The sequence below is a fragment of the Taurulus bubalis genome (genome assembly GCF_910589615.1).
Source record: "Taurulus bubalis genome assembly, chromosome: 2".
Taxonomy (NCBI): Eukaryota; Metazoa; Chordata; class Actinopteri; order Perciformes; family Cottidae; genus Taurulus; species Taurulus bubalis.
Window position 1 is genome coordinate 6,522,279 of NC_136590.1, and position 72,089 is coordinate 6,594,367.

The 72,089-nt window shown below is 44.5% G+C and overlaps 1 long non-coding RNA gene across 1 annotated transcript; it reads right to left on the minus strand.

The window, feature by feature from the left end:
• Nucleotides 1–7,628: 7,628 nt before the first annotated feature.
• On the minus strand, nt 7,629–34,852 carry LOC306732905. Its single transcript, XR_013770933.1, has 3 exons — nt 34,787–34,852; nt 9,122–9,307; nt 7,629–7,698 (listed from the first exon to the last, which is right to left on the minus strand). It is a non-coding gene; the product is annotated as an uncharacterized lncRNA (long non-coding RNA).
• Between the last annotated feature and the right edge of the window lie 37,237 nt (nt 34,853–72,089).

Genomic DNA, 72,089 nt, shown 5'->3' on the forward strand with positions numbered 1-72,089 from the left:
TCTTATCCTACGCAGTCACTCATTCTCTTATCTGTCAACTCGGGTCAGCAGTGAAATTTGTCGTACTTCCCCTCCCCTCCTTCTCTTTCCACCCTCTCTCCTCGTGTCACATAATCTGCGGTACAGTCGTCATCTCCTTCTCCTGGTGATTACGGCGGGTCTCTGTCTCCTGTCTGGCTGCTACCTCTCACCAGTCGACCCCCGGCTCCTCACCCCTCCAGCCCCAGACTCCCACCTCAGCTGATTAGCCCCCCTCCTCCTGCCCCAAAAAGGGAGCCGGCACGTGGGTTTATGGGGGCAGTTTATGGTGGACTATTCAGTCTTATCATCACAGAGAAGCCGTGCTGAGAAAAGCTGAGGGCTGTTTCTGGACCAGTATGTTCATGGAGATTACTGACCAGTCCTTTGACAGATTGCATGGGCCTTGCTGGGTCTTGGTGGATGGGGGCAGATGGGTTTTGGGTTGAGGTGGAGGATTTACCCTGCAGGATGCATGCTCTCTGACAGCATAGTGTCACGTCCAGCGAATGCAATGATACAGTGTTGAGCCCTTTTTGTTAACTGTACACTAAATGAAAGTTCGATCTGGCATTTGTCAAAGATGTTTTTTTGTTTTTTTTTATCCGACATGCGTGTGTGGGAGAGTGCACAAGACGCCACAGTACAATCTGAGACTGAGATGAAAGAGCAGAAACATCAGCGTCATGAAAGAAAACCCTTTATTGTTTAAATCTAATCCTGCTGGCTTTTACCAGATGTTGACCATCGGATGTCGTGATATGTTAATTCGATAAAGAACGAGGACGTGTCTGATTTAAGGAGCATGGAGACTTCGTATTGATCGGTGCTTCTCGAGGAGACGGTGGAATCAGTCAGGTGAGGCGCGGCAGCCGGGCATTATTAAAACAAAGACCACAAAATATCTATATATCCGTCCCCCGTGATGGATTACAAACAGCAGGGTGTCCGGAGTGTGGTGGTCCCATCTCTGCCAACAGTAGAAGAAGAGCAGGAAGGTTCACAGCAGAGTGGATGGACTCCACAGATTTGATTGGAGCGGTACGAATATTGCAACCAGTGTAGTTGTATGGTTGGATTTCTGCCTGTTTTTTAGAAATAATCTGTAAATCTTGGTCAGAGAAGCAGAGGGATGTCTGTCAGAGGAACAGGATATTGTCAGAGTATTATTCACCCATGTACGTCCAACGTTAAGATGCTTTGGAATCTGGGAATTTGGGTTCGGCTGTAGTGCCTACAGCGTCTTCCTCCCATAGACTGTATGTAAGAAGCCGATGTTGTCACCGTGATGTCACCCGTTGGTTTATCCACGGCGGGTTTGAAGCTTCGATGGCGGTGTTTTGGCCCTCGCCATTTTGGGTTTTTGGCTATCGCCATCTTGTTTTTTTTGGAACCAAAAGTACCTGGAGCAGAGTACAACCAAACTCTGAATAATTCATTTTTAGGCCACCAACATGTGAACTTTCATCAACTGAAACAGACAACTCCCAGAGCGGACAAGGCCGTGGTAGCAACCTGTCAATCACAGGGTAGCCCCGCCCTAAAAACATACCCTGTTTTACTGTGTATTTGACTCTAAAAGGGACCATACTTTACTCAATGAACATGTGAAAGGGACTTGGCTGGCGACTGAGACCATAACCTCATGTTTACAATGTTTACTGAGGTAATAAAAGTCTTCCATATTCAGAAGCGTATAGGTTGCCGCATGCTTCCTTCCCAGATTTTCAAATTGTACTAAACGGGTAACAAACAGTTGCGTGAGGTGTGTGTCTGTCTGAGTGGTCCTGGAGATCCTACCTGTGGAGATGTGATCTGGAAGCAAACGCACAGGAAGGATCGTCCCACTTTTGCCCCAAGGGAATCTTGATCGGAAGTAGAGAGGCTGTGCTGGGAATGTGGGGAATCCCAGACTTTGTTTTTTCAGCAGGCAGGGAGGGCGACGTGAGGGTTTCTACAGGTGGCACGTGTAAAGGAAGAGTCGGTAGACAGCGTCGTCCTCGGACTGCGAATGTAAGAATCGTTCAAACGGCCTTTTGCGTGTATGAGCTCTGGTTCAGCATATTGCATGATTGCATACAATCAGACGTAAATGTGTGTCACACGGCACTGCAGACACGTTTCCTCGAGTTAATCAGAGAACGCACTGCATGAGCGACTCCCCGCAGACATGTTAAAAGCCTCATGCTGTGACCATTAATCAAATCAGCGGGGTTGGAGTCTGAAAAGGTATTCATCCCATTCCGGGGGAGCAATTACCTTCATTTGATGTGATGTAATTTCATTATTCTTTAAAAACAGTCCCCTTTTTTTCTCACTCATTTCCGAGCAAGCTGCATGAAGGAAGCTCCACACAAGACGAATGTTTCAGTTTCACAGCATCTGCTTCATTTTCATCAGCCATTGAATCACATCGATCATGCATCACAAGCATGTTATTGACTCATCCTGAGGGAAATTCCCATCTTTGAGGGGGGAAATTGCAAAGCGCAATTCAGGTGAATGGGGAAATCATTCATGTGTACCTTTTTTTTTCTTTCTCCAATGTTTTATTCCCCCCCTCACCTGATTGCTTGTAACTTCTAAAGCAGAGCCAACTTTATGAGAAACCCCACGCTGGAAAACGTATCACTTTGTTTGGGAAACGTCTCCATGGCTGCTTCGTAGGTTCAGAGGAAAAACATGACCGCATTAATGTAACAAAGAGTCCCGTCTATTCTTGAAACTTCCCTGGTTTACATCAGCGTTTATGGATTATTTAGTGAGTGGCCTGGATCTAATTTAGGTCTAGTTAAAAAAGTGATCAATGCACTGATTAGGCAATTTGGATTGTCCATGAAGCTCCCAGCTCAGGGAGAGTGAGACATTTCCCCAGGCAGCTTTGCCCGCATTGTTATGGTCAACTCATCCTCAACACGGTCTCATCCTTTACTGCTCACTAGTCTCGTGTTTGTCCGTTTTCTGATGACAGAACATTAAAAGATAGGATTACCGTTTTTTTGTTTTCATTATATAAAAACAAGTATATCTCTGCCATGGCCTAAAAGTGAGCGTGAAGAGCAGACAAAAGTATTCATTTTTGTCACAGTGGGACTCGGGGTCTATCCATCACCGCTGTCAGTGGCCGGACTGCACCCTCGCATGAGTTACCACAGACACATCTGCAGAAAATACGCCATGAAATTGTGTGGCTCCGGCACCATCGCGACCATCTGCCCCCCCCCCACACACACACACACACACTTCCCTCCCGCAGTCCACTGGGGCTCCGTGTCAGCGAGACAGCTTCACCCAGTAGGCCGCCTCTCGCTTCCATTAGATAGTTTTTCATATCCATGCCAACTCGTGAAAACTGCCACCTGGGCACAGCAGTCTCAAACAGACAGTTCTGCAAAAATGTGTGAACATTGGACATCATAATTTACTGCGACAAAAACTGTGAGTGTGTTGAATAGAGGAGGGGCGGAGCAAATTGCTGAGGAATTCATTGTTTCATTTGTAAGATGATCGGAGAATGTTTTGTTTTTAGTTCAAAAGTTACGTCCATCTTTAAAGTCAGTTCAGTATTTTAATGGAAGTACCGTCAGAGATAGTTGATATTGCTAAATTCAATGCTATATTGCTTCCACTTCATTAACTATGGATCTAGAGGATTCTACGTTTCCCCTTGTTTCCAGTCTTTATGCTAAGCTAAGCTAATAGTAGGCATGCGTCTTCTTAACTTATTTTTTTTCACCGTCAAACTATGCCTTTAACTGCAAATATGTAAAGTTAATAAATGATATAGTCACAAAAATCCAATTGTTTTCTTTTTAAATACTTACTTTGTAATATATATATATATATATATATATATATATATATATATATATATATATATATATATATATATATATATATATATATATTTAAAAGTTCTCTCTCTATCCCCATGAAGAAAACAGTTTGCATTGCACTGCATCTGTGTGTGTGTTGGCCTTATTCGACTGTTGTAGTGTGAGACCTTGTGGTTGGGTCTCATTTGTTTTCCTTGAACAGTGTTTATCTAGTGCTGCTTCAGCCATTGCACAATTACTTTTGCAAAATAAAACTCGGAAAATCTTGCATTTTCTTTTCACCCAGTCATACCTCATGAGTCTGTCACACACTAATCTGCCTTCATGACAGACAGACTCTCCCTGTGAGCCAGGTGCTCATCTTTATCTTGGCTCCAGTGCAGTGCTATGGCAAATAATTGATGTCCTAATAGAGTGGAGTAATTGAATAATGGTCCCAGGTAATGAATTTAGCACATTTGGTCCGAGACACTCCTCCCAGACAGACAGTTATTATCTGCTCAAAGATCCTGAGGCCAGAGTTGCCAATTACACGCCACACAACTCTCCAAACCAATGAAAAAAAAAGAAACTGCCAGCCATTTTTACTGCCAGTCTCTGAGGACCGGCACCGTGTCCGTGCATGTGTGTGTGTGTGTGTGTGTGTGTGTGTGTGTGTGTGTGTGTGTGTGTGTGTGTGTGTGATAGAAAGAGAGAGAGAGAGCAAGAAATGAAACAATCCGCCCCTTATGTCAAATCATATTGGAACATTCATGCCATTTCGCACCGGCTGGCCTGTATTATTTGGGAGGCTTAGGAAAGGCAATCTCTCCTCGCTGCAGGCTACGTGGAGTCAAAACGCCGCGATGCGAGGTCGGCTCCGATAATCAATCCGATGACTGAATTCCCCCCCCTTGCCTCTGAATGGGAACGTTATGAGAATACTTGCCCTTATATCTAACAAGGTTAGGCGTTTTTTTTATTATTCCTTGTTAAATAGTCTGTGTTTTAGCTGGAGCGGGAGAGACCTCTGGGTGCCCACCTCTCCCTGCTCAGGTGACTCCTCTGCTGGTTCTCTCCATCCCGCCACACAGCGAGAGGTATGTGCGGTTCTGTAACCGGATCGAGGCACTCCGGCCAAGACAAACAGAGGGGGAGACCCTAATCCAAATTTTACTGTCTGAACAGATAATTCAAATTCACGTTTTTTTTTTTCAAGTGTTTATTTGGTGTTTTTTTTTCCTCTCGCAGCAGACTACTGTGTGGAGAGAACTATGCGGCGGGATACTCAGAGGGCTGGTATGCTATTCTTTGATCATATCGGAGGCAAGTGAGCATGTCTGCTGAGAAATGCAAGATTTTCTTTCATTAAATCGAATTGATTTTACCCCTCTCCCCCTTTTTTGTACACGTCAGGAAGAAAAATGACAAGAAAACATCACGTCATTATTAAAAAAATCTACTTTACAAATGTAAAACAAATGGAGGGCAGCTGAATATATACAGTATCTGAACAACTATAGAGTGGATTTGACAAAGTGAATAGGTCTTGATAGTGTGCGCCGCTTGGCAGGTTAGCTCAGTTCAGGATTATTTCCAATGCGCCGCTGGCTGTTCAGAGCTTTAAAGTTCCTTAAGTCAAAAAACCCATTTGATGCCAGTTACGGCTGGCATCTCCTCAGAACACTGAAGGAACACTCGCGTAACAGAAATCATGAGATCGATATTGACAATAATTGTTAGTCACAAGCACAGTCAACAGTGAAACTCTGAAACAAAAGCACATTGTTTTGTCTTTTTGTATTTTTGTAGAATTGGCCTCAGTCTAAATGCAGACAGGCTGTTTCCGTGTTACGCCTGCATGAATACATTCTTTAAGAAACACTCAGACTTTCCTTATAGATCACTATCGGCCTCACACGCATTCTTCAATTCAAAACACCTCTGCTCCAACACACACACACACACACACACACACACACACACAAACAACCTCCTCTTTATGAGTTGGCGCCTTTGAACTCCGAGAGCCCACGGATTGGTCACAGCTGAGGTTGCCCCCCCCCCCTCCACGGTGCAGCTGAAGTAACTGCAGTCCACTTGTTGCCACGATCCCTGTCTGCACCTGTCAATCAAACTCCCTGAGGTATCACAGTGTGCCCGCCCCCCCAAAGGCAACGCCCACTCCCACCACCCTCTACAATCATTCCCGACGCCCCTCGCACCCGCCTCCCTGACTGACGCCCCATGGAATGCTCAGGCAGGTGCAGGGGCAGCTATCTTAAGAAGCCAACGAGGACCCGCAAGGTTTTCTGGGAGCTTTGCGTTGGTCAGTGCGATTGATAAATAAGAAAATGTCATTTTTAGAGAGAAGAAAAAGAAAAGGGTGCTCGCTTCAAAAACAAGGCGGAGGGAGTGCAGTGATTGATTGTGATGTGATTAAATCCTCCGTATCCGGCCCTCGGCTCTTAGCCAGTACAACAAAGTTGTTTTTTCCACCAATGGTTACCCTGCGTCGCTACTCTGCGGGCATGTCATAAAAATGCCATTGAATGCCACCGAAAAATCTGAAGTTTCTGTTTATTTTTGTTGTTGTTTTTATTACGTTGTGGCACAAAAACCCCAAACCATAAAAAATGTCATTTTACCTCCGGTTGTTTTGCGAGAGAGAGAGAGAGAGAAAAAATGGTGATCGGTCAGACGCATGTTAGGAGCCTGGCAGCGCTCGGGATAAACAAACAACAGAGTCTGAACCGTCACGGAGACGCAGCCAAACACGCTTTTGTTTGAAGCTCACTCTCGATTAAGGACAACCGCGATATATTCGAAGGAGCGCCGATAAACTTGGCAGCGAGCGTAATGCCTTCAAGGTTTGAAGTTGACGCTGGAAATAAGTATTTTTTTGTGTTGCTTTCATGTGTTATTCCCAGCTTAGATACGCATACTTTCCAATATGTATATTTGTTTTACGTGAACTAAATCAAACCAAATCAATTGGATATGTATTTGTAGCTGTGGGTAAAGGACGTGATTCGGCATCGCCGACATTTAAAATTCGCAAACCGGCAGGCCGCTTCATTACGATCTATTATGTCTCCCGAGCTTTTTTTCTCAGGTTTGTGTGCTTTTCCGTTCGGTGGAAATGTGATCTGCGGCAAAGTAAACACGGGCTGAAACGGCAGCGGGAACGCTTTCTGCCTGCCCGGCTTCATTTCATGTTTCGTGGCACATGGCGAGAGTGCAGCTGCACACGGGCAAGAGGAGTTATGTCATGGTCGCCGTGCACGAGCTCACATGTGCAACTTCATGTGCTCGGGCTTGTGGGCTCACGAGGAAGAGGCGGATTGTTTGTGCTAATATGTGATGGAGCCGCATGAGCGATGCTCCTCCTACTGGTGGTAACCACATTAAAACCACTGTCTCCACACTGAGAGTGTATGGGCAGCTCTCTCTTTGTCTAATTCAAATATGCTTCATTTTTAATGATGGGTGTGTTTTTGTTCCATCATCAAACTATTTTGATAACCGATTCATAATCAATTCGTAATTTCCTGCTTGTCGTTCTGCAAACTGAATTATTCTATTTAGGGCGGTTGATCAGACAAAAATAATAAATGTCAAGACGTCATTATGGGCGTAGATTTACATTGGTTTTAATTTATTTGATGGAGAAAACAGTCAAATTAATTGAGCAATTAATACGCAGATTTCAAGTTACAGCTCAATTAATGAGTCAGAGGGAGAACGTGAAATACTAAAATGCATATATATAATTTATACAGCATATATACTTACATGGAGACACCATTGTTGACGGATCATTAAACAGCTGTTTACTCTGTGAGGCGTTGACGGGTCTTTCCACCTAGTAGGACACACAGAAACTGAATAAAAATGGTGGTATTTTAGGAAAATATAATGTATTTCCCTGATGTTTTTAGACTTCCTACATCGATTTCATTAAGATTCTGGAGTGGATTCTTTCCTCGAATCTGTTTTTTTTAAATATATATTAATCTTTCTTTGATACAAAAGCTCTCTAAGCAAACCCAAAACAAACATTTCATATTTTATGAATCTGCTCTCTCCAGTTACCTGAGGTGATCCGCTGAGTCGACACCACTGCAAAACATCTTCTGCCCTAAAGACTCGAACAACTGGCTCATCGCTAATGAAGCTCTTTCATTCCTAATCAACAAATAGCCACTCCAGGGGGCCAATCAGCGTCACCACGTGTGTAAACATTCACCGCCGCTCTAAAATCCAACGTTCAGCACATTATCTGATTAGCGATAGATTCAAGGGAAATTTCCATGGAAATAAGTTTGGAGGAGCAGCCCGCGAGCAGAAAGTAGCACAGGAGAAGTTTCAGTTCTGGAAGTGAGGTTTGCTGACTGTGCGTTGTCCACTCGGTGTTGTGATTACAGCCTTCAACTGAAATCGCATTCATTTGCTAAATTAGAATCAGTGTGCTAAGACACACGATACAGGATTTACACTTGGAAACAGGACTTTACAGACGAGATGACAGAAACTGATTGTGCAATATTGTGGTCATATTTGTGTGCCTTATTTTATACTGTATTTATACTATTTTTGTATTCTTAATTCTAATTCTATTTTTTTTATCTTAAGTTTATTCGTAATTCTGTGTGTAAGGAGGACCTAGCAAAATAAGATTTTCACTGTACAGAGTAACTGTTATTTGTGCATATGACAATACAAATAGCTTGAATCTTGAGAACATCATGTAAAGAATATTAAATATGTTCAAACTTAAAGACTCTGCTTCAAAGATTTAACATTGCGTCTGTGTGTCTTTCCGTAAAACAGCGTTGCTACTCTCAAGGAATAGTCCCCGCATGGAAACCACTAAAAGCAGAGTTTAAAAGTCTGTTTGTCATCAGTGCTTTTTGCACCATCCATTAACGTCCATCCACAGCATCGCAGAAAATAAAAATGGAAACATACATGCATAGTGGTGAGTGAGTAGATTAGTTTTTCTGTGATTTGGGGGAAACCTTCCCTTGAGGAATAGTGGCAGCAAACAGAGCAGTTAGGAGCAGTTTTGACGTAGACGAGGAGAAATCGGTGCGGAAGGAAGATTTGCTGCAGCAGCCGCCCACATATCACTAATATCCGGCTCCATTTTGGACCCTGACCCTGGCTGCCAAGTGGAGATAGTGATGGAAGGGAGCAGGGCAAGAGGCCCCTGGGCTAGCGGTGTGTGTGTGTGTGTGTGTGGCGGGGGTTGGCATGCCGCTGACATGCCTCACAGGGATGCCCACCTGGCTGGCCTTGGCGTTGGCTCTGTGCTGCCGGGTGAAGGGGAGATAAGCCGTGAGAGGCGGCCTCTATCCGCTTCCAGGGCCCTCGGGGGCCCGGCAAGCGCCAGAGTTCCCCGGCAAGGAGGCAGCGGCTCCTATCAGCCCCGATAAGCCCACGCAGGAGCCGGTGGCCCCATGGACCCCGATCTAAACAGGAAGTCAGAGGGTCAGCTGGACCTGGTCCTTCACACAATGCTTGTTGGAAAAAAAAAAGCTACAAACTGCAGGAAATATAATAATTCAATTAGCTTTTTCATCACACCTCACAATAAAGAAAACTCAATAGCAGTATTGGACTTGCAGGACTTTTATTTTTTAAATATCTTAAATCATTATGGTTATTTACTATATCATTCCAATGTAGTTATTTAACGTCTGTGTGCCAGAGGCTCCGGACTCACCACACATCTCCATGGCATGTCATTCCAGTAGAACTAGATACCTCACAGATCTACAGTAGCGGTAGTCCAAATTCCCTTTGCCATTTTCTATTTGCGTCTTCTCATGATTTGCAAAAAAAGAGAATGAACGGAGATCCCAACATTGGACAGCGTCGGCGGCCAGAGCCGGATGAAACGTGTCCATTACGATGTTTGGGGTTATTGCGGCCGAGACCCACAGAAATTCTGTGGCCTTCGTGTGATTGATGCAGATCTTTCTCTACATTTGCTGCGGATCCTTTCGCACATGCGCGGCATCAAAAAGCGGTGTAATTGATAAGGTATGGGATCTTTTTTTCGTCAGCAGAAGGATACGGTAAGCCGAGCAGGCCGACGGCACATGCTCAGTATACGCTCACGTGCGCGCGCTAGGCCGCGATAAATCATCACATTAGGAGTTGTCACGGGGTTAACATCACCTTCACAAAGCATTTATCCACTTTCTTTTCTTCTTTTTGGGACGTTTGGAATTAGAGCCAGATACTTTTGTCTGTGTGCCAGACAAGAGGAAGCAAAGAGAAAGAGGATAATGGTGCGGAGGAAAGAGAGCAGTGGGACGCAGGTATTCTGAGACGTAAAGAAAAATAAAAGATGAAACATTGTTTGGGCAAAGAAAGAGAGAGAGAGAGAGACACTGGGTAAATGTTGAGGTATGGCAGTTAGTATTTGATCCTCCATACTGTGTGTACTGTAGCTCCGAGGCGGTTAAAGGCTGCGTCTGGAAGTCTGTTCTTAGGCTGTTATTCAGTTTGAGCCGCGACGTCAACAGCTTCTGCAGCAGCACATCGCTATGACGACGGAGGGCTAAGTGCTTTCCACTGTTCCCACTTGCCACGGGCTCGCTCCGTGGATCCGTCATCCTGTTGGCTCGCGGTCACGTGCACGCGAGTGAGGGAGCGTGCACGCTCCCTCGTCTCGATCCGAAACTTCGGTTTGGGAAAAGTCTTGAACGATGTGGCAAAGGATTGTATCGCAATACGCATTTTCATATTGATCGACAATAATCACGATATAAATAATGTTCAATTTACAGTTTTATCCTTAGGAAAGAACCCTAAATACGCCTGAAGGTTAGTGATGGTTTATAACGTAGAGTTATTTATTTCCGTAACGGGTCATTGAGACTTCTCTCTTTGTTGGCCATCTCACTGATGCTACTTTAGAGCATGTGCACCACAGACTGGTGGGAACTGAATTAAAAAAGGAAGGGAACTAATGGAACTAGTGGGATATCTGCACAGTATTTTCACAATAAAAAGATAAATATATATATATATATATATATATATATATATATATATATATATATATATATATATATATATATATATATATATATATAAATAACTGTGAAAGAGATCAGTGGATGGCAGCAATACGCCTAGCCGGGCAACTTCCAGTTTGCCCAAAGCTAGCTTGAAAGGGGATAAAATGATTATATCGTGCCGCTCTTTTACACTTTCCAAATGTTATTGGACCAAACTGATTGGCTACTAATAATGAAACAATGATCTGCTTTGTGATGTTCAAAACAAATTGTTTCACAGCTGCAGCAGCATGTGCTGTCCGGCTGTTCCTGCAGTGTGGGAAAGCAGATTAAAGAACAAACAAACGTTATCCAAAGTGCATCTCATAAATGGATCATAGTTATTGTGAAAGTGTTTGAGATTGTTTTTATCACGCAACCCGACATACAAAATCAAAACTGAAATACAGAAAGTGGGGTGGCAGCTAATTTTGCCTATGATTGGCTTTCCCTTACCACTCAACGTTTATAAGTATAATTTACTATGGTTCTAATTCAAAATTAAGTTTTTAGGGAGCCTTTAGTTACCAAATTCTGTGTTTCCATTCCAAAAATATTTGTTTTTTCAGTCATACATATTGATAAAAGTGTTTGCCTCAAAAGTCCATCGTTATTATTATTCAAAGTGTAGCAGAAGAAGTAGCAGAAGTAAGGATAAGAGACGGTCTTTTTCTTTTTTTCATGTTCTTGGAGACGCGTCCTCTCCTGTAAATTCCTTAATTACAGAACAGCCCCTTTAGCAAAGTTTCCAGTCGAGGAATTATACTGCGGATTTCCCTTTTTTTCCCCTCTAAAGTCAAAGCTTGTAATTATTTCCCTCGGCCATTTCTACTCTTGTTTTTCACCTTCTACCCAAACTCCCTGCACGCGGAGGTCTTATGAATAATCATAGGTAAAAATAAGACTGGGAATAAAAATCGTTCTATGTAAAAAAAAAGGAATTCCTGAGGCGATACTGTGGAAGCTGTCGACCGACCCGGCACTCCTTTCACCCCCGCATTCAGTCTTTTATCATCGCAGCGCTCTTGTCATATGAACGGAGTGCTGCTGCATGGAATAAACTCAACATGTGCACCTTTTTTTTTTTTGTGAAACTCTAGGCTCGCTTTCCAAAAGAATCAATCCATTACGCCTCTTGATAGGAAATGTCAGAGCTTGCGTCGCTTTTTTTTTTTTTCGTGATCCAACGCAGATATTTCTCCGAAGGCTGTCACGAGGAGGTGATGCTGAGAAGAGCAGCGTCGGAGCGCCTGACTTCAAAACCAGACCTCTCTCTCTCTCTAATCTCCCGATCGGTGTTGAGAGAAATGATCTCCTCTCCAGCCTCGTTATTCGCTTCCCTCATGTGAAACTTCACCCAAGCTCCGGGGGTATCTGTACATCTTCTTCTTGTTTGGGTTTGTCTGCGGGAGGCTCGCTTGGCTCTGCAACGTTGGAATCACCTTCTGAGAAACACATCTTGGGAGCTTTTGAGGGTTCTTAATATGACAGGTAGGGGGATCCAGCTCACGTCTCCGTTTACTGGGTGAAGGCGCTGGAACCACAGCAGGTATTTCATGAAGGGATTTTCTTACACGGGCCTATCATTAAAACACTTTTGCAATAACTTCAGATGACATGTATTTAACATGAACCATCCAAAGAAGGATTTTCATGACTCTGGTTTTCTATTTCGGAGATCAGTGTGCTACAGTGCTACTTATTACAGGAGCACGGCTGATTCTCATCTCTCATAACTTCTATTAATCACATCACTTGACAGTCTTCCCGCCTGTATACCTTCTGCACTTCGGCCATCGACTGATGTCATCTTTCCTGACGATGTTTGGCAGGAAGAGTTTTGTTTTTCTTCTCTGCAGCTCAGTCGACAATCTGATTTTTTGTCCGCTAACATAACCTCCCAGTCTATATCCATGTGGGACCTTATTAATGACTTTGCATTGCATCGTATGTCACGTTGTACATGTCACAACAACAGAAACAAAGCAAAGCAGAGGCTGACGTCTGACTGAGCCGTCAGGCAGCAGCACTGATGAGATGATGATGATGATGATGAAGACTGAGTCACTAGAAGCCAGCTGACCCTAGTTGACCACTTTGCTTTGTAGACTGTAGCACAAACTTAATGTTGAGAGCTGAAACTCTTGGCCAATTAAAAGATTAGTCGACCGGCAGAAAATTGATTAGCAACCATCGTGATAATTTATAAATTGCTTTTAAAGTTGCTCAAAATCAAAGAGCTCAAGCTTCTTTAAATGAGAATATACACTTGTTTTCTTTGCACTTTTTAGAATAGCGTACAAATGAGAAAAACAATTCTGCCTTCTCTTCGTTTGTTTACTGCCAGCAGTGAATCATTATGTTATTTTTATTTCTGACTGGAGATTGTCTTCATCAGATAAACAACAACATTGCCTCTGAGACAATAGTCATTATTTGCAAACTCATGATGTAGTTATCTGGCCACACATCCATGTAAGGTATTACTATTTGTCTATTTGTTACTATTATTGTCTTCTTTTCAGTTCACGCCGAGTGAAGCCAATGCAGAAGTGTCCTGAAACTTTTACTCTCTCAGAGAGAGAGTAAAAGTCCTATTGTATAGAAGTCTATGAGAAAATGACTCTACTTCTCACTTGATTTATTCCCTCAGTAAACATTGTGGTCTCAATCTCTAGTCACAAGTCTTCTTCGCTGCAGCAGTATGTTCCTTTAGTAAATGATGGTCCATTTAGAGTCAAATAGACCATAAAACAAAGTATCCTTTAGGGCGGGCTTACTATGATTGACAGGTGGCTGCCAATACCAGAGCCATATACTGCGTCTCCACGTAACTCTTTAAAGATAAACCCTAAATATTGTAACTTCCATTCACTGGTTGCAAAAAAGCCAACATGGCGACTGCCGTAATCCAAGATGGCGACCGCCAAATTGCTGAACACCAGGCTTCAAAACGGCAGTCCACAAACCACGATGACTACGGCCACTTTTCATATACAGTCTATGATAGAATCAAACTTCAATCGTGCATTGCAGCAAAACAACAACTTACTTCTTCTGTGTACATTTGTCAAAAACAAATACTTAACTTCCAGTGGAGGATGTGATAAGAAGCTAACAGCCACGCCCCTCCTCGAGCTGTTCAGGCCATGTGGGTTCACCACTGAGAGCCTTTATAGAATTACACTGTTCTTCTTCATTGTATTGTGTAGCTTTTCTCCGCTGGAAATCAATCCAACTTCCATCCATGTTGAGTCATAAACCTTCTTTTCAAACCTCCCCCCTCGTCTTTGGAAAACCAATTTCTCGCATCCTTTATCAAAGGGCCTTCCTCAGGCTATTGTATCATTCGAGCTTGTTCCCAGTAATTGTAGATTCCCTCCAGATTGTACTTGATAACGACTTCACAGGTCTCTCTGTAGATATTGTTTTACATATTGGATTGGCAGTCGCTAGCAGGGAACGGCTATCGGCCTCCTCGAATCTCCTGCCACAGAAAGCCAACTGAGCAGCTTCTGTCTGCTCCAGTGTCTGGCTTAGTCATCAGAGGATGAGTATGAAAGCCTGATTGTAAGTGAAGAATGCGGCTGAGCGGCGCTGTGTGGCGTGCGGTGGGATGATGAATGGAGTGACATCCCGGGGAGCGGATGAGGGGACAGACGCTGGATGTCTGGAGTCGGGGCACTCGTCTACCCACTGGACCCCTAAAACACAGAAAGAATCTGTCCTCCGTCTCACTGGCACTTGCAGACCTCTGCTCGCCACCGATGCGGAGAATTTCGGCGGCACAAAGTGGAGACCAGCGGCTGTCGGATGTGAGTTATGCAACGGAACCCAGGTGCAAAAAATATAAGAATCCGAGTCCTCGCTTACCTTTATTATATGAGCTTTGTGTTCTCATGCACATGTGCTTCTAATTGTCTGTTTTGCTTGTGTGTTTGCTGATGTGTGTGTGTGTGTGTGTGTGTGTGTGTGTGTGTGTGTGTGTGTGTGTGTGAGATCAGACACAGGAGGCTTGAGTGTGATGTGTCTCATCTGGTCTCAGAGATCATTAGGATCCTGTTCAGTGGGTCCAGGGGGGGGAAGAGGCCATTATGGTTCACGGGGATCATCGCTCGCCCTCACTACTGATCCAACTAACACATCATCATCATCATCATCATCGTCGTCGTCATCGTCTCTCTGGCAGCAGCCGCTGTTGTTCAGGCACCACTTCACCAGAGTGGTGCGTTTCAGGTGTTCAGTGTAGTTTTACTAGACGACTCCAATGAACGGAAATTCATAGATTGCAAGTATTTCAAGCACCGGAGACTTGAAACTTTATCACATTTTTAGTAACAAATACATGATCATGTATAGATTATTTTCCAGAGTATGATTATTTAACCTCTTGCCAAAGACTAAACTCATATTCAGATTCAGAACCCCAAATCTCCTCACACACATTCTTTGATTCAGTGTAACTCTCGGACGACATCCATTACAAATACTCATTGTGTGTGTTGTGGAAAAATAGGCAGTTGATAGGGAACAACAGAAATAGAAAAATTCTCATTTTTAAGAAAGATGCAGTCATTATCAAATTAAATTTAGATGGCTGGTTTTCCTAAACAGGGCACACATGTACACACAACCACACACACACACACACACAGTAGACACACAGCAACACGTGCACCGGCCCCATCCAGTCAAGTGACGGATCAAAGGCGACGTGAACAGGAGTTAATAGAGATGAATTGCGTGGCGTCCGCCGCTGTGGCTGCTCGTCATCACCGACGCTCCCCAGATTGCGCACCACATCTCCATGTCTTCATCACGCTGAAGCCCGGACAGCTCTCTCTTGCTGTGGCAGATCTCCATGTACGTACGTGAACTCCCATCCCGCCCTCCCTCCCGTGACTGGTTTGCATTATTTTCTCCTTAGAGCAAAATGGGATCTTTCAGTCTGCGCTACAGTCGACTGGCCTGTATCAAAGGCGCTGCATGCTCTAAAGCCCGATGGCAGTTTGATCAGTCTTTTCTTCCATTTCCATGGTTAAAGGGGGTATTTGTGCTGGGTGGCCTGGATGTAATGCTGTTGGATCATCTCCTGAGTTGCATTACAGGTTTTAATGGTGCCGGTAATATACGGCCCACAGTTTTTTTTCAGGAAGAAATGTCATGGCCATGAAGGAGCCGTTTCTCCTCCTGAGGCACACACTCACCTATGAAAGTACACACACACACACACACACAATGCACTAAAAGTGTGACGCATAAGCTAAGTAACATTAACCATGGATGGATTTAATGCACCTTGCATTTAACATGAGCCGTTATGTTTTAGGGTTTCTTTCTGATCCGTCCCTTTGGAGACTTTTCACTAATGTGCTATATAGCCGTGGGTTTGAGCCGAGGCAAATGGCATTTGCAGACAAATTCATGGATTTGGGTTTAACCTGTTTTGGAGAATGGGGTTTCGCCACAAATGACGGTGCCAGAAAGGTTGTACTTTTTTCCCTGGAAAACCTATTTATTTAACAGATTTTTGAACGAAAACCTGATCTGATATTATCGGAGAAACGTCCAGATGGAGGAAAACCTTTATATATTTCCACTTATGCTAACAGTAGACAGATTTCTCTTGTCATCTTATAGTGACGGAAGCTCCCCGAGGTAGTAGCCACACTCGTACAATGTTGTGCATGTCTTTCTATTTAAAGTGTGATAAAGATTTTATTTTCTTGGAAATAAAAAAAAGAGTCAAATGGAACTTTTTTAAATTTTTTTATCAGCTCTGCTCTCAAATGCCTGCTTCTGGATTGTATTTCCCAGTCTGACTTTAATGGCTGCACAATATAAAGGATGGATATGGGCTTTCGGGTGGATTCCAAACGGGGTATGTGAACTTCTCTGTTTCTATTTCCCGGGGCCTACTGTGCCAATAAGTATGAACAAACTTTTCTTTCTTTTTTCTTTTTTCTTCTTCAGCGATTCTACCATCCAAAGTTGCAAATGTGTTTTCATTCAAGAGGTTTTTCGCAGACTGAAAGTCTTTCCACTAAACACTGTACAGTAGAAAGCTCCCAAGTTTCTTTACATGGTTTTTCATTATCAGTGTTACGGTCGGTTAAATCTGAATAGAATCACTTCAAATTGTAAAGTGGTGTTTGACAGCTGGCAGCTATTAAATGTTTGCAAAACTGTAAAATGAAAACTCTTCAGAGTGCATTTAGATGTTCTTTTTATGTCACAAGGTGTCCATCTGTGAGTTTGTATCGTGCATGTTCCTCACTGCCTGTCACGGATTCCTTGAATGAAAAATGACTGTGGAGGTAAATGAGCTGTGAGGTATCAGCTTTGAAGCAGATTCCGCTCTGAATTGATGTGGTGTGACTCCTAAACCCACATCGGGAATTTTTTTTGGGATCCTCTCCCAAACTTTTGTCTCTGGTGTATTTAACTGGTTCTTTTCCATTTCGCTGGAGCACTCCCAGACACACACACATACGCAAACACCCACACCCACACACACACCAACACACACACACACACACACACACACACATACACACACCTCACCTTAAAAGAGGTCATCCAATCAGCAGATATTAGATTTTACTGCAGACTGTTAAAAATATAATAATGATAATAATACAATTTATATTGCACTTTTTTTTAAAGAGTTTACAACGTGCTTTGACCAAGAAATCAAGGCAAAGGCAAGGCACTAAAAACAGAAAAGTGAGGCCCAACAAAGCAGGACAAACTGAGAGTTAAACCCTGATAAACCCGTACAATAGATGAAACAATAAAACCAATCAATACTATATAAAAAAACGAATAAATAAAATAATGATAAAATAAAGCAATAACGCAGTAAAAAGACAACATCTCATGACGCCAGTGTGTAAAAATGGGTCTTAAGAAGTGATAAAAGTGTTTAAAAGATAAGCCGTATCTCCTCAGGCAGGTCGTTCCACAGCCCGGGGGCCCTCATGGCAGAAGCGCGGTCACCTTTTAGTTTTAAGCCTCGACTTTGGAACAGCCAGATGGCTGTAATGATGAATGGATAGCTCAGCCGTGCTGCGCACCGCAAGTCTTTATGGATCTCGCAAAGCAGGCCAGATGAATCGAAGACGGAGCTAAAGATTTGTGGCTTTCTTTACCGACGAAGCATAAAAAGTTTAATTGACAATTTAAGATTAAATAATGCGTTGGATGAGGTTGTAGTATTAAAAAAAAAAACGATTTGATCAGGTTTGGCACGTAGAACTGTTGGCCGCCGCTGACGTCAGACTGAACACGGTTTGAAATTGAAATCGCGTGGTGTGTCAGCGTGAGAGCATCGATGAGCTCATTTCATATTCTTTCCCCGGAAAGGAAAAGCTCATGTTGAAGTCATCCCGGAGCTTTCAAAATAAGCTTTGCCGTCAGCCTCTCTGAAGTCGGGCCATTTCGTTCTAGATGTTGTCTTAACTTGCGTCTCGACTGATTAAGTCTCATCGAACGAGTCGAATTTGTTGCATCGTTTTTTCTTTTTTGAGGAGGATGAAACCGGAACCTTTCCCATCACATACGGTGGTTAGATGTCTGTCGCAGATTGAAAGCACTCTCCCCCCCCCCCCCTCACACCCATTTTGTCTCTGATAAAAATGGGTGGCAGCATAATACAAAGAGACTATGGTGGAACATTTTCCTGTCTTTTTGCGGTGTATTTATCTGTTGCCGTGGCTACTCTTGCAACTTTTGGGATCAAATTCACCAGATCGGAGCTTGACACTTCAATGTGACCTGTCTGATTGGACAGTGATCACATACAGAGCGGAGTGAGTCGAAAAACCCGGAAATTAGTTTGCTTTGACTTTGACATGTTAAATGTTTGTTCAGCAAGAAAATCTCCACATATTAAGTATCGTGAGCATTTGTTTTCCAGCAAGCTTATTTTCTAGAATAAATTCCTGTGGGAAACAAATCCCATTGGCTTGATGCCTGTGGAACCAGTGTGACGCTAATGACGTCATCCCTAGTTTGTGATCAAAAAGATTGTTTTACAAACAAGATTATTGTCTGTAAAACAGTGGATGAACACATTTAATTTCCTATGAATCCTTCACAATAAAAGCCCCCTGTTTCCGATGCCTATACTCTTCCTCCCTGCAGTATTAGTAGACTTGTATATTGGAGAATAGCCGCTAGCAAAGCTATGCTAATTTAGCGATAAACACATTTAATTTCCTATACATTCTTAACAATGAAAGTCCCCCTTTTATTTCAATTGTTCAAGGTTTTCATTTTGAAGCAGCAAAATCTGGATTTTCTTCTTTTTAAAATTTCTTTTCCTCAGCAGTAACAACTCAGACAGAAGTTCTCAGCTGGGCTCCAACCCCACTTGTCCTCTTTTCTCTCGCTTGGGAAAGATGATGGAGACCTAAGTTTGATAAATCGTCCGGGCTGCGCCCGCATGCTGTCCGCACCTCACCGAGATCCGAACCCAATGCGAGCCAGGCCACTCCGACATGTGGTCTGGCTGATCGAGGATCCCAATGCGAGCGGACGGACTTGACGGTTAATGCGTCCTGGCATGATTGCAGAAAAAAGACAAGTGTAATGCATTTGTGCGCCGGCCTCTTCTGCAATGCATGTTCCTCTCGCTATAAGCCATCGTTAAGTTTCTCCCTCTGAGCCTTGTCTAACAGAGGGGGCTGTGATTAATGACCACTCAGGGTCTAATGAAAGCAACAGCAAAGCAGAGCAAGTATTTCAACATGGCACAGCACAAGGCAGCAGTCAGGACCGGGCCCATATTTCCTCAATGTTTGACCTGTAGTTACTCATTAGCCCCTTTTCAACTCACTTTGGTGAGGCTGTTTGTTGTCCTTGGAGTCTATTATGCCACCATCATCATCTCCAGAGCAAGACAAACACGTCTCGCGTTGCTATGTTCAGCCGAGGTAAACAACAATCCAAGGAACAGAGAACTGGTATTAGGTTTGTTGGACAGGGTGCATTTGTCATACTTTTCTTTTGTATCGCTTTATGCTGTTTGCACTGTGGTTGAATTTAATTATGAGTAAACATGTCACCAGAGTTGCTGACGTGGCGAGTTGTCCTCGGTATTGCTATGAAATGGGATCAATAAACCTATTTATAGCCTAATATGAGGAAGTAAGGAATATACTATTGTTGTACTTTGGTGCCTGAATGCAAGGGCATCTGTTGGTTTGAATAAGTATGATTGTCGACTGTGAAAACAATCAGCCCTTTTGGCTATTTTTAAGTCATTTTTTTAGCTAAAAAAATGCCAAATATTTGCTTGTTCCAGCTCCCCAAAGGTGACGTTCTGCTGCTTTTGTCTATTTTCATCGTTGTAAATTATATCTTTACATTTTGGACTGTTTGTTGGACGAAGCGTTTGAAATATGTCAACATGATGGCTCTCTGGAGGCTCTTTTTCCCATTATTTTGTGACATTTAATAGACTGATAATATAAAGGACAGTTTAATTGACGATTAAATAATCAACACTTGCAGCCCAAGTGTGTGTGCAAGTTTATATGCGAGTCGCATTTGGCCGAATATGGTGCATCAGTATGTTCAAAGACATGTGGCCACCGCAGTGTGAGCCTGGCTCATCCTGGATACATGTGGCAGGCCATTAGTGGGGCACTCTGACTGAATAAACAGCCATCAGCGGCACGCTGTGGACTGGGTCGTCTGCAGCTGCAGTCATCCCAACGACGAGCCAAGAGTGTCCAATATAGCGACGAGGCACCATGAAAACTGCCGCTACAGTCTGCCTGGCCCTCGGCCTGGCATGGAACAGCCCGGCCACGCGTGGTGATGTCACACCCCTGCTGTAGGATGGATGTGACGCCACGCGACATGGAAACCTGCTTTTGAAATGCAAGGACGCGGAAAGAAAGCTAAGTGCTGCGACTCCGCTGTGATGAGGTGATCTGTTCTTGGAAATCAGATTTGGTTTGGGGTTTTTAAATGCGGCGTCACAAGGTGACTTTGTTGATGTGATGCTGGACACCGTTTGCCGTCTTTTCGGTTTGTTGTGCAGCTGAGTTATTTTAAAGCAGAGACAACCAGACACATGCATTTTTTTAGATGAGGCCAACACCAAGGATGAGAGAGGGTAGGGGGATAATCGGGACAGATTGTGTGCTTTGGCTGAGGCAGAGAGTGCTGCTGGGTAGGGACAGGGGGGAGCATATGGGCTGAATTCTGAGGGGTCTTGGCCCACCTTAGTATGGTGGGCACGCAAAGACGCCCCCCTGAAGACATGCAGGCAACGCCAGGAATCTTAAGCCACGACGTCGTGCCAACAGTTTGCTGTTGAAGTCCTCCTTGCTGCCTTGGCTACGACGTGGCGTCTCCTCCCCTCACATCCTCGTCTCTCTACTGTACCCCCTTCGGTTCGTCTCTGTGCGCTTCTTCAAAGTGGACCCCCTCCGGTGATCAATCCATTTGAATAAGCATCTCTTTCCAGAGGACAAGATGAGCTAAGTGGCCACAGGGGCGCAGGATGTGAGTGCAAAACCCAACCGACTGGCCGCCATTGGGGCGAAATCAACTCGAAATCAGCTCGAAGTCGAAACGCTGGGCGCTCCTCTCGCATCCACATGCAGAAAGAAAAAACACCCAAACAGTTGAAAGGACAGACTCAACGGGCCCATTTTAATACTTTTGATTTCATGCTGTGGCTTGTGCTTGTCAACATCGATGACCAGACGCTGCACAACTTCATTACATGCGTTTTGCACGTGTGCACGCGCTTTATTTGTGCGTAATGCTTGCGCCGAATGACATGCTCGCTCAGCAGAACTGGAGTTGGTCCGTCCAGCCGGTGACTCATCTAATACCCACGTGCCAATAGCCACAGCGAACACGTTTAGTCATGCGTGTGGGGAAATGATAGAAAGCAGCGTCTAACGTATAATAATGTCATGGGGATGACATTAGTGTTGCTTTCATGCAGTGAGGGTTTTTTAACCTCCCAAGACAAGACGCAGGGCATCATCACATTCGCCATCCCCGCATGAAATTACACTTTCATGGAAATGGCTTCAAGACAGTCAATCACAGGGGGAAAAACCACGCTGTGACCTTCAAATGATAATGTTTTTTAGGGGTCAAACCAGCTGAATCAGGTTTACATTATAAAAGTGGAAGAAGGCCCGAGGGCCATTCTACATGAAGGGGGCGGGGATTGTCCCCACTTTGCCCAGTGCCATCACCAATACCATAAACAAGTGGTTTTCAAATATTGGGTTAGACCGATATATTCTCATGAGAAATCTTGTTTTTATTGGAGATTTCAGGGGTTTTTTGTAAATTCTGGCATTGACCATTGCAACCAAACCTATGCCACTCCGTACTTGTTGAGTACTATCCCTCCTCCCCCGATACCTTTTTAATGCAAGTCGCTGTTTAAAAGGACATCCTGTTATGTCCTCTCACAGTGCAACTTGATTCATGTGGCCTTCATTTAGTTGAAACTAAGAATTCACGTTTGTTCTGTGAATGTGACTCGGAACACATGCAAACGAGGCAAACGGCACAAAAAAAGGTAAGAGAGGACTTTATTTTTTTTGCCGTATCCTGAGGTCTATATGTTCGTGTCTGGAGAAATCAGTGGGATCGGCTAATGAAGAGATTTACCTCGGCAACGCTCTCTCTGCGTTTAATTTGAGTTTCGTTGCAGTGGCCTGAAGTTGGAGCGGTTGCTGAAAACCTTGTGGACGTCTAATCACCCAGAGACGGGAACTGTTTATCTGAACAATTTGATGGGAATCGGCGCGGGCCAAGAGAAAGTTCCTCAGTTGTTTTTAATCAACATATTAGTAAGAAAAGAAATAAAGGAAACTTGAGGAGCTATTGCGTGCGGGCACACACACACACACACACACACACACACACACTGTGTATGTGTGTGTAGCTAAACCTCTTGTTTGCTGCTCTTCTCTCACAAACGCGATGCTGATAAAACAAAGCAGACGCCTAAGAGGTCTGACACCATATTAGATATTTCCACTGTACAGTTTCAGAGATTGTTTTAAAAAAGGAACACCCAAGAATGTTCAGGCGGGCTTCGTAGCCCAGAGGAGACGTGGGGTTTTGGCCGATGCTTGCCTCTACTCAAATCACTTACTGTGCCCAAATAGTGGTGTCTGGGCAGAACCGAGCTGGTTCCCATTTAGAGACAGTGGCTGGCTCCGGTCTGTAATCCGCAGAAGGGGGAACAAATTGCTCTCTGGTCTCTGTCTCTCCTCGAGGCCAGTTTATTTCATGCTACTTTGGCTCCGCCATTCTTTTCCTTGCGTGTGTCATCCTTCCAACTATTTCAAACACTTTTTGAGAGCCATTACCGTGGGCCCTCGCAGGAGGGGTGAAGGGCGGGGCCCCGGCAGTTTGCTTGGCCCGCTGGTTGGTAGAAAACATGTTTGTCAAAAGTGCCACGCGGGCTTCTGCGGCGCTCATCGCGGGGATTTGCCTTTTGCTCGGTGCCGACGACATCATTGGCCTTCGCCCGTCTGTCTGTGTCCGTGTCAGCCGGGCTTAGATCTTCTCTGGGCCGGTGTCAGGAACCACAACAAGGACTGAAGCAGCAACAGTGAGGAGCAGTCGCCCTCGTGGCCTCTATTGCTGCAAACATCACTCAGCCAAAATGGTTTTTGCTTCTATCACATATCAAAGGGCAGACGGGTTTAGGCTTAAATATCACATTAGAATAAACCGCCTGCTCCTTTGTGCCACTTTGATTTAGAAAAAACTCGGGAAAGCTTTAGTCTCTTAAGGCTGAGGTGATGTACAGGAAGTAGACACATACTGCAGAGACTTAGGCCATGGTTACACGCTCCAGTTGGGAATTTGGCTGTTTTCCTCACTTGTGTCCACACTTCACACGTCGAGGCGACCTACCTCATCGAAGTCACTCGTTATTTTTGCTGATCATTCTCCTCCTGGCAGTTTTGGTAGACGGCAGTCAGTTATTGAGGTTTACAAAGTTTGGGAATTACCACGTTTTCCTATGAATTCTTCACAGTCGTTTATTTTGATGCAGCGAAATCAGAAAATGGTGGGTTTTCATCAGCAGTGACTCAGACGGCGGGTCTCAGCTGTGCTCCAGACATGGCGTTCCTCCTCTCATGCGAGCGGGAGACGATGCGATACTTTTGTTCGATAAATTGTCTGGATTGGGCCCAGATGCTGTCCACACCTCACTGAGATCTGAACTCAATGCGGGCCAGGCCGACTCGGCATGTGGTCTTACTGATCGGATCCCAATCTGAGCGAGATCCGATCTCAGAGCCTCCAGCCTTGAGAGCGTATGCGTCCTGGCACGAGCGGATGACAAAAGTCGTATTGAAAGGCCAAGTGTAACCACAGCCATACCGAGGGTTCACATACTTTAACTTATGTTAGCTGTTAACAATGTTCTTATTTCAAACTTTATTGAAAAAAAAAGAAAAACACTTTTAAAAACACAACAGGCTATATTTTGAAAGTTCTGACCCCCATTTAGGGTAAAACAGACCATAAAGCAGGGTATGCACTATTGACTGACAACGTTGTGTAAGTGTTCATGGTTTTCTCATTTTTACTTATTTACTTGCTTAAACATTTCTTATATATTTTCCTCTTCATGGCCCTTCTTGGCCAGATGCATGGTTCATTTATTGCATTTTTTCTTGTTTAACTGTAAAAATACCTAAATAAAATATTAAGTATAAAAAAAAAGCAGGGTCTGCTTTAGGACGTGGCTACCTTAAATAACATTTCGCAACCACAGGATTGTTCGGCATCGCGTGTAGTAAAAGACAGTCTAGGACTCGACTGGTCATTTTTGTTTCGGGTGGTACATTTGTACGCTCTGCAAAATTCGCATCACAATTGCTATCACATTCAACGTGATTTACCGACGCACAGAATGCCAAGCTCAAGTCTTCAAATTACTGGAGAGAGAGCGAGAGAGACGAAAGGGAATCTGCTGAGTGACCGCAGACGGAGCCACAGGAGAGGCGTTTGAACCACCCTAACCTGAGCCTCAACGTAACTCTACCCGTAACCGTGAAACCGACTCCTAACCCCGAAACGGGACCAAACAAAGCGTCCTCACCCCCAGTGTCTCAAAGTCAAATTGGTCTCTCCCAGAGATAAAAGAACAACAGCACTCACGCGGGGTACTCTCGGCCCACATCATCAGGCCTGTCAGCCCCATGCGCAGTAAACATATTACTAAAAGCACTTATCCACACACTCCTGTTTCATGTTCACACACGTGTTCTGCATGTTCTGCATCTGGTTTGTGTTTATTTAGATGCCCCTGGCTGTCTAACCAACCCCCACCCATTTTCCGTCTCTCTCTCTCTCTCTCTCTCTTTCTTGCTTCTTTTTCTGAGTGAAAATAGGGAGTGATTTCGAGGACTTTCTGCATCCTGTTCGCCCGAGGGAGTGTGGAGCCTCTGGCTGATTAGAGGAAGCCCGGTATCCGATTGCCCTCCAACTGCCTCTTTTTGTGCTGATGCCCAGGTTTAATACCTTTTTTTTCTTCTTCTTATATACCTAAGCCTCCTCATTACAGACCTGTTCTGTCAATCTGGACCTCGTCCACCGAGACTTGAGCAACAGCAAACACACAAATGTGAGAGGTCAGATGGATAAATACAAGCAGAATATTAAATTGCTTTCTGTAAAAAAAAATGGATTGCACAATCTTTTTTAAGAATTGGGTGAACTTTCACTGTGAAATGACACTCAACATGTTTACATCTCTATGCATGCTTTTCAAAAACGCTACTTATTCGGCCAACAGACATGTAAACGCACACCTTTTGCACACCAACGTGCACACTCCAGCACAAATCCATTTAACTCATTCCCTCCGATGCTCTCATCCACTGAAGCTTTGCATATAATGCCGAGCTCTCACGCGGCTCTTCTACCGCACCTCAGCGGTGTGTTCCTTATACGATTCTGCCTTACAGTACACTATAGCTCCGTGTGATAGATTAGCTCCTCCAGACCCCCGCTTTTTTTTAAACATGCTTCCATTTACGTGCCTTCCTGCCAACAAAAGCCTGAGCCAGTATCCAGTCATCAGACAGTGAGTAATTCTGAGAGAGCTCATTGTGCAGAACAAAGGCGTCACCCATGCTCCCTCTCCACTCATGTGCAGTATATTTTCAACAGGAGCCTCTTTTTTCCAGCCAATACGAAGACTGAAATACAATTTAATGTCTGTTTTCATGAGCTACTCCAGCCTGTGTCCTAAAAAAAACATTTGAGATTTGCAGATAAAATACATTTTCAGTTGGAGATTTCAAGCCTGAAAGAATAAGAGGATATTTCGAGTTTCTAAAACTGGCTAATCTGTCCACAATAATATTTCATTTTGATGGCACTGAGTTCGTTATTTTTTTTGGTTTAGCAGTCTTTCTTCAGGGAGGGAAGATGTCACGTGGCTGTCCACTTTTCTGTGTCCCTGAATACATCTACTAATGTGGTTTGCTCTCTGTATTTGGGAGCTCAGAACATGAAGCTTGGCATGAAGGGCACAGCCCACATGAAGCAACAAATAAGGCACAACCTTCTTTCTTTTTATTCTGAGGAGATAAAGACATATATGTATTTTGATTGGAGCCTAAACAATCTTTCAATCTAGGTTGGAGAGACAGGAACACACTCCTCAGAACGGCTAGTTTTCCTCCTCTCGCTTTCCTCACCACAAAGAGTTAACCCCACAACTCAAAACACACTGACAAACGTGACCTAGATTATGAGAGGCACATCTATCTAATTAATCTTTCAAAAAGCTTCAGGGTGGGAAATAAACAGGCCTACATGTTGCTTCAAATTCTACCACCTGCCATTACAACATCTGTCTGTCAGTGGCTGCCAGGTAGCCTCCAGCTTCCCTCCTTCATGCAATTAAACAATTACCACAATCTCACCTTCTCTCATGTACACAGACGCTCATTCGTAGGATCTGGAAAATATTCTTCCGAACCCTCCGACTCCTGCCTATTTAATTTTTCTCTCATCAGGCAATCAGCAGAGTTGAGATTTTAGTTCTACTGCGGGGCCTGTCTCAGCCAAAGTGTGGCCGAAACTGCAATTGAAGTGCTTTGCTCCATTTGCAGTTCAATAAATGGGGTGCGCGGCGCCAAAGTGGGTGTCAGCGCACAGCATGGGGGTGAGCGTGGAGCATGTGATTGGAATATATGGCTCAGGCGGTTTGCCGGATGCTGGAGGTCTCATCAAGCCTGTGTAAATGTTTACCCTGCACACAGTTTCCATTTCAGCCGGCGGCCCAGCATCACCTTACCACTTAGTGGCTCGTAGGTCTCGGTTCTGTCAGCGCCGCCGTCTCCTGGCTGGCGCGGACTGGAGGTACGGCAGCGAAGGCACGGTTGGTTGCCAGAGCGTCTCGTGCCATTGGCTTTGCGTAAGCTCGTCTCCAGCTGCTATTTACCTTATCTCGCTACGTTACCTCATTTATGAATTAATGGCTCGGACGTGCATGCGCCGCACTGTCCCTGAATCATTAACGGAGAAGAAGGAAATTGCAAATTACACAGATTTGTTTTTCTGCCATTGTCTTGGTAAAGCTAGCGTCTGATGGGAGGAGATGCTCATCTACCAGAGTATATTACATTCAAAACTATTACAAATAAAGCTATGTATGTAGAGTTTTAGTCAAAGACAGCGTATGAATCTGTACACGCTGTAACAGGTTCATTTAACTTAACACCGACAATTAACTCGACTGTAATGTGAAGAAAAGAATTAAGAAGACGTTCTGAAACTTCCTGTTTGACTCATAATTTACTCTTACTGTTTGTGTTCCTCCTTCAAAGGCTGAAAGACAGATTTGGCCTGATGATGTCGCCAAACCACTTTAAAAAAGCTCATTGTCGCATTTCATAGATCTCGTTTCTCTATTTCTGCTCCCAATGAGTTGCACATTTTTGATCTGCTTCGTACCATCTCGACCCCACCTTCTTCCGAATCCACATGTGCATTTGGGAAGACGGGAGTACAGTAGATCAGAAGGCAAAGCCTGGGCTCGCCGTCCAAATAAATCAAGAAGATTCAGGGGCCCTAAGTGGCAAGAGCTGCAATCTGTGAGCCTTTAGCCACAGCTAAGGGCTTCGGCTCAAATGATTCATCACACGATGATTAGTTGTGGCCGGGCTGGTATCCTTTCTCTCTTAACCGGGGCCCTGTTGGAGGCTATTTTGGAGATGAGCAGGCGCTCACCGCTAAGCAGGCTTCAGATGTGGAGATGAAATAAGTGTTATGTCTCTTAACAATTTGACAAACCTGCAAACCATATGAGCGGCGCTGCAGATTGGGTTTCACTGCTGTGTGTGTGTGTGTGTTAGAGAGAGAAAATGAGGGAGAAAGGAGAAAGATAGTGCCGTAAAAGTCGGGTTACAAGCCGCTTCTACCTCCAGTGGGTGTCCCCGCTGTAGCAAGCTAGCAACAGCTGCCCGCGTCTCCTCTGCCCGAGTCGGGTAGAGGGAAGCTACCGGGAAGCTAGCGGAGAGCTAGCATGAGCTCTAGCAGGAGCGCTAGCTGGCTACAGCGGGGAGCTAACGGGGACATTGACCGAAGGTAGTAGCGGCTTGTAACCCGACTTTTACGGTAGGTAAATTCAAAGGATGAAATACATTATTGTACTATTTATGTCTATATTATATTTAAGCATTCCATTAGTAGTTTTAATGATCTATTATAAACTGCTCAGAGCCTGAATGCATCATAATGTAACCGAACAGAACCTTCGTTGGTTGTTTACAATGTAACACTATTTGAGACTAGAAAAGCATGAATCCTGATGTCCTCGTTGCATATTTTACTGAAGATCGTCAGTAAAACTTAATTTCACACTGTGATGTAAACGTTAAACTGCCGAATACTGCGTGGCTCTGTGGTAAGGCAGCCTGCGTTGCTCACATGTTGATTCCCACTGGGTTTTTACACAGTGAAATGAATGCATCCCAGTCTGGAATGCATGTAAACACTCGGTGATGGGCTTCTCTGTCCTTGGGGCAGACGGAGAGACAACCTGCAGCCTGTGTGGGCTCCCTTTGTGTCTTTGGGCTTCTCTGTTGGTGGCACTGTTTTAACAGCCTCCTCCCCTTAACCTATTACCCTGCAGCAGAGGCTGCTGCTGTTTAATTAATCGTGTTGTGCATGTTGTTTATCAAATGTCTGGCTTTTTAGCTGCATGCTGTTTTATGCAAGGCCTTTTGCTGCTGTAAAGGTGGAAAAGCAGAATTTTTAGAGGGGTTAGGGGTGCAAAGCGCAGTAAGTGTCTGTGATTAAAAAAAGGCTGTGATTTTACTTGGATCAGGTGGCTGACACGCGCTGACGAGACCACCAGAGGTAGCGGTCTGAGCGAGCAGGAGGTACGGAAATATGTCCCATCCGCAGGAAAGGAGGGCTGGGAAATGAAAACACGCAAAGATGGGTAATGAATCATGAAATCATATCGATATCCTGGATCCCGCCCTACGATTACAGAATAGAAACGAGAGGGAAAAAGTTTCAAAGGAAGAAAATGAAGAGTTGAGACATTAAAAGCGGGATCAAGGAGGGACAAGGACTAGGATCTAGGAAAATAGTGAAAGGTAAACGGACTTTGAGAAGCAGTGAGTGATGATGATGATGATGATGACGCCGTCTCTGTAATGACGTGCAATCAGACACATGGCACGGCAGTAACAGGAGCCTCAGCTGCCGTGTGCCTCGCTGACTTGTAATAAGAAGGAAGCCCGCGCTCTCCTCACCGTCACCTTTTCTCCCCTTCTCACTTTGCCTCTTGATTATTTTCATTCTCTCCTTCCTCTTTTATTCTATTTTTATCTCCAGCAACCTCTTCTTCTACTTTGTTCTTCCTCTCTTATGGGTATTAGTCTGTCAGACATGGACTCCAGTCCCTTCATCCGCCCTTTGTCCAATCCCCCACCTCCCCTTCTCCCCATCGTCCTCATGTATTGAAGCCAGCAGATCAAACAAAATCCCCCCATAAATACCAGCCTAGTTCATCTAATCAGCCAAATTGCAGCAGAGCGCTGTGCCTGAGGGGAGCGTTTTTCTTGACTGGGAAACATTACTTAATGGCATCAAATCAGCCATTGAGAGCATTGCCGCTGTCTCATTGTAAAAAAAATGAGTGTCTTTTTTTTTTTTAAGCCCTTAGCTTACGACACCTGAGCTCACATTATGTCTTCCAGTAAAGTTTGGGTTGAATAAAGAAATTGACAGTTTTTAGAAGTTTGCTTATTCAATATAATCCTTTTATACGACTATTTATAATGTGCTGTAATCATTTAATCCAAATATTCAGAAATGAAAATCACGTAGATAGTCAAAATCAAACCATGAAAACAGTAAAAAATTTACAATTTCTGAAATTTGTTCGCTGCTTTTAACAATCTGCTTCATACGGGCCTAATACATTCTATCCTCCACAGACTAAACCATACATAGCACCTTATCTGCGCCACAGCGAGTCAGTACACGAGAGGTGAGCTTGAAACTGAAATCGCCACTCGAGAAGCCAATCTCCCTCCCCTCCCTCTCTCCGCAATTCCCGCTCTCGCCCACTTTCCATTATTTCCGAGCCAAAATGAAATTTCACTGACCCATTCAGAATCCAAAAAGGAGGAAATAAAATCTATTCCAAGAAGCAACGGCATTGTCTGCAGTCTTTCTACCTAATGGCTCTCTGCAAAAACGTGACTGTCTTTATGAAGAAGAAAAAATAAATAGGGACCTGAGCTTTTTCTTTGATTGCTTTTCTGGCTCCCTCCATTATTTGGTTATAAATGCTCTCTGTTATGGACATAGTGTTTCAACCATGTTAGTGTAGGTCATTGTGCTTTATCGCGGCCGCGGCGGTTAAGCAGGACTCGGCCAAGGACGCACAACAGCCGGCCGTTATCAGAAGGGCTGATGTCCACCGGTTCATAACCTTGGCTCATATCCGCTGCTGCTTCCCACTAACTGAATTGGCGCCGAAGCTGGGTTTTTTCCGTGATGTGATCTATGTGCTGGAGAAGAAGCAGCAGCAACAACATTACCATCAGTCGAGGAAACATCAAAACAATTCTGAAATGATTCAACTGAGGGCAGATTGTTTTGCCCAATTATACGTCATACGTCAGAGATCATTCTGCAAATATCTTTGGTATCTCGTGTCTCTTCCTCGGACTGAAAACAGATTATCAGTTAATAATGTGCATGTAAACGAATCCTTGTGACTATCTCCACTTAAGGAATGTCTTTGTGCAGCTTTGGCAGCCAATTGGCAGCCAATTCCAATTTAATCCCAGGTTGCTTAACTTCAGCTTGGCATATGCTCTTCGACAAAGATCCTAATTCAGTGGAAAATCATTTAATTACTTTGGCTTTCCTGCAAATCCGCCATCGGGAGTGCAGTCTTGTCTTTCCTCGGCAAACCAAGGGTGAAGAGTTTGTGTTATTATTAGCCAGTGTTGGCAATCAATCTGTGGATCTCGGACTCCTCAAATGAGAAAAGCGCTGGTCAAGGTCTTGGCCACACAGACAATTAGGAAGCAAAGCCAGGCGAGCGATAGCACGAGGCAGCTGTAAATCTTCACCACAGCCAAGTTTATGACAGTGGAGGATAATGCATGTCTAGAAGGAGGGCGAGGGGATTAATTTGGCCGCTTCTTGTAACTCTGGGGGGCTTAGACCAGGCCGCCCTTCCTCAACGCAACTCCCACCACATGGCCTTGGGATTCTCTGGTCCTGATTGTAGCTGGAATGGAAGCTCCGTTAATGGATGACTCATTACTTGGAGCACAGCCTCACGTGGAGCTTTCAGAAATAATGGACCATCAACAACTCAAGAATGTGACAGTCAAAGGATGTTTTAATTCATTCAAGAACACTAAACCTGTATACTGAAGGTTTTTGGTGAGGTTGTCCTCAACGAAGGAAATAATTCGTCGGCAAACACTCGTTCGATTCTGTCCATTGATTAGTTGATTTAAACGGGTGGAGACCAGTAGAGACTGGAAAAACCTTTGTGTGGTGGTTGAATGTAAATAAAAATAAAATGAAGCTTCATCCAAAACTGCTTTTGACTCCTGATCGACTCATTTGCCTCAATGGCCGCTCGGCCATCCTAACATTCATAAGCATTATGCTTCTACCTATACCTTTTCAGTCTTTCTTTTTTGTGTATTAGATTGTGGATTTACTTATTGTAATGTATGTAATGATTGACTTAATAAAACACATACTGACAGAGTTTCTCCATAAAGAATCCTGCAGATACACAGCTTTAAAATGTGTGTTAACCAGAGATATGCTTAGCGGCCAAAGACATTTTAGGAGATCCAAACCAATTACTTGACCAATTGATTGATTTTTTTTTTTGCCAGAGCTTCAAGTCTCACGTCTACAGCTCTGATAGTCCAACTGTGGGTCATGCCTAAATGTTTCAGTGTAATCACATCCATGATCAGCACTGATGAGCACCACTGACAAAAGATCTCTTTTTAATGCAGGTTCAACCCCCTTGAGTGTTTCCTTTCAAGCCTTAGTGCAGGCGGTGCTACGTTTAGTTGCACCTCGAGGCCATACGCTGTTACTATTGGTCAAGATGCGAGTGATTACCCTCCACCCCCCAACCAATCCATAAAGATGTCGATTCCCTCGATTAACTCGACTCTTAGCGGTAAGCATCGGCCTCACTCCGCGCTGCTCTTGCCCCGAGGGTTAATGACACATCCTCGGAGGTCTCCTCTGGATCCCAGTCCAAAATTCCTCCTCCCCATGCCGTTGACATCCACAGCAGTTTCCATAGCAACAGGCATGTGTTTTGTGTACATACGGCGATCGTGGGAGTGGAAGGAAGGAAATAAATCACCATGGGGGAAGTACAGGTCACCGGTCCCCACAGGGTCGAAGGTGAGCAGGGACTGGGGAACCCCCTGACTCCCTGCAAAACGACCCCCAGTCTCCGCTCCCTCTCTCTCCGCCACTCGGCCCGTCGGCTTCCTCTCCTCTCCGGCTATGATTAGAAACCATAACCTCATGCTTCACTGTCACACTGTGTCCACATTCATTTCGCAAAGGAGAGCTAAATGGCCCCGTTTTGCCCAACCGAGACTTCGGCTACCCCAACACACCCCTCTGCTCTGGGAGAGCGGGGACTGTGGGGTCTAATCACCTTTTTGCGGGCCGATCATAGAGGCCCACCTATCTTCCTGTGACGTGTTAATCAAGCCGGTGTTGAGGACATACAGCGGCTCTGGGGCTTTGATGCCTCCTCCACTCCGGGGCCTGGTCAGGGTCTGCGCTGAGGACTTCTTTTATGTTACCTCTCAGGCTACTCCATGGGGCGAATATGTCAGCGTCAATAAGGGTATTATGGGGCAGTAATCGCTTAACACATGGTCCTGACGGTATAAGTGCTATCACTACTTAGCATTTTATTTATTTTGCCGTCTCTTCTGTTGCATAGCAGGGTTTTGCCAAGATTTTCCAGACAATTTGTCCTTAATCTCATTCCTTAACTTCGTCATTGATTTCAGGGCACCGCTGCATTTGGGGATTTTAGATTAATTCCCTGCCCATTCTGTGGCTAAAGAACTACCAGCGCGTTTCGACAGTGGCCTCATAAATAAGGCCATTACGGCAATCAAAGTGAAGTATAAAATAGTTGGATTTTGGTTTTGAAGAAACGTTGGGGCAGGAAGCCTTTCATTAAGGACACAAATGAATCTTTGGTATGGGAGACTTCTGCGCCGGCCGAGTGATCCCCAGGCGATGGTAAATCAATCTGAATATCCGCTCGTGTCACCACACAGTTAATGGTTATGAAAGAGCCCTCTGAGAGAAAGAGAGAAACTTTTTCTTCCCTTTTCCTCGCTCCGCCACAGTTGAACCTATTTGCGTTCTTCGGTCACCCTTTTGGAAGAAGAAGGTTTTTCTTTTGGGTTTTTTTTTGATAGAAGACACACATGGCATTGAGAAGGAAAAAAAAAACCTCTTACCATCTGTCATTTCTACTCTCATCTTGTCATAGCAATATGTATTATCTTTAACCATGAGCACTGTTGCTTTAAACCCCCTTCCAGTGACCTCATCGAGCATTACAGGCCTGTCATGCAAATCATTGTTATACGGCAGAAAAATGGCAGCAATAACTCCTTACGAAAACCTAAAAACAGCACTCCTGTGTCTTCCTTTCCACTGCACACCTGAACTTCATTGATACTGGGATGGGGCTTGGTGGGTATGGATATTACATCACTTTTTTTTTTTTAGATGAACCCCCATTTCAAAGGAGCTAATAAATCTAAACGGGTTCACAGGAGGATGCCTTAAAGGATGAAAGAATCATAAGTCTGAAAAAGAATACTTTTCACCTGTACTTCACCACATACTTGCATCGCCTGATATATGGATTCATATTTTCAATTTAACAACCCCTGGCAGACCAATACACAGCTATCTTTTATTAGTACAGCACACCTGGTTTACATATATCAGTTTTAAGCTTGTTCTTTTCTTCTTCTGAAAGCATGGGACCTTAGTTTGTTATTACTTTTTTTACATCCCAAAAAAGGTCCACGAGATCACCAAAAGTACGTCGACAACCAAAACCATTACTTCACCCTTCAATCTTGGCGAAGTTCTTCCCAGAAGAGTGGAGGCTGTTACAGCAGCGCGTTGATGCTCGTGTTTTTTTGGACTTTATTCGGGTGTCCTCATACTTTTGGTAATATAGACCATCAAAGGAAGCTTCTCGCGTATTCATTTTGTACGAGACGGCTCTGTGAGCTGAACTTTCCTCCTCGAAATGCCAACGAATAAGATGCAACGAATGTTTATCTCACTTACCATCTTCACTCCGACTTTCTTTCTCTCCCCTCCCTCCTTTTGTCTGGAGTCCTTCACCTGTGTTCCTCCCCTCCATTCCTCCCGTCCTCTTCCACCCTCTACGCCTCTGCGGTCTCTCTTTTCCTCTTGTACCCGTCATGCATGTTAAGGCTCGAAGGGATGAGAGGAGAAGAAAGAGTCTGTCGGCCAGCAGCTTGAAAAGACTCGGGGAAGCAGAGGGAGGGAGGGGAGAGGAAGAGGAAGAGCGGGGGCGACCAATAACTCCCTCTGAACATCTTAAACTCCTCGCTGGGCTTTCAAGTGCAGCTCCTCTCATATCCACACCAGTCCCACAGGCCTGCCATGGACTCGGTGAACGGTGAAAACATCCCTCTTTTGCCTCCCCTCGCGCTTCTTTGAAACTTCCTCCCTTCCTTTGTACCTGGCCTTTATTCACTCTTTAACCAGCCAGCTATTGTACTAAAAGGACTCGTCCTTCTTTTTAAAAGATGGGATGTAAGTGTGCCTGTTGCTTGCGCGTGAACATGCTCACTTGAAGTGCGTTACGGGCCTTCTGCATGTGCTCATGTCAGTTTTCTCCCAAACTAATTCTTTCAAGCTAGACTTTGGAGAGGATTACTTCTGTTTGTCAGATATTTATGTCAGAGTTTGAGCGTGAGGTCCCAAACGGTGGATCAGCGGAAGGTATTCAGTTCGTCAATCTCCGCTGAGCCACCGCCGCATTAGACGCGTCTTTGCTCTCCTCCTCTAGCCCCGGATAAGTTTCTGTTAATGAAATTCACGTTGACATGCGCCGCCGCAGAGTAAACGGAGGCTGGTACCGTGGCGTCGCCACTGCCAGGGTTTAGATTTACTCCCACTGACTCAAAAGTGGACGCATTTGGGTTGGTGTTAGGCATTTTAGTAACTTTTCTTCAAACAGACTTAACTGAGATTATGGTGTGTAAGTATCTTTAAGACTTACGACGGAACCCTTCTCTGCGTTGATGTCACCAGCATAGCTTACATTTAAAGCTACATGATCGTGGAGTTCGTTCTTGACACAGTTGCAGCTGTTGCCCCAAAACATCCAGTGCTGCAGGAACGAGTCCGAAAACCTGGAAATGAGTCGGCATTTTTTGCATTTCCTGTTCCCTCGTCTGGAAGTCAATGTTTATTTTAGATGTCTTGAATGAGGTCTGTGGTTAACACAAGCTAAAGAGATTTTCACATGTTGTTCTACGACATAAAATATGTCGGTAAACTCGTGAATTCTGAAGCTGAAGCCCGAATGAGACTGCAAAACATCATCACGACGAAAGCTAGTTCTTCTCTAGTTCTTCTAGTTTCTAGCAAAAGACAATTGTCTCTTTTTTTCCCGGGGGAACCAGCGCGATGCTAGCTTCCGGGTTGGCCTATAAAAACACATCATCCTTGCAGCCCTCTATTAGTAAGGCAATTAAATAACACAGTGTTGTGAACACAGTTTGAGAAATGTCATTTAGACAATAATAATGAAGATTTTTCAACAGTAATCAGTCTATTTAATCTGTATGCATACGCCCACTTTCTGCCCCCCTCTCTCTGTCATACGTTGACACAAGCCGATGAAACTGTGCCTCTGTGAGTGAGTTTACAGTCGTTGCTTCTCTCTCAAAGCCCTGCGGGAACAACGCCTGTGTTCACGTTGTCTGTTGTACATTTCAGTCAGTTTTGGTTTGCTATACAGCATGGCTGCCCCATATATATATATATATATATATATATATATATATATACATACATTTGTTTAGCTTTTGATTGCAGACGCAACATAATTCACAATATTTACTCTTGATTCATGAAATGAAAACTACTGAACCGAGACCAGAAACCCGCATTGGAAGCCCCAATAAGTAATATTCCTCGGGCGGAGGCAGGAACACACTGAGTGATGGTGCACTAAATTATACATTATTAAACTGGCCTGTGACACACTGACCCGGCGTGACCTCCATTGGATCAGTTGTGATGCTGCAGACGACGGAGGTGTGAACACCCTCTGAACCCCAGAGCAGTATCAGGAAAACAATGCTATGACCTTCTACTGTAAATAAAATCCACAGACACTTTTTCCATTCCTTTATTTTCTTTTCAGGGTTGCAGAACGCTGCCCCGCACATAATGACTGCAGGTAATAAGAAGTAAATCACATTTCAGAGCAAAACCTCGCAGGGCATCGTTATGACGATTCAGATGCCCGGGTGCCTATAAAACCTCCCTCACCGTTATTGGCTCCTCCTGACGGGGGGCCGGGGTCAGAGTTCAAGTGTTATGGGACAACTACTGTCCCCGCAGGGAATGCTGGGTAATGGAATGGGAGATTCAGGTCAAATGGAATGATTTGGGTGCAACCTCTGGCACCGGGTTAGATTCAAGCCACACTGAAGGTCTAATGCTCGATTTGGGACCTCGACCAGCAGCAATAAGGGCCATTAAAAGTCCATCCAGTGACAAAGAGAGCTGTAAATCTAATCTCGAATTGGGCCGAGCACATATGTTGACGGTAATTCGGTTACACCTAAATAACCTGATGTCTCATTGTATTTTACTCGGGATTTATTCCACGCCATCGCTCGTCTGAGAAAACTGATTTTTCATAAGAGAACAAAAGAGTTATCTCAACAGCAGCTGCGCAAATAAATACCCCCAAAACCAGACATTTAGCTCTTTGCTCTTGCAGTGTTTTTGTGTTGGACCTTTTCTCGCATAAAAAAATGTAACGGAAGCCAAAGCGTATTCCGGCATCAAAGGTATGTGTTGCACTTTCGGTCCTTGCTTAGATCTGACAGCATCAGCAGCATCGCTGCAGTGGGAATGTTTCAACTCCAGCAGGGCAGACTGCGATCAAAAGATGATACGCTGCTGCTGCTGTTTCTGTGTGTATATATATATATATATATATGTATATATATATGCCTGCATGCTGGTCTCTTTTGAGTGTGCTGGTGCTTTTACATACATTTGAGGCATCAGTATCAGAGTGTGCGTACTGCATCAGCAAAGTTTGAATGTGTTGCTCTTTGTAACCTGATGTGCACTCGATGGCCCGTGTCTGAGTGAATATTATGGTCACCTTGCAATGTACAGTTCCATCACAGTCACGGTTTACTGAGCAACAAGTGAACTTGTTTTATAGGACTAGTTCGACTGACGTGCGGGAAAATGAGCTCCTTCGGGTGAAGACTGACACCACTCTCGTGTCTATGTGCCAAATTTGAATATGGTGCAAGGGGATGGTAGTCTAGAAACCTCACAGTGAGGATGACGCATGATTCAGGCTTGCCACGTGAGCAACGTGACGCTGCACAATTGGACGCGGCCCTTCACGAGGGTTTTATGCGGCAGATTTTATGCGGACGACGAATGGGCGGAGAAAATGGAAGAATTGTCAGGAGGTTTGAGAATGAGGAAAAGGCACGCAGTCTAAAAGATCCAAAAGGTCTCCTCTTCCACGGTCCAGCACAGAACCTGATCATCGAGTTGTAGAGATGCTGGTTTTTACCTTTTGGATGAAGCAAGGCTAGTGTTTCCCCCCTTACTTCGAGTCTCTATGCTAAGCTAAGCTAACCTTCTCTTCTCTCCAGCTTCATATTCTACACACGGACATGGGTGATGTGATTCTCATCTAACTCTTGGTAGGAGAGTAGATGGTGTGTTTCCCTTTTCCCTTTAGAATAGACACATAGTCCAATGAAAACGCTACTCAAGGAAAGTAAAGAGCATTACAACACCGGGCTTCTAGAAGGGAGAAGACTACGTTGCATGTAACACTATTAAGATCTACTTTGTCAAATTTCTGACATTCAGATTGATGCCGCTGCAGTGAAGTGTCATTTCCAACCCAAAAAGACCTTTTAATCCCATCCCGTCCAGCGGTGTTAAACAGAGCCGTTATATGTGTTTGTATGCAGGCCCACACACACACACACACACACACACACACACATATTGAACCACACTGGGTAATGTATCAAGGTTTGAGCGTCTGTGGCACTGGCTTCACCTGTCACCTGTCAGTCTGTCACTGGTCGTGACACCCCCTCCTCTTTTTCCCTCAGCCTGCCAGCGTGGGGGCATGACAGTGGACAAAGCCGGAGTGACAGGACAGTGACAGGGCGGTGATCCCCTCTGCACGCCACGGGCAGGGGGCCGCCTCTCCACGTGTCACCCTGAGTGACAGAGTGGAGTCCTGCGCCCGAGGTGAGAGCGATGCCGCGACTTGATAGAGGACTGATATGTGATGCAGGGTTGTACTTCTGTCCCACACACACATGCACACACACACACACACACACATACAAACACACACATGCATACAAATGAACAAAATGCACACACTTAAAAGCGTTCTCCTATGAACCCGTTGTACATAAACACACGTGCGTCTGGCTTGTTTCCTTACTGTTTGCACTCTTTCTTCCACTTGGAAAATACATTTGAAAGAAAGACAGAGATAATGAAACTCCCTTTACTGGCTCTGTTAAAGGCTGCTGAGCGTAAAATTAAGTTGTAAATTTGATTTTATGTGGGATTGTAATACAAACAAAATTAAAAAAAACTCTATATAAAACAAGCTTTTACAAATACAGCTTGATTTGATTTTTAGATCAATCAGATTTGGACACACCACATCAACACATAAACAAATGCAACCCTCAGCTGTGTAAATGGCTTTTTTTCCCATTGCTCTTAATTGCACACACACAGAACATACCCACCCTCATTGCAGGGCCGTGGCCTTTGCTTTATTCGAAACTTAATGGACTCTAGGAGTGCCATTCAGACAAATCCTGAAGGTTAGTAAAAACAAAGACATTAAGTGAGGAGGAGAAGGCTGAAAATATGTACATAAAATGTCTCTAATAAAAGATATGCATCTTTATTCAGCTGCCACAGTAAATACGCTTCGGCAACGCAACCTTCAGCGACCATCTGCGTGAAACCAGTTCTTCCAAGATCAAGGCAATGATGTGTTTCCAGTAGCCCCAGAAGCCATGCTATATTGATATATCTCTACTATCTGGCCTCAGCCCCCCAGGCATCACTAAACCCAATCATGCTTGCAATGAGTAGCGTCATCACTGGATGAGCTATCTCCCCCCGGAGACCCCCGGTGTCTGATCTCTGCGGGTTCAGGGTGCAGAGGAAGGGGAAGCAGAAGCCACATGAAGGGGTTTCTGGAAGGCCTGTGTTGTAGCAGGGTCATGAGGAAAACCCCATTACAACATCAGCGCCAATATTTATGCGAGGGAGTTCAAAAGGAGGGATATTGTCATCCCTGTCACTAGCCCCTGTCCAAAAGTTCAACTTCAAAGCTCTGAAAATGCATTGATTCCTCCTTCTGCCTTATTGTTATGTCTCCTTCTTGATGTTATTGCCCTTCTTCCTGCTGTCTAGATTGCAAAAAAACGTATGGAAAAAGAAAGAGAAAAAAATTAAATCCCTAAACACCATTGACAAAATAGCAACAAGGTTGATTCTCAACTGAAATCAAAAACTTTAGTAACAAAGCCAACTCCTTTTATATAGAGTAACCAGGCAATTAAAAGATAAGTTAAGAACACAATTAAATGGGTTTTTCTAACTTGTTCTTTATCAGGTAAGCATTAATTGTGAGGCGCTCGCTGGATTAAAAGGTCAAGAGATATGCGGGTTGGGGTCAAACCTGGCCGGGACTGGTGGCGGACGGCGTATTGAAGCACTTAAATGTTGGTTGCAGCCATTAGTACCTCCAGGAATCTGATTGCGGCTGACAAGCTCGGCCTGGGCTCGCGTCGCCGAAGAAACGCATGGAAGCGTTGTCCAGGGAACAGACAGGCGAACGCAGATAAGCATCTCAACCTGATCCAGACAATTAGCCCGTGTTTACCTCAGGAAGCTGGCTGTGATAGATCAAAGAGACCTGGGGAGCTGTATCAATGGCTCCGGAGGTTGTCTCCCTGTCTCCCTCGCTCATTCTCATTCTCCCAGACTCCTCGCTCTCTCCCTCCCTCCCTCTCTCTGTCTCTGCCAGTCAATTTCGCTGTGAATGACCTCGGGAGAACTTTGACCCGCAGCCTCGGGCCACGCTCCCTCTTTAGCTACCGTTTCACACCACCTAGCGACTCTTCAGTCCATCGGTGCTGTCTGTCTTTGAGGATTCATGCACTGAGCCGGTGTGTTGTGCAGGAAGAACTGCATTTATATATATATGTGCATGTATGTGTGTCTTTGTGTGTGTGTGTGTGTGTGTGTGTGTGTGTGTGTGTGTGTGTGTGTGTGTGTGTGTGTGTGTGTGGTATGGTAAAACGGCTCAGACAGGCCACATAAAAGGTTCTTTTCCTGCCAGGGGTTATCAGTACAGGGGACCCCAGTGGTTTGACATGAGCAGGCAGAGACAGAATGAGGGGTGCTGATGCCGGGTGGCTTATCTCCAGCCTCCATGGTCCCAGAGGTCTGCAGAGAACCGAGCATCGCCCTGCTCGCACAGGCCTGAACAGACAATCTATTCTCTGGTCCCATGTCTGCAGGAGCAATTTTACATTTATGCGTTCCCAATCACAGACACTACCCCCCTTTAATTTGCCCCCACACACAAGCATAAAACGTGACTAAAATCATGATTACTTCAGGTTTTTGAATAGTGTTGAGTCTCAAAATTTGACATTTTAATTTATAACTATGTGTCGTGTAGGGTTGCAGCTAACACTTATTTCATAAATGTATCATGAATCAGCAACATTTGTATATTTTGTGTATTAATAAATCTATGAAATCCCAGATGCCAAGATGATGTCATCAGTATTTTTTTAAATAAGTAAGACAAAACCCAAATATATTTGGTAAACAGTGATATAAAAAAGAGAAAAGCAACACATATTTGCCTATTAAATGACTTTAATGATTAATCAATAACCGAAATTCACGCATCACTAAATTAAACAATTGAGGCTGATTGGAAACAACCTTTCATTTTTCCAAATTATCCCATGCCTTTTATGTCATCTGCTTCATGCATGGATGCTATTTCACACTCTCTACCCAAAAACACCTCCTGCCACCCCCGGCCAGACATCTACACTATGTGCCCCCCCTCCCTCATCCCGCCTGCAGGCTACAGCAGTCAATATTGAGCTCGGGAGACGGAGACAGCAGAGCCATACAAGTGAACCCACACAACCCAACGCCGGACATTAAAAGCATCCTCCTGCTACTCCTCTCTGCCTTCTGAGATAAGGGGAGGAAGTCTCAGCGGTGAGCGGCAGAGGAAGCTCTGATTGTATAAAACCCAACTTGTGTCGTCTGCTTTGGTTCGCGAGCTGAGCTGCTGACTCTGCAAACCCGCTGGCCTGTAATAGTGGTTAGTGTTTGCTCTGCGTTGAGTTGTCGAGGTTGATTCAGCAGAACATTTGATGAATTCCGACCAAATTGCCAGAATCAAAACAGAGCAATGGTAGCCCTCCCCCAAAAAATAACAACTTTTGTAACCAAAACCGACAATCATGCCAACTTTCACGCAGTAGCCAGATGTGCGAAGGTGAGAAAGTAGCCTGAATTTGAGCCTTAACACAATTACTTCCATCTGTGTTGTGTCTACAGATGAGTGCAACTCAATGGATGACTTTGAGAAAAGATTTGCATTGTTATCATTTTTGAGTGATCGTTGCGTCTTGCCGTTCTCTGTGACGGATGACAGATCAGGCATTACATAGACTAACACATGAATGGATTCATACCAGCTTCTGACCACTGGTAAATGTCCCAGAATTCCCCTTTAGAAGTCAGTAGATGATGAGATATGATCAAAGGCCAGCTTTTGAGGCTGCAGGCCAACACACAAACCAAATTTCCCCCCATCCGTTCCCATCCAGACAATAGTTCCCTCCCAGCAGCTCTTCACTTCTCACCTCACGCTCGGTTCTGTGGCTGAGCTAACATTACATTCCACCTTGTTCACATTCCCCATGCTACTTCCTGAAGAAACAGGGGGGAGATGAAAAGGTCGACGTAAATCTGGGTCAGCTCTCAGTCCAATTTCTGCCGGTAAGTGAGTTATTTGTGAGTGCAGCTGAATCATTTATTGCAATGGGAAGTTGGTTGTGCGAAAGGTGAGGCTCGGTTATTGTCGGACAGAGCTGTGAATGTGAAGAGATGAAGCCGGGAAATAGTCCTCCTCTTGGATTGTACAGGCCACATCAAGTTATATCAGTATTTAAAAGTAGGCAATCAAATTTTAGTAGGTTTTAGTATAGTTTAGTTTTAGTGAGAAGGCTGAGCCACGAAGCAGAAAACAGAAGTTGAAAGGACCTTAATGGTTTGGGAATGACTTATATTGGACTAAACAAAAGCCGATCTCCCTCTTTGTTTATCCTCACTTGGTCTGCATTGAACTGATCCACCTCATGGTTTGTTTCTGCTCAGAACAGGTTCAACCATCACATCAGTGTCTGTCAAGTCCAATTTCCCGTCCAGCCGGCCTTGACTTCGTGATCCAAACCACGACCGCGACTGGCCGACTTGGAGTGGAGCCTGGTACCCTGGGGGCCCTCGGGTCTCTGGCCTGAGGCGAAACAAGTGGCCCAGTCTTGATGAGCCAACAGCGGTGGGGTCAATGCAGGTTAAAGAAAGGGCAGAGAACGCTGAGGGGTTTGCTTAGTCCAACCTGAACACCTCTGTCTCCCCGTGAGCCCTCAGTCAAAGGCAACCAGATGTATCAGGCTTCAAAGCATCTCGAGGGTATGGGGTCAGCCCCGGGGTCCGCAGTGAAACCCGATCTTTTAATTTATCTTGATCTGTTTGCCGCCCACAGCTTTTACTATTCAAAAGGGCGAGGCAGCGAGTGGAAGAAACTCTGCGCTGAACCCGCGCGGTCGCCGTCTCTCGTCTGACAAGCGCACACAAAATACACAAACATCCCTCCCACCGTCTAGATGGGCCCGGCTGTCAGCATTCTGGGGCGGCTTTGGTCAAGAGGCCTACACACTCCGAATGGGAGGGGGCTCATCCAAAATCTCTGACAGTGATGAGAAGCGCGTCCCTGTTCGCTGGCTGACCCCAGATCAGCCCCTGGCACTGCGGCCTCCCGCCCCGCCCCCCCTCCCAATCACGTGCTGCACGTCAGACAGACCCGCCCCCCCCCCCCCACGCTGAGTCGCCATTACCTGATGAGGAGTGGCAGTAATCAGCCTGATAACTGGTCATTCCTGTCCAATTAGTCTGAACATTACCTGGCTTAGCCGACCCAGGATCTGCGCTCGCTCTAGAAATAAAAGCCATGGAGAAATGTGCACCACGTGGATCATATGATGGCGTCAACTCTTGTGTTAATCCACCGCGGGCCAAAGAGAGGCCAACGCACGAGTCTCCGTGCCGAATCCGGGGAGGTGGACTCGCTGTTTGTCCCCGCTCGAACTCTACAGAGAGAACAAAATAAAGCTCAAGCTTCATGGCTCTTTTTTAAAATCGCTATTTATTTCCTCAGGCGTAAACAATGTACATTGTGTGCACTGCGCCTATGTTCACGCTCCCTTTGTGCACCTTCGTCTCCGTTGTCATTAATAATTTCAGGCCGTCGTCATTTCCCCACGTTCGCCTGTCAGTGACTTTAAAGGTTTTAGGCTAATAAGTCTCATTTCACTTCATTAACTTCTGGCTTGGGGGTCTATTCAAGCTGGGATGATATATTACCCGGCGACACACACACACACACACATATATATATATATATACACACACACACACTCTCCTGGGTAGCCTGAGGTGCAGTGGTGCGCCCGGCTCGTATGAGTGCAAGGAGACTCACACAGGAAGAGAGCGAGGGCCCGGGTAATGTGCAGTAATGGTGGTAATTGATGCTGGTACTCGAGGAGTTCTTTTCAGGCTCTCTCTGTGGTTTTGCTCTTCTCCTCCTTCACAAGCGGTGGGCCCCGCCTACAGCTACAACAGCGTCGCTTCGTGCCGCCGGCTGGCCCTTCAATCACTCATATTTACATGAACAATTTTTACGTGATCTGCCTTAAAAAATGAAGCCAAAAGTCGTTACCGACAGCGTGGACTGTTAGGAGTTCGGGAGAGTTGCCTAAATGGAGTGGAGCAGTGTGTTACATTAGCTCCCTCCAGGGTACAATAAGCTCCCCTCATGTTTTTAGGCACCGGTTGTTATTGTTCTGCCTTTTATCACCTTTTATGACTCGCAGCGCTTCTTTTCCTTTCGGAGGCAAAACGGGTGTTGTTTACCGCAGTAATCTGTAATCAGCAAACTAGATCTCCATTAAACCCACTTGTTTCCTCGATGAATGTGGCGGGGGGGAATGGAGCTGCGGTTTATGCATGGGTTGTTTTGCTTGAGAGAGAGAGATTGTGAGCTTTGGTCCAGTTGCAATGAGGGAGGGTTCTAGAGACAGAGGAGGCGGCCGTGTCAGTGGACACTCAGCTCATTAGATCTGAATATCAGAACGAGTGCCAGAATGGCATGACTCATTAGTTCACTTAATGGCGACTTATAGCCTGTGTGTGTGTGTGTGTGTGTTTGCATCAGACGCATTGTTTGATCCGAACAATGGGCAGGACAGCTAATTGCGAGGTGCGGTGAGAGATTTACCCCAAACCTTGTTTCCACATTAGCAGTGTTTTATGTGCAGTTTTGCCAAAGAAACTATTCAGCAACATATACTGCAAAACGACCTCGCCCACCGATAACCAAAGCACATTAGGATGCGGGATGGATCTGCATGTTTGAGAGCTTCTTTTTGTTTAAGACGGGTGCAAGTTGGTCGACCTATATGGATTTGGGCTCCATCCAGACGTTTCTCCGATTCCGCTTCCGCTGCCATTTTTTTCACTCATCTCAAACAGGGGTCAGAGATTTTGGGATGTGTTATGTTACCTACATCCTCCTGTGAGGATCCTGAAACAGACCGAGCCCCTTCTGGCCCACTGGAAACCCCAGGAGCCGGAGTGGCAGCTGAGCTCAGTCAGGACATTGTTTCCTGAAGGAAATACGGCCTTGCCAAAATTCTTGAGATGCTCCAGTTGCATTTAAATCATCTGCTAGAGAATATGAAATATGACACTGTCATTGAAGACAGCTTTATAATGCCAGTTGTAAACATAATCCGGGGCGGTGGAGGCTAAATGAGTACCACCGCTTTCCGTAGCTGGCAACGCAGTTTCCTGACCACATTGGAACTGCAATGTTTTTTCTCAGCCTACTTCCTATATAATAAACATGGCAACAGAAGTAACTCAGTCAGTTTTCAGTTCGACAAATTACGCCTTCTTGTAAAAGATAAATAAAAAACAGAACCTGACTGATCTGACAGCAGCAGCGGTTAACCGCAAGCATCTCTCAAAGCAGTCAACTTTACGGTTGGGAATTTTTCCAGTCCTATACATGTCGAAAAATTAGTCACCAAACCACTTTAAGATAAAGCAATAAAGCATCCGACGCAGTTTCAAAGGTTATAATTCTGTTAAGTTCACACTTGAAGATGAAGAAAGGAAACTTTTCCTTCTTTACGAGCCCCTAAAATGACACTGTAAAAGCTGTTTTTATTTATTGCATTCTTTGCCTGTAAATTAACTCCCCTCACTCAGACTTTATGTTTGCAGGAGTGGATTGGCTTTGGCCTTGTGCTGCATGCAGTTTTACTGCAATTTGTAAATATTAAAGTGTTCTTTTACAGGCTAAGTGGGTTCAAATGTGCCAAAAGCTCCCTCAATGGGCTTCTCGGTGGCCTCATTCTCCTCTCTTCTTCAGTTGCTTTGAAGATCACAGCGTGGAGTGTTAGTCTGTTATTAGTATGTCTAAAAAAAAGTACCTAACCTTCATGGTGTGTGTGTGTGTGTGTGTGTGTGTGTGTGTGTGTGTGTGTTTGTGTGTGCCATTGCTTCCAGAAATCGGAGAAATCCCCGCCTCCTTCACCTACATTCTCATCTTCCCGAGGGAGAAAGAAGAGAAAAGAAGACTTCGCACTTCAGGGAGTCTGGCCGAAAATCCATTTACACACAGAATATTCAATATCAAGGGTTGTTGTGCGATGCCTGTACGTGATTTTAGTACATGTCGCTCGTGCAAACCGTTGCTATATTGATAAAGTTTGGAGTACAGTCGACTTTGTGGCCTTTTCACCCTCACAGTTGTGAAAGTATCCAGCCAGCCAGCTTCTAATGTGCATCTTAAAAACACAAAAGGACGGAGGGATGGCCCTGTGCCTGGATGAGATTAATTTACCGGACATTTATAGGCTGACACTGAAACCAGAACGAAGGAATGCAGCCTCCACCTACTCCCACTGTTTTCCCTCTCTGCTGCTGGCTCACGTCTTGAGACTGGAAGGTTTTGTTTCGCAGAGAAAGCTAATGGTTCATAACTAATTTGAGCACCAATCCCCGGTGCTCCTGGTTTGTGTGAAATGCCGATGACATGAACGGCGACACGAACGAGGTTTTGTACGAATATATCTCGGGTGTCTTGGGGATTCTGGGAAGAGAGGCGTGGCGCGCTGGAGAAGAAAATGTGGAAAATGATCGTAAGTGCAGGAATTCCACTCAGGGGCTCCGCGGGACTCCACTGGGCCGGCCACCACCGTTCAAGGGGACTCGATGATATATGTGCTGCAGCTCGGGCCATTGTGTGAGGCCTGCTGCATCAACGAGGGTTGGCCCCGTAGAGGGGGAGAAAACCACCGCCGCTCCTGATTCACACGATGAAGATATTTCATGTCGTTGTGAGCTCAGCGGGCTCTTGTGCTGCGTTAGCTGAACTATTCACTCTTTCCGTTTCTTTTTCTGAAAAAAAAAAACATAAAGCAATAAAGGGGCATGCTTAAAACCATAGACGGCATATAAGAAGTGGACGTATTCGTCGTGACCTTTGATTTGTGGTCTGCCGTTTTGAAGCCTCTTGTTTGGCTTTTTGGCCGTCGCCATCTTGGGTTACGGCCATCGCCATGTTGACTTTTTGCAACCCGGGGAACGGATGTGACCCTATTATGACTGCAGATGAGTGACGTGGCTCTGGTAGGGTAGCAAACTGTCAGGGTAGCCCCGCCCTTAATCCGGTTTATGGTCTAAATGGGAACATAATTTGCGAAATGAACATCATGCTGTTTTAAAGAAGACTTGAAACTATTGAGATCATGAATTCATGTTTCCACTTTTTACTAAGAAGTACAGGGTCATTTTTCTCATAGAATTCATAGAATTTGACTTATTTTTGCAACTGAAAGAGTCGCCCCCTGCTGGCCATTAGACATTTTGCAAGTTTTGGACACTTCACCGGAGGTTTTCCACCTGCCTAAAACCAGCTGGGGAAATCCAACTCATAGATACTCTCTGTGGCCATATCAGACATTCGTGCAGTGCAGTCCATATGCTTGCATTTTGGAAAATCTGGATTAGGCTTTAAGGGCGAAACGCTTAATTTCATAGGGTTAAAACAACCGTGTCTTTTTAGCCCTGACCTTCTGCCGTACAGCATTGCGCAGCCACACACACACACACACGCTCAGTCGGAACCGGCCGCCCCCCCTTCGACTTCACACACTTGCAATGCAGCACCGACTGTTAGCTCACATACATGCCTGCACTCTTTCCAACCTGTTCTAGTTTAACCCCCTGACTCCCCACCTGCCTTCCATCCCGCCGCACCCACCCAGACTTCACGCAGCAACCTGCTCCACATATTCTGCACTCCAGGCATGCTTGACCCCTGTGTACCTATTACCCTCCAGGTCAGGTTAGGGCGCTGCTCACACACATACACGGTCGTAGCGTACGGACCAACAATGAGCAGACACTCCTGGGTCAGGGCAAAGCACACACAGTTGTGGACCTGAACCCTGATATGACCTTTGACAATCCAGACCGATCTTTAGCTCTGTTTGTTATGAAGGCTAACCTCAAAGTAACTCGCTAAATGACAATAACCTTTCAGGTTAAATGTTGTTGAAGTTGGGATGAAGTTTAAAAAGCAGCACTCCTTGACTTTGTATGTTATCAGTGTTTTCTAAAAGCAGTGAAGCAACTTATTTTGTCCCTTCAGTGTGCTATAAAGACCAAAGACGTCTTTTTGTTTTTCCTGCAACAGCCACCAACATGTCCCTGTCTGAGAATCTGTTAATTCAACAAACTGGACCTTATTCATAGCTTTCTTCAAGGGATTTGTGAAAACAAAGCAATGCGGAAATGTTGGCAGGGATGTGTGTTTGTTTACCGCTAGAAAGTTTTGTGTAAAGTGTGTTCATTTTTGATGAAGTCAACAAGTCAGCATGTTGGATCACGTTGGTCTGTTTAAAAGGGCCCATGTGGCTCTCACGGTGGCGTATTGTTTAGAGTAGTGTGTTCTGCGGTGGGTCTGACCCAACCACATGTTATGTCTCAACAACCTTTCTGAGACCAGTGGAGGAACAAAAAAAGCATATGTTCAAAGGAAACATGAGGATACTTTGCTTTCATTCAAAACAGATCTGATGTGCCTGTTTACTTTCATATGCGGGAAAAAGGGTTAATCGTCCCAAGTTGCGCAACTTCCTGGCTAGAAATGAAAGTTGGCTCGTCCCAGTATTCTGCTGCTTAGGGCCAGGTTAACGCGAACGCCAATAATAATATAATTAAAGTCCAAATTCATTTAAAAATGTCATGTTTTGCAAAAACACTTACATGCAGCACTTGAATTTGATGTTCCAGACGTTGAATCTGCTTTGTGTCAGAGTTCAAGTCATAGTACGGTCATGGTGTGGTGAACATTTAAAAACGCTCTATATGCATTATGCATGTCTTACAGGTGAAAGGTGTGTCAAAGTTCCATTTCAAATGAAATATTGTTGTGCCTGGCCTACACATCATATACTGACATTCAGAAAACATTTATATATATATATATATATATATATATATATATATATATATATATATATATATAATGATGTACAAATTACCATTCCCTCTCACACATCATATCACAATTGCAGTATCAGTGCAAAAAATCCCAATTAAATATTATTATACTGTTATGCCAATTTTAAACTCAGAATCAGCTTTATAGGCCATGTGTGTGTACATACATGGAATTTGACTTTGGTTACACATTGCTGTCGTCGTACATGTGCACATATTATATACAATAAACAAGATAAATATAAAAAATAAATTAAACAGAGTAGTTAACGACTAGTAGTTATCATGACTGCTATCTGAAAAATCTCTGATTACTGTTTATGAATGTAGAATTACCCTAATCTACATAAAATTATAACACAAAAATAATTAGTACTGATTATTCCTTAGTATTACTTGTGTGTTGAGGCCTAAAGCATAGCTATAGTCCAATGAATATCTCCTTTGTCTTGCTATAGCCTTTTACTTCATAGATTACAGCAGATTATTAGCCGGACCAGAATTCAGTGTAGTAGACGGGTTGTTTTTTGATTCTTTTGTGCAGTGGGCCACAACAGGGAGCGAGAAAACGCCTTCAGGCTCATGTGCTGAGCGAGTATGTTTGATTGAAACGAATGGGGGCCATTTCGGGGTCACAGTGCATCCACGGCACGCAGTATGTCTCGGTATTGAGAGAATTACAATGCTAGTACCCTTAAAGTGATACCGATAACGCTGCCCCCCCCCGACGCACGGTGGCGGGACGGCGTTTTTGCGGAAAGCATAACGACCACCATCCGTCCCCCCACACGTTAATACTATTAGCATTGCCAGTACTTTCGCCGTAGTTAGCGCTGTTATAGCACCGTTAGCTGGCCGCTAGCTGGCGGATCCCGTGTGTAGGCAATCATGGTTATGTGGGCTGCAACTGCTTCAAACTGCGAGCAAACCCTACTGCGAGCAAACCATACGAATAGCCATTGTTTCATATATCTTTATAGAGGTTTTGAATGTAGTGGGTTATCTCAGTCCATACCTTAGAAGGTATCAAGTAGCGACCCAGCCCAAGCTAGGGGGGATTGTTACTGCCATGTTGCTCCCTTTGTGTTTTCTATCAACCCATAGAAATTATGTTGAAAATTAAATTATGTTGTATGTTTTAATTAGGGCCGTTAACGCAGCAAACTATTAACATCGTTAATTATTTGATTCGTTAACTCGTTGTTGTTTTTTTTGCATTGTGAGGGGCTTAATGCCGCCGCACACAGGTGCTGCACTTTAAATCTCTCCCAGACGGCGTAGTTCAGACCTGGGCATCTTACGGCTCTCCCAGTCCGGCCCGTGTGAGGTCAATGAATGCAATATAACGGCACTGCTTTTACTTTGAAGGCGATTTACGTATGTGCGCGCGCGCTTACGCAGCCTCACCGACCGGCTTGTTGCCAACAGACTGACGCAGACTGAGATACGTGTTAGCTGACCTTCAAATCTCCACCTCATTCAACCAGACTTCAATGCACTTGTCATCAAAAGTACTTATTGGTTTTGTATAAAGTTAATCAATTGCTGGTCTTTAACATACATCTTTAAGGTAAGCAACAAACTGAACATGGACAAAAGAAGGAGTGGCTTGTCCCTCACATGGATCCTTAATACTGAACAGACTGTTTATGTTGTTCCCTGATAAAAGACAAATGTTTCTTCTTCAGCATGATATTAAGCTGTTTTACATTATAATAAAATAGTCTATAACATCGGAAAATAAATACAATATTTAATTGAATGACCAGTCATATAGAGCGTTCCTGGCATATATTTGTGATTTATATACTGCTATACTGTATATTTATGTATATATGTATACTGTATATACTGTATATTTGTGATTTATGTACGGTTGTTAACTTGCTGTTGCTCCAGAGTGCCTGCTATATTGTTCTGATAACATTACTTTAAAATAAAAGCGCGCAATACACTAGTTTTTACTTCATTATTGAATTTGGCGCATGATGCGATTAATCGCGATTAATCTCAGAAAAATCATGCGATTAATCAGTTAAATTTTTATTTTTATAATATATTGGAATTCTCCTTTAACCGATTGAAAATCACCTTGGTGTCCCTGTTTCTACGATATCCGCGTGGTTTCACATTTGAGCCGCTGGGTTAGCAGGCCTGTGAAAACCAGTGAGCGGTGGGGGTTTTCTCTCCACGCCGCATTCTCAAATATAGCGATCTTCTGTTTGTCAAGGCTGAGAAAATGCCAATAAATAGGAGCCTGGAGAAAAGAATGGCGAGGCTAAAGAACAGAGACGTCGATCACTCACTCATACCACTCGCCCTATTTTCTTCGCATTTAACGGGGTCTTACAGAGTGTATAGGATTCATTGGAATGCAACAAAAAAAAAGAAAGCATGAAAGGAAGCCTCTTCCTTGCAGCGGGGGTCCCCAAAAGGATACACGCATAAACTAAAGTGGTGGGTAAACCCCTTTACTCCATCTCGCGCACAAAGACATGCACGCACAGACACACACTTTCAGACACACACACACACACACACACACAAGCAAAAAACTACTCTCTCCCAAATATACACACATATATTAACCTCTCTCTTTCTTACCCCTCCCCTATTTCACACACACATGCACACTCACATGCACAAACACAGACCTAGTCACACAGACACATACAATGTCGTACACAAACACACACACACACACACACACACACACACACACAAACACCCCCCAATTTAAATGGCGCCTCTACACGGAGGCGAGGCAAGAAAATAGCGGGCGGAATTAAAAGTGCCGAGTGAAAGCGAGAGGAGGAATTGGGTTGGGGGGTGAAGAAACGACAACAATGCAAACTGGGAAAGGAAGTGAGGCTGAAAGGAGGGAGATGTGTTTGAAAAGAGAGAACAAGGTTAGGGGATGGGAAGAGCACGGAGGACGAGAAAAGGCAGCGACGCCGAGGCTGGAAATAGATTTTTTGTGCGTCAGTCTGTGCTTTGTAAGTTTCTATTGGCTACTAGACTTCCTGTTGTCTTCACTGCGGCCATGAAAACAATCTTGAAACTGTTGCGTGCCTACGTCTGAAAACTAAGCAGTTCCCTGAAACATGCAAAAACAACATCTCATTAAATCTCTCTTCAATCTCGGATTGTTCTTTGTTTTTCTCGGATCAAGAATCTTTTAATTATTCTATGGAAGGACACAAACTTGCTTACGTCCACACCACTCTTTATCTTGTATGTGTATAAGTGATGCGTTACTGGGGAGGCTTGCCCATGGGCCGGGGCGCTTTGTGAGGCCTTGTGAAAGGCTTCCCTGAAAGGAGCCGCCAGTCCATGCCCGGCGGATTTAGGGGAGTGAGTTTAGGGGGTCAGCACGGTCACCCGGGGGATAAATGCCTCCCATTGTCTGTTCTAAGGAGATGCTCTCAGTAGGGAGTCTATAAAGCCCCAGTGGCAACACTAACACCCAGAGCTCTGGGGCTCCTCAGGGGAACACCCCAACACCCCCAGCCAGGGACGGGCTCACAGCCTGTGTGTGTGTGTGTGTGGGAGAAACAGCTGACGGGACCCCCATATGGTTTGGTCGCCTGCTCGGTTCGCCGTCAGCGTGGGAGCTGTGATGCGTTTGGGGTTTGTTGGCTATTGCGCTCCTCCTGAAGACATGCGCTGGTCAACAAATAGCTACGTGAGATTGTAAGCGCGCTGGGCATCGCGAAAAAAATACCCCCCTCAACACTGTTAAAACAGAATAAAGCCTTTGTTTCTGCTAAATTGGCACAAGCTTTTCTTTCTCTGGGTGGGAGTGGAAACAAGAGGTTTAGGTCAGGGTGTGTGTGCAAGTTTGGCGGCGTATGCTCACGTCAATACACATATTTATACAGTATATAGAGGCTGTGTGTGTGTGTGCGTGTGCGTGTGTGTGTGTGTGTGTGTGTGTGGGTGCAGGAAGCGGAGGGGGCAGCGTCTCATGAGGTCTTTTGTGGAATGTCTCTGCTCGCCCCGTCTCAGAGCCACGAGATGGGCAAACATGAAATCAAAGTGGAAAAGACCCACAAAGGGGTGGAAGGAGGATGACGAGGGTCTGGATGGGGGTTGGGGGGTTTGGGGCGCACCCCAGGCCCCAGAAAGCACCAGGCCCCCACAGTCCCATGAAAAGAGCCCTTATGAGGACCTGGCTGTTCTGCCTGCGTCGGATTAAGACCCCAAACTCACAGGCTGCCAGCACGGTACATCTATGTCCTACTTCGGCGTCTCTCCCAACGGCCTGTCCGCAGTGTGTATCGTTTTGAGAAGAACCCTGGGACTGGTATTATAAAACCTGATCCACAAATGCAAACATCTTTAAATACACTTTAATTCACTGATTATTTCTTTATTTTAAAAAAAGCCCAGCTGTTTATTTTAAATGTTAAGAACTAGTGAAAATCTGAGCTGTGCTCCTCACAGGTTCACCCACTTTAATGTCTTTAAGGATTTTTTGAGTTTGTGTAAACTGATTTGGCTCCATTTAAGACGGGGGTTCTCCACCTCTTTGTTACTAAAGGCCCACTTTTGATTGTTAAAACGATTCCAAGGACAACTTCTTTTTTTGTATTGCTGTTTATTACACACAAATCAAGAGTAAAACTGTAAGTGAGCCAAAGTTAGAGAGATGCTACTTTCATCCGCCGTCCCGACCGACGAATAGATGCCATAAACCCTCACCCATCACTGCCTGCCATTATGAATGAAAACAACATGTATTCAGGATCATATTTCCTCACCACACGCTTTGGAGCTTTTTCATTGTTTTTCTATTTTTTTTTATTAATTTTGCGTCATTGCAACTTTCTGCTATCGCTAACAGCGTCACCTGATGATGTAAACGTGATCGCCATAGTGATATTCAAACGTGACTAGTCATTGACATTATGCATTTTATATATCTTTTCTATTCTAATTCTTGAGCAGATTTGAATATGAAAAATAACTAGCTATGTCGGTATCTCCGTGGCCCACTAGACGGCGCTCTGTGGGCCCTTCGGTGGCCGCTATTTTTTTTTGCACAAAAAAAAAAAAAAAACGATGAAATTTGTCACAAAAATGAAACGCTTACCACATTTTTGGCTAGAGGTGAATATTGTCACATGCAACTGACATGTCTGTTCTGCTAACTAAATGATTACAGACTGACGTGCAGAGAAACACGGAGCGAAGGGGAAAGGGCACACCGGGTATCTCAACAATTATGCTGTAAAATGTGCATCACCTCGCTGAAAGGGCTTTCCGCCCGCGGGGCATTGTTCTTAAATCTGGTGCAATGTTGGAGAATTACAGATGTCTAAATGTCATCTTTATTTTGCATGCCTCTGAATAATACACATTACAGTATGCATATATTGAACTCATTGTCAGCTCCTTAAGGCCGCTTCTAAGACGTGTATGTCCCCCTCCCGTGCACATACAGTATGCACATAGGTCTGCTCCCGGAACGTCTTTTAGAATAAAGGGATGTCATGCTCCAAATAGGATCTCCCATTCATCGCGAGGTAATGACGTATCGCTCGTAATGGGTGTAGCCGGCCTGAGTGGCTGTATTTGTGGAAATGAATGCCGCTAATCGGTGATGGGACAGTTATCAGTGAGCAGGAGAAGACGTGGCGGCGTGAGAGTGAAAGCGAGAGAATAGTTCATGCATTGTGAAGAAAAAGGTTGGAAAAAATAAAAATGACCTTTTACTGAGAGAATAATGTTTGGATGTCACAGCAAACACACCCTGGTGCTTATGTGTGTGCCCGTGTGGAGCATTGTCGGCGGATGCTGCAGAACCTTTGCAGCTTTGTAGGTCTCTGTGTCACCAGAGCCGGGAGTCCGCTGGGGATTGGGAGGTGCATGTCTGCTCCCTAAATCTTCCGTCCCGTAACTGCTACGAAATAATCCCCCCCTCCCAACCCCCGGCAGGTCGTTTGTGGCAGGGAGGAGGGGGGCGCAACCAAATCTTCCTTTGTTCAACACAGCCTTTACCACATCAACCCCTCTGACGCCCTCTGTGTTAACATCTGTGTGAGTGTGTGTCTGTGTGAGTCTCTTGAGCGTGTGCGTAGCATGTTTTAAGGAAAGAAATTGAGAGCAATGCATGGCTGCATATTAAGTTGTGTTTGTCAGTGCTGGGAAGTCTGTAATCAAATTGCAAAATCGTTGATCGCAAATACATTTTGATCCCTTGAACCGTCCAAGACGCAGAGGAAGATGGTGAAAGTTTCTTGGCGTAACAGTCTATGAGGTAGTGAATTGGCTTTTCCTTCCAGGAGTGTAATCCAGTTTGAGTGTACAGTGGGTCTAAAGAATTGTCTTTTTAGTTCAAAGCCCTGAATTGCAGAGTGAATCTATGGATTGGCACATGAACTCTAAAGGAATGGTTGTGGGAGCATCGTTTCGCTTGCAGTTTTATGAGACAGTTAGCTTAGCTGAGCATAAAGACTGGAAACGGCTAGCCTGGCTCTGTATTAAAGGTTAAAAAACCTCTAAAGCAGGAAGTGAAGAGAACAGAGGACACGAGAGATGGGGAAATTCAAAATAAAACAGGAAACCAAAACCCAGGACCGTGACAAGCGGGGCCAACACATCCCTGCCTCCGCTGGCTGTGGACACGCTTTCCCTTTGGACACCCCATTAGGTCACCAACATGAGGTCACCTCTGTTTGCCGTCCCCTGCCAACCAGCCAAATCAGTGTGTGTGTGTGTGTGTGTGTGTGTGTGTGCAGTACATGTGCCAATTAGCATCCCACTCTAGACTGATTACCTGTTTATCCTGCTCTAGAGAGAAAGGGTTCGGGCTGTCTCCATAAAAAAAATACCCGTGTGTGTGTGTGTGTGCCAGCGTGTGTTTATTCTGCTAGGCCCGTGATGTCAGCGTTGTCTGGCGACAGGCTGATTAATGTCTGAATGTTTTCCAGCTATTTACCCCAGAGCCTGCGCCCCACACACACACACACACACACACACACACACGGAGCAGGGAGAGAAGGATGGAAAGAGGAAAGGAGAAAGGTAAAAAGGTGAAGATGATGGATTGAAACAAAAGATAGGAGGACCGATTGAGACGCACACGGCAAGTAAAAGAAAAAAGAGAAGGAAGCGACGAAGGAAGCAAAGAAAGGCGGTAAGGGAGGATGTGGGGAAGCATCTGCTCTTATTAAGATGGACACTGCAATCATCCTGACTTCCTCTGGCTTGATGACTAATCTAATGTCCAAAGCATCATTGATAGCGGGCCTGTCCGGAGTCGTTAGCCTGGAGAACAGAGCGACGCCAGCAGCGCGGCGGCGTGCAACAGGACCATGTGACTTCTGTGTAATAAGGGGAGTGCAGGGAGGATTTCTGAGCAATTATTGGGCCGCACTCTTCCTCCTCGGCGCTGGAAACTCTCTTGAGCGCTTCTTTTTCACACCCTCGCCATTATTCCATCCCTCTTCCCTCCCTTTCTCGCTGTCCATCTTCCCGTCTTCTTCTCCCGTCACTTACCTCCCGATTAACTCCTGGCCGGCTCCGCAGAAGGAGTTCATTATCGAAGACCCGTATAAGGATCTCCGGGTTCTCGACAGCCGAGCAGATGAGATGATCGCGCTAAAGGCCTCGTTACCAGTGGTGCCGGGGGGGGGGTTTGTTCGGCGAAAAAAGACATCATTACGTCTCAGTGAGGCGCGCTGTCGGGGTGGCAGAGGGTGTAAGAGGGAGCAGGGCTGAGGTAAAGGTGGTGGTGTAGAGACGGGGACATTTGCTCTGCGATAACCCAGCAGCCGGCCTTCAACTCCTCCGGTGTAGCCTGGAAGTTAATTAGCAGAGCTATTATCACGCCGTGTTCATCCGCGCCGATGAGCAGACAGCGGCTCTAATCCCGCCGCACTCTGACGCAGTCTGGAGATCTCATATGTCAGATTTGTTCAAACGGATGCACCCCAGCCTTCATCAAACAAGAGTGTCATATAGATTAAAGCCCTTTGGGAGTGCCGTTTTGTTGACTGCCTGGCGTGAGCTGCTGGCTTTCATCTCGTCGGAACAGTTGATCTCTCTCCGTAGACATGCATGGTGGAGTGGATCTAAAAGGTGGGGGTGGAATAAACAAAGACACCATTAATGAAGGGTATCTCTCTCTTTTTGTTCTGTCCATGTCCTGTCCTTTTTGTTTTCGCCTGCCATATTAGCAACTGTCCCGTTTGAGTCTCCCCGGACTTAGACATCACAGCCGCACCAAATCTCCTGGAAGCACGAGGCGAGGGGGGAAGAATTCGGCTTATTGCTGAGAGACGCCGTGGATATCAGGGGCCCTGCAGAATCCCCTCCTCCCTGTCTCCGTCTCTCTCTCTCTCTCTCTCTCTCTCTCTCTCGCTAACTTTTCATTCTGTGCCGTGGAAGATTTACTGTAATCTGTCAGATCAAAGGCAAGCATTGCAATCCTATTCCCCTAATCCAGTTTGATGGTGACTTTTGCACATGTAACACTGGCAAAAAGAGAGATCGCTTTTAAGCCAAGCTTCTTTTTTTTTCTTCTCCCTTCTCTCTTTCTCCCATTCTGTTGTCACAGTAATAATCATATTTATGAAAACAGAGTCAAAGCCAGAGCTATTTCAGTCTCTGATTACATATTACATTAATAATCATGTCAAAATTGAAGTTTTTCTCAGCAGCACGCAGGGATTCTGGTGATGATATCTTCTCTTTCGGTTTTTAAAGTATTGAACTAGATCTTTATTACCGTCACATTATTATTTTTATATCATTTCGGACCACTAATCCGCCCCCTCTAGATGTTTATCTGTGAATATCAAAATCTCTTCCCATTGCCAGTCGGTGAATGGATTTACAACGCATCGGCATCAAAACATCTGGTTACTCTCAGGCCGATCGAGACATTTCCAAAGCGGGGGCCCGCTGACCCCTGAGGGTTCGATCAAGCCCCTTTGCATATTGTATCCGACAGCGCTGTCATATTTGAACAGCCATATACACGATGTAACTCGTTTGATTTTGGCTAAATGGGAAACAATTAGCGCCGGCATCCCTTCGAGGCGTCTCCCGGCTCCTCTCTCCCCGTGTGATCGCTCCGAAACCAGAACGCTTTGAAGGGGCAGATGGCGGTTGGGAATCAGGAAAGAGTTACCTCATTAATCCTTTCCTGTAATTTCTGTCACACAAATGTAAAAAGCAGAAAGGAACACAAAAAAAATGGCCCACGGGATGCTCTCTGTCCCGCTCAGGTTTTTGGCTGCTTTGGCCGCTTAAAACGTGTCATCTTTCTGGCTTCCTCCACTGGATCGTCAACCCTCAGTTCCTTCCTCTTTCTGGCATCAGACCACCGCCTGCCTTTTTGTTAATGCAGCTCTGCCGTCATGTGGTTTTCACTATCTTCTCTAATCTACTCCAATTATCTGCCTCTGACTTTCTCCTATACCTTGATATTCTCTCTGCCTGTTTGCATAATCCATTTTTCTCTCGCCAACTATGTCCATCAATTGCCCCTCAGGGGAGGCAGTGATTCGTCCTTTTCGCTACAGATGCCTGTACCAATCTAATGCCAGTATTTTATTAATACTAAATGAATGCGCTGTATGTCTCTGTGTGGAAGCAACTGGGATCATTCTTTTCCTATTTTTGTAAAACAAAATGTTACAGATAAATACAAAGTTATAAATCTACTCAACCTTATTCGAATAGTAAATCGCACAGCAGCAACTTGGTACTCAATCTTCATAATGATAATTATATTATTATAACATAACAACAGGAAATACATTCAAATACAATTCAAGTGTAAACAGATTTAATGCAACAACGAATTGGTCAAACTTTAAACGGTGAATCAAATTATAGGATATAATGAACATACAAAATTGAACTGAACGGATCGTCCCAGTTGGCATCGATACCCAATTCAGCTACTTGATTCAGCATTGGCTCAGCCTTAGATCGCTATTGTTATCCAACCTAACGTAAAAGTCGGGTTACAAGCCGCTACTACCTTCAGTCAGTGTCCCTGTCAGCTCCCCGCTGTAGCCAGCTAGCGCTCCTGCTAGCGCTCTGCTAGTTCCCCGCTAGCTCCCCGACAACCACCGAAGGTAGCGGGACACCTGACTTGGGCAGAGGGGACGCGGACAGTAGCAGCAGCAGCGGCCAATAGCAACATCTTTTTCGTCACATTTAGGCAACACAACTATTTAGTGAGGTTTAGTAAAAAGCATCATGATTTGGCTAATAATGACTATGAAAACAAAAGTATCTGGTTAGGTTGAGGCAACTAAAATACTGGGTTAACACAGGACACAAGTCTCCTCTTCGTTTTGTGTTCCAGACCCCACCTCGACCGCCTCCCCACTCTGACTCATTTGAAACTTATTCGTGATATGTCAAAAGCGAAAAATAAGCCACGAAAAAAAATACATTTAAATTGAATTTGCAATGCGGTTCTGTCGTACAGAACCCTCAGAGACGGGTCTGGCTGTGTCGGAGCGTCCCGAGCAGACCTCTGTACCTCAACCAGCTCCTCACCGACACCGTGACGCATCTTCAGATCTGCATCCTCCTCGTCTGGTTCTCGTTCCCTCGAACCCCCGACATTCGCCAGCTGAAAACGAGGCATATCTGTTGACGTGTTACCAACCGAACGGGTTAAAGCACAAAGCGCAAATTTGTGCGTCTCGACATTTTTCAGAAAAACTTCAAGGATATAATTTGTCGTTTCCTTGCCTTCTCATCTCAGCGGATAATTTTGCAGAGTAATCATTGTCTCTCTGTAGAGAAAAAAAAGGCGCACGCACACGCACACACACACACACACACACACACGCACACACATTCCTTATTCTCACCAAGAATTGAAAAGCAGCCCGATTGCACATGCTGTATTAATGTGGAAAACTGCGGTTGCTCTGCTTCAGAGTGTTTCAAAAATGTTTCTTCTCTCTCATTCGGTCAAAACTTTGATGGATCCATTAGTGAAATGCATACTGCTGGAATAACACACATTCTCTAATGTGCTCATCCTTTAATCCTTCATCATGAGAAGTGGTTGCTGACTGAAGCTTGGTGGGAGTTTCTGCTTTCAAGTGGAGAAACCTGTGGAGTAGACAGCCCCTAGTGGTGACTTCAGGTACGACACCTTCATGAAGTTGACTCGGGGCCTTTCCTTTACTGTAATAAAAGTCCTTTTTGTTTTTGGTGATATATAGGCTTCATAAAAGGGAACATATTCAGAAATATGAGCTCCACATGAGGAATACAAGTAGTTCACTGTTTTCAATCAAGACATCTCACAGACTACCAGATATTAAATTCCAGACCAGTTACATTCATGTGATGTTGAAAGGAAAGTGGAACGGTTTCAAGCAAAAGGTTTTACATGGAAGACACTTAGTTGTGGAGTTCACAAAAATCCTCTGTCTGTTTGTGTGCCGGTCTTCAACTGCCAAGTGTTTCATTCCTGAAGAACTTTGTTTTTACAAATGTCATTCATCCTTAAAGTGTATGCGGACTTGGAGCCATTTAATGGTATACAGCACACAGCATCGATGCATGCAAAGTTATTTTCTTGGGGCGAAACCAAGCCAGAGCAACAGATGATGTATTCCTAATAATGCAACATGTCGGAAAGTCTTCCTCAGTCGTTCAGGTTTATAGTCAGCTTTCTGTTTCAGCTGAATAATGGTGCTCAGTCAAAGAAAAAACATGTGTTCACGGAGAAATCTGCTTTATTGTCTCTCCTTCCTGTTTTGTTTTGACGTCCTTTCACAGTTTATGTAGCATTTCACCCTTCGGTTTATTTTCCCTCGGTGTGATTGTTGAGATTTTGTTCTCTTTCAACTGCTGCCAAGTTGAGAGAGGAATGAAAGCAGATCCGACGGGTCACGAGTGGGGAGAGATGGAGAGATGGAGAGATGGATGGGATGGAGAGATGGATGGGGTGGGCAGACGCAGAGGACGGATGCTTCGACGGGATGGACGAGATGCGTGGGCGAGGGATGATGGCTCCTCTGTGTATGTGGCAGCAGCATGGGCGGAGGCTCGGACGTGTGGGTGCTCATGCATGTGTGTGTGTGTGTGTGTGTGTGTGTGTGTTGGGGGGTGTAAGTGTGTGTCTATGTGTTGCAGAGGTCCTGTCAGTGAACGGGAATGATTTATGGGCTTCTGCCACATGAAGGAGCCACAGACTAGAACCCCACCGCCTGAACTGGAGCATAGCGTACTTCACCTCTTCCTCCTTATTTCCCTCCTTCTTTCCTCCTTTCCTTGTCCCCTCCTCCCCACCTTGTTTTCACACCTGCTTGCAGCTCTCAAAGCTAAGGAAGTGTGTGTGTGCGTGTGTGTGTGTGTGTGTTTCTTCTTTTCTTTTTTTCTCTGCAAGCTGTGCATCTGCAGCCCGGTTAAACTGGGCGGCACCACGGAGAATCGGCCGTTCAAAGGGAGCAGAAAAGGGAAGCTCGGGTGTGTGCGACGGAGCAAAGTGTTCCAATGTTTATGTACGACACGACGAATGAAAATCTTGAGCTAATCGATGATTGACGAGCTCTCCCGTGCTCCCAAAAACACTGACAGCCGTAGTGTCACGATTGCATGTTTTGGGTGGAGGTTTTAAATGTGGCCTTCCTCTCCTGACTCCAGACGCCCCCCGGAGTTGAAGGGCTTTTTTGGGGGTCAGTGTTTTGGATGACTGCGCGTGTAGCGGTGCTGCAGGGGCCATTTGGGTTCAGTCACTCTAGCTGGTCAGCGGCGGCAGGTGCCACATTATGCCAGAGGAGGGGACGATGGCGACGGGTGGCCCGGGTCGCTTTTGGGCAGACGCGCTGGCACTGTCGGGTGGAAATGTGTGCGTCTGGATGTGTGTGTGTCTGAATATGTGTTCAGACACACACACACAGATGTGATTGATGAACACTTGGTTGAACGTAGACAGGCATGGCAGAGTGTGACAGATTAACACTGTAGACCCCTTTTCTCTCAGTGTCATGTGCCCACACACACACACACAATGCAGAAAGTCTTGCCAGAGGGACACCTGTCTTTCCCGTTTCACCAAGGCAGCTCTCATGATGCGTCGGCCGCTGCTATTAATTGATGCAGAGTCTAATCGAGAAGCAGTGAGACAGCAGTTCGCGTTCACCCCGGGTTTTGGCCGGATGAGAGCCAACAGACTGAATCATCATATGGACCCTGTGAACCAGGATTCATTAGCCAGATGTTAACCTGCATGGAGCGAAATCACAATGGATCTCTCTCCCTGTCTGCACTTTAGAGCTTATTGCCTGTTCTTCTTTTCACTTCAAGCGGCTTACTTTGATCCGTATTCCGATGTGACTTATGAGGAATGTGCACAGCCAGCACTCTGTTTAACAAACTACCCATCCTTCATCTCCTCTAATGTCTAATTCAATAGCCTATTATTGTTTGTGAAGTACACCATTTGCCATGATCGTCTTTGAGATTGACAATTCACGGATGTAACACCCTGTGTATTATATGTCTGTGTTGGCAACTGTGGCTCAGTGGTTAGCATGCCCGTCTTTCAATCAGAGGATCGGTGGTTCTAGTCCACGTCGATGTGTCCTTGAGCAAGACACTGAACCTTGAATTTCTCCCTGTTGCTGTGTCTATTATATAGAGCAAACATTTAAGTCGCTTTGTGCTAAGTCTCAGCTAAGCGTAATATAATCTTCCAAGTGGTTCCTGATTGTTTATTCCCTTCACCTGTTCTCGTTCCAGACTCCTCCCTCCTCGTGTGTGATTGCAAAGCCCCGCCCTCATTGTTTCCACCTGTGCCTCGTTGCCTGCCTTCTCCTGTGTATTTATTATGTATGTATTGTATTCTTTTCCCTTGTCAGTTGCGAGTTTGTCTCCTTTGTAATATTCCCGTGTTTGCATCGCCTTCAAGCTTTAGTTTGTGTCAATTTTCAGCGCCAGGTTTTCTCTCGTTTTGTGACTTTTGTGACAATAAATAACTTTTTGTTTTTGTTTTTGCCCTCCCACCTCTGGTCGTGACAACGGACATGATTCTGAGAGCTTAAGATGATTCAATGAGATGTTTATCCTTGATTTAATTAGTTTATTTGTTATTTTCAAAATGGTATTATACTACCAAGTTCCTTGCTACTAACCTACTTTGTTATGCAAATAAGAAATATTATATTTGACTTCTTTATTTATTTATTTTATACTCAATAAAATGAATATGGCTTCAGCATATTTCTAATAAATAACATAATAAACAACTAAAATGTTGGAAAATAAACTGTAAATAGGGTTACATAGTTATCTAGATGACTTTTTATCTTCAGTAGCTCATGGGGTTTTCTGAAACGCAAATTCTCTTGCAGTTTAACATTCACTATTGTCTGGCCCGTGACTCATTAGATTGTTCTGTTTGTGGCCCATAACCCAAAGAGTTTGGCCACCCCTGCTATAAACGGTATCCACACATGTGCTGGTCCTCAAGGGGATGAGCTCAACGCTTTGGGAAGCTCACTCCCAGAGAGCTCAACCAAGAAAAACCTGGCAGCCTCACAGATGTGAACTGACAGCTAATTTCAATAATCTGAATGTGCTGCCCAGAAACTCCCAAACAGCATGAGTCTGAGTATGAATTACTTTCCCCACCGATCTGTTGCTCTTAACTTGTGAACTGAAGTGGCCCTGCGCTCTGCATGCGCTGCTTTGACTGCGTTCCTCCTTCCTCCTCGTTCCCGAGCTTTGTGAGCGGAGCTGATAAGGACAAGGACACACAGAATGGAAACGACTTCAGCTCCTCGCACGCATGAAAACAGCTTGCCTCTTTCATTTCCACTTAGTAAAGTTTCTCTATTAAATCTGCTTCTTCGTAGCTGCTGGTGTTGGTCGGCATAGTGTGGAAGTCAGTGTATGCAAATGGTGTCCAACGAGGCAAACGAAAGTCGACAGAGGCAGATCCTCTACTCAAAGTCTTGTCTTCAGTGAACGGCAAACTAAGATGGATGATACATGGAAAGAGGGCTATTAGTGTCACTCATTTAATTTAATTTAAGTTCAGTTCACTTCACTTTGGAGCTGCTTTTCTCTGACGATTCACATTTCATATCTGTGTTCAACTGCTAATGATTATGTACATGATGTCACAGTAAAATGTCACACATAATGTAACCCGAGCAGGGCCCAAAGGTCACAAACACAACACATGCGCTCCCCCGCGGATACGGTGTCCATCTCTACTCCACACTCGCACTTATAGAAAATGAGCTCATGGGTTTGGAGCGCCGCTGGCACACTGTACATGCCATTCCTATCCTCTGATGGGAAAGAGTTTTTTGTATGTATTTTTTGTGAAGACGGGTGTGCTCATAATCACCGTGCTCCTCTGCCCGCTTGTTATCCACTCCCACCCGGGCCCTGCCAATCCTGAGGTATTAGAGAGAAGGAAGGGCAAAAAAGAAAAGAAAATGGCCGACAGGAAAGGAGATAAACGGGAAGGCAGAGAGGAATAAAGACTGCCCAGGAACATTTGAGGTAATGGGTAGCGAGAGCGAGGAAAAGGGGATGAGAATTTAATTTAGAGGTACAAGCGTCATGTGGCTATTCCTGGGTAGCGACTGTGAACACTGCTGGCCGCCTGCAGGCCGGCCTTCTCTTATCTCTCTTACTCTCCAGTGATAATGGCCTCTCATTACAGAGCTGCAGCCCCGGGGAGACTGTGGATAAGTTACGGGCTCTCATCACCACATCACAGAAAGCTGTCCCCACCCCATCACGCTGTGGGGACAGTGCGCGTATATTCAGTAATTGGGCGTGAGCGCACTCGGTTAGCTCGAACAGGACAAACATTAACACACACAGACACACACACCAACCACTGTGTAGTTTTATTGGACGCCTGAGTGTCTGATGCAGAGCTGCCAGGAACAGCTGTGTGTCCAGTCCAGCCCGAGTACCAGCAGAGACAGACAGTGCCCCCTGCTTAGCCCCATAATCTGGCGTAATGCCTCCACTTGTAACTCTAGCTCGCATGTACAGTGATGGACACACAGCCAATTCCCATCAAGTCCCATCCTCTGCTCCTCCCCAGCTGGCAAAAACCTCCACCTTACTGGTACTTAACACATTTCACTCTCACCAAATGCCAGACTTTATACCGCCCATTGGCGGACGTATCTGCGACGTGACGGCACCTGTTGTCATATCCATAAAATTGCCGATGACGGACACAACGTTCACTCACATTACGTAATCCTTTTTTCAGTTTTTTTGACAATATGTGTGAGCCTGATGGTGTTGCGAGGCAGATTGTCCCAATTAGCCTAATAAAAGGACATATTCAAACATAAATACCACAAATCCATAAACTTACACACACACACATATCACATACTTCTGTCCTCGTAATGTGCACACAATCCTATCGAAGCATGGATTTTATCCGATTAACCTCATCCAACAGTATACACACGTCCAAAAACACACACACACACACACACGCACACACACACACACACACACACACAAACAGATACCGCTATAACTAGCTAGCAGACATATGAGCGGCGCCCTCCTTATTTCAAAACAGGTTCTTGTTGTCTTTCTGACAGGCCTCCCTCCCCACCGCCAAGCTGTCCCACTGAGATAAGCTGGCTGGCATTTTCATCATTCCGGCCATACTGATTGGACCATTATCATAAGAAAGAGGCTGAGAATCCAGGAGGCCTTCCCCCCCCGGACGCTGATTCATGTTCAAAGTTGGGATTAGCAATCTCGCCACTCAAATCCCCTCAAACAAGGCAGGGCTGAGCAGGCAAATGAAGCACGCATTCAGGATGTTACCGGAGGAGACTCTGGTTTCTCAGTGGATGGACAGTTGGGTGGATGCAGTGTAAATCCTTGGTGGCAAAGCCTCAGAGGAAGCAAGATTACAATTTGTCATTCAAACTTCCCTATAAAATGCACTAAAACCCTTCTCATCATAGCTGTATGTGACAATCTGACTCATTTCTGTGCGCTGGAGTATTTTCTTCAAAACACAAATATCATCCAAGTCACAAAAAAAGCAAAAAACGTTTCCACCCTACTTCACTTTTTCCAGAAGTCACAAATTCAAGCATTTGTGGTTTCAGCTCAAATTTAAGAAATCATTTTGCTCAATCCGTCGGGACCTACAGCGGTTACCGGCTTTATGTGGCTCACTTGTTCCAGGATGAATAACGGCATACTGTGGTTTTAGTACTGTGGCTGCTGGCAGGGAGGCGCTTGAGATCACCTGAATTACAATTCTCATTACATCATTTCTTGTTTTTTTCATTGTTTTAAATGGGAATTAGGGAAACACAAGGCTACTGTTGCCGGGCTGTGGGCCTTTACAAAGTTATAATCCTTAATCCGTACATCCAACCTAATTTATTCATGCTGTAGTATTCTTCTTTTTTTCAGCAGTATTCATTCAATTCATTAGTATTCTGTAATTGCTTTTTAGGGAGAGTATTTCATTGGTAATGGTCACTTAATTCTTGAATATCGTTTTTAATAAAAGATGTTTAACACGTAAAATCTGCATTTAGCAACTTTTCTAATAACACATGTAACCACAAACTATAAACTGCCTACGCTGGATGGATGAATAGAGAATATAAAAAGGGTGAGACGGTGGAGATTTGTGGACGAGTCAGGACTTCTAATACGTCGTCTTCACAACACTTTATTCTCTCTCTCTTCCCCCAAACTCATCATAAAGCTTTAGAGATGTTTAAGCGCAGCCTTCCCGACATTTCCCGCTCCAGTAAAACTGCAGCAGTGGCAGTTTTTTAAAGTGAGACGAACCTCATCATTCCCTATGTGTTTATTATGCACCCGCTGTCTGTGCCGATTACAGCAGTGAACAGTCCCGCACCAAGGGCACGTTGTCACCGTCACTCGCTCGATTTGTATTTTCAGAAGTATCACAAATGAGACACGGCGTCGCGCGGTGACCTGGCAACCCCAACACAGCTATACAGTATGCATCAATCCAGACTTTCTATGCAAAACATTGTTTGAAGCTTGTTTTTGGATCGAGTACAACTCGAGGTGCTGAGAGAGGACTGTATCGCGTAAAAGCAGCAGTCGCGACAACTTTCAGCTTTCAAGTTCTCTCTCTGTTTAGTCTTTGCTTGGTGTCAACTGACATTTGATCGCTGTCTCTGAATCTGTGTTTGAAATAGAAAAACAGAGGGCTCGGAAAAGTCTTGTGTGAGAGTACAGCGACTAAAGAATAGCTCGTCTTCTTTTGATCTGCTGTGAGTACATCTCCTCATATCGTGTGGGAGGGGCGCTCTACGTCTCCATGTTTCCGTTTTTGAAGAACAAGGAGTTTGCTCTGTAATGCAAATAAGATAAATCCGAGCAAACGCCAGGAACATTCTCTCCAAAGGAAATGAGCAATGGGCTTGAGGATAACTCAGCCTCTTATAGGAAGTCGTCGCCTCTTCTTCCCTAGCGACATGAAAAATACTCTCTGCTATCACAAAGCACGGCCCTCTCCAGGTAGGTAAATGATCGATTATTTCAATTGCAGGTCCATAACTCACACACAAGAGGTTATGAATTGGAGAGCATTGTAATTACACTCTCAGCAGGGGGGAGGCGGGGCTTCTGCTCATCAGCACCCACAGCTCCGAGGTTCAAAAGGAGGCGATCCTCCGACCGGGTTCATAAAAGGACAAACGCTGTAAGTTCCACACAGCTGCACGGCTTTCCGTTCCCCCGCAGGGTCTGCAAAGTCACCCGAAGAAAGTTTGAAGAAACATTCCACAGCAGCAGCATTAGAAATGTTGTATTAATTACTCAACCTCATAGCATGTCACAGTGGATGAAACACACAGTCTCACTTGTAGGCCCTCGGGGAGAGCAGAGATTCTGGAAGTAGCCACACAAAGTGACTGCAGATGCATTTGAACAACTGTGACATGATGAAACCTCAAATACTCTTCAAGCACTTGCACGTCTTAAACATTTTGTTCATACTCAATATTAACATTAGGGTCAATATCAAGGAGCAAGTGAATGGTAAGTACGTTTATTTATATTGCACAGACAAAGGTCACAAAGTGCTGTACAGGAGTCAGGAAAAACGTGTTAAGTGCAAAACCTCATGTCCAGGAAAAGGGGGGAAACTATCTGCACTTTTTGGTATTTTTTTTCTTTTGTAGTATGTATGGGTATCCTTAATTCTTTTTATTCTCAAAAAAGTGCATTTTTCAGATACAATGTTTTGCTCTTCGGCCATAGACATGCGTTTCTGACCTGGATGGATGAGAGCTGGTATTGGCAAAAGGAGTTTGTACAAATGCAGATGTGTCAAATATACTTGCACAGATGACACAGATATCCAGCTTTTTCTTTCTATGTTCCTGCTTTACTGCAGCGAGTACGTTAGAATGTGCCGTAATTCTCAGTAAGAGCACGGAGCGCTGCAGATCCAGGTACACATAATGTGAATAATACTCAACTGTTTGCAGTGTGACCTTTTGACCCAAAGTCATTGTAAACATTGTAAAAAAAAATTATCACAAAAGTAGAATAGGATAGGACATCAACGTGTTTGTTGGACCTTGAAGGACACATGCAGAGTGTTTTTAGATGGGAAACGTTGAATGCAAAGAAAAATTATAGTGAAAGAGCCTTTTCAAATATTCAATTTCCAGCATCACGCAGGATTTTGAGGGTCAAAGCCAATAATTGTACGTTCGAATGCCTCACCATGGGAAATGATTTGAGATCTTCATTCTGCCTTTCACAGAGCCAATAAGAGAAATCAGGACTCATATTCACATTATGGATTTCTGAGTTTTCAGCACATAATCGGTGCAATCATTTTTTTTTTTTTTGCCACCGCTGAGAAAATCTTGGTATTACTCCGAATAATATGCTCATTAATTACATTAACGAATGCGGCGGCTTGCAGCGTGGCAGTAATTAAAGGCAGAGCAGCGATATATGATTAACATTCAGCGGATGAAAATTACTGTGATTATTCCCACCGATGTTGAGTTCATTAAAAAAGCATGTAATCCAAAGGGGATATCAATATGGGGTGATATTGTAAATGCAAATGAAAGAAGGGAATGTGCTCAATTATAACTGAACACATAAAAAATGATTGTGAGTAGAGTTTAAATTTGGTGAACAAGCACTCATATACACGATTACCATCTACAGATTGCCTCATGATGATATATGAAAATGAATCAAGTGTCTTGAAAGGTTTTTAATATCAATAAATAATTACATGTATGGTAAGTGTGCGTTTCTATCGCTCTAGTTCTATGATTGTATTTCAGTCTGCCCTTATACCAGCGTTTTCTTTAAATCAATCCAGATGAGTGCTGTGGCCATAGCATACAACAGCTGCTCTGTATTGGTGATTTATCATTTGATTAACTAGAACAAGGCCCCCTAACATATGGCAGTGCTGCTTTTAAGTACAATAGCACACTTAAAAATACATTAAGGCAAAACGGTAAATAAGAAACACTTGGGTTTATTGTTTCATATTGTTCCTCAATCGGCATGGAAGTTAAGTCCTCTTTGCATGGGACGCGGTTCCCTTGAGCGAGAAGAAAGGGGATTTCACCTGATCCATATTTATGTGTTACGGTTTACGGGCAAAGCTTATCTTTTAATGTTTGCCTCCCCCTCCTTTTTGCAATCACATTAAGCAGCTCCGCGAGCCTCTGCATGATGTTTGCATTACAGTCGCGTATAAGAAAGTATCAAGTGTGCGAGGATTAGAGTTAAGTGAAGGCTAAAGCCATACCTGGATCACATTAGACATGGCACAGCAGCTGGGATCACATGGTGTGCCGAGCAGTCATTAATACATTAGCTTGTTCAAAGAGCAGGTGGAATACTTCTCAGTGTAGTTAAAGAGAAACACAAACATGTGGCATACAGGTGGATTTGTGGGTTTAGACATATTCTAAAGTGCTGCAGGCGGAATTCTGCATCAACGGGACTTTTCCACTCGGTTTCTAATATTACAAAGGTTGTTTTCAATAGATGAGTGTAAAATATGATTTGAGAGATGTTTGTTAGTTTACTGTACAAAAAGCTAAAAAAAAGGGATTAAAAAAAGATTTATTTCTATTGAAGGAGTTCAATTATGGAACAACGCTAACATAAATGAAATCATTTATTTTTTGTATGTTAGATTGTGGCTTTACTTATTGTATTGTATGTAAGGATTGACTGATAAAACACATACTACATACTACTACATATTGCAGGAAGTAAGATCTTAGACAAACACTAGTTTGATTCAAAATAATGATTGAAACATTTGCTACAAGTAAAAAGACTGTCAGGCTATAAACAAACATCACAGTCACATGACCTCTTACCTTCATGTGTTCAGCATGACGTTGTTTAGCCTCATGTAGCCACTTGTTAGCAACTGTGTTTAAGACACATACAAGCTTACCAATGTCGATATTTACTGCCGTATATTTTGTCGTCGGATACATTTTTTTTAAATCTCTGAAGCTCATCTTAACCACAGACCTTATTTCAGGCATCTAATCAAAATAAAAACCAAAAACAATGACTTTGTAACCAGGGCAGCGGAAGTGCAACATGCAAACAAATGTATGAGTTAATGGACTAAGTCTCTATTAAGATGTATAAATATGAGGATGGGATTTTAATTGAAATTAAAGCACAAGCAATTTAGGAGGAACATCAGTCTAGGTTATTTGATTTTAGATCTGGTTACAGGTTGGTAAAATCAGAATATAAAAAAAAAAAAACCTGAGGTAGCAGGCTGCTCATTTTTAGTTGATGATTAATGTTGCTGTGTTCTTAGAAATGGCAAACATGATCCGTGACGGATTATATCGGCTGTAGCTAATTAACATTAAATCCTTAAGTAATTTACCCAATGGCCTAAATGAAACTTTGATGTAATTGGGTTAATAGACCTTGTTTAGAGAGAAAAAGCCACTGCTTCACGGTCATCTATGATTGCAAATGGATTCAGTGTTTTTGCAGTTTAAAAACACCAACAGCTGATTTCTAAATTTAGTTCCCTTACAATACAGGAAACACACTAAAACTAGATTTCTAAAGGATTGGGATTTAATAAGTGGATTTAATACTGAATTGCAATAGAATAAAATGCTTTCAAACCCTGAACACTATGTGAATCATGCCTGTTTTGAAAATCAGCAATGAAAAGAAAGGCTTTAATACACCTCGATCATACAGCGGCGCCCATAACATCCATCAGTGTTGGTTTTGTCTCCCCTGTACTTATGGCCACCCTCAGGGCTTTGAGATCCTACACACATCTATTGATCCCCTCCATCTCGGCTTGTGCTTAATCAAAGCTTTGCCGCCTATATGTGCAGGAGCGTCCAATCACTTTTTATGATCTCCCAGTTTTAACCTC